The sequence below is a fragment of the Dipteris shenzhenensis genome, chromosome 14 (assembly GCF_047967505.1).
Source record: "Dipteris shenzhenensis isolate YYH24624 ecotype China chromosome 14, Dip_SZ_1.0, whole genome shotgun sequence".
In the NCBI taxonomy this organism is placed as follows: domain Eukaryota; kingdom Viridiplantae; phylum Streptophyta; class Polypodiopsida; order Gleicheniales; family Dipteridaceae; genus Dipteris; species Dipteris shenzhenensis.
This window is the reverse complement of record NC_141609.1, coordinates 55,217,334-55,278,281: the sequence shown is the minus strand read 5'-3', so window position 1 is coordinate 55,278,281 and position 60,948 is coordinate 55,217,334. Positions and strand designations below refer to the sequence as shown.

Below are 60,948 nucleotides of genomic sequence, written 5' to 3'. Positions count from 1 at the left end.
TAACAATGCATACCTTATTCCTTGGATGAGTAGGAAAGAGATATTGAAAATCCTTATACTTGAAGCCATTATAATAGATCATAAATTCATCTCTACTATATTATCAAATATGGGAAGGAAAGGTAAGGATTTTCAAAATATTCCTAATTCTCCAAACCTAAGTACTTTTAAGGAAATGTGGTCCCTACTGAATTCCTTCCTAACATAATATAAATATGGTCCCTACTGAATTCCTTCCTACCATAATATGAATTAGAGAAAAGTTATAACTCTCATATAAATCTTGAAATCACTAAGCTTCACACTAGATGGATTTAAAGAAGGTCTAGCAGCTACATACATTCTAAGTTTTCTTTAGTTTTGGATTTTTAATAATTTTGGATATGGACCTCTTCCACATACTCTCTCCAGTTTCAAAACGAGCACAGCTTTTTCTTGGGCAATGAATACTTCTTTGTGCCTATCTTGTCAACTTTTTGTCTCTTACAGTAAATGCTGCTACAAATAAAAAGGAGGAACCAAAGGTATTAACAAATTTATCACACCCCATATCGAATTAGAAAGTGTGGGAAGGGGGAAGGGGAAAAGGGGAAAGGGAAGGGAGCAGAATACGATATCAATCATGTGTCTGGACACTGATTAAATAGAAAGAACAAAACTCTCTTTCCTTTGAAAAATATCAAAGAAATGTAGATCACCTCAAAGGCAAGTAGACCCTTCCACAAAAAAGCCACAGAACAACGATTACTCAAGACTTCAACATAGTTGCTTGAAACAAAATGCTTGATAAAATGTACTTTTTTTAATGAACCATTTTACTGTTGATGCTTTCATTACCACCCTTTCGTGATATACAACCAAGAAAAAGAGCACTTGTCAAATATGAGTGACGGCTCATTAGTACATACTATCAATGCATCAATATGATATATCGGGTAAGAGTGGTGCACCAGCTGAACCATCTCTAAAACAATAGGACAATCAGAATGTTGCATTTGATGCCACAAAAGCCACCTGCACTCCAGGGACCCCAATAGCTGCTTCAAAACAATCATAACCCTGAGCTTCTAAATCATTCTTTACTTTAGCTATGATTTTCGAGGCCATCTCTGATAGTTCATGTCAAGGTGTCATGAGAAGAACATTGAATTACCGTGTGAAGTAAACTTGCAAAAGGCACTTAAAGAAAAATTTTGAAAAAGACAGAGCTACCAAGACAGTCCTCCAAATCAACTTGAAGAATAAATGTTTTATAACTTCAAAGGATACGTTCAGGTATCATAGTCAAAACACAGCCGCCACCACCAGCTCCTGTCAGTTTGGACCGCAGCTGATATCTTGAAGTTGTTGTGCAAATGGCCTCGATCGAAGGATGGCTAACTCCCATAGACTGTAGCAAGCCTTGATTCATCTCCACCAACTCCTCCAGTTGGCTTTCTTGTTCACTTCTTGATGTTTCATTTGTGGAAGTTAATTGAAGAATATCAATTATCTCGTCAACTATGGATTCAGTGGCCTCAAATACAGCAGTCATAGCCTTTGGATGCCTTAGTACCCGCTCACGAACCCCAGCAACCAAAGCTTTAGTGTTTCTCCCAACTTTGGTGTTTGTGAGAAGCATTTTCAGGGGAACACTATCCTGTAAGCGTGTCAGCTCACCCTTTTTAAACTTCACAATATGACCTAAGGATTCAGAAATCAAGCTCTTGTTACTGGAGCAAAGCTTAAAATATAACTACCGAGACGCAACATCAAGAGCACTTCATGCATTGGAAATGAAATATCAAATCATCGGGACAGGGAGGACCATATACATCCAATCATTTATGGTCACATTCTGATGTGATCCCCCCCCCCCCCTCTCTTTCTCTCTCTCTCTCACATATGAAAAACAAAGGAAAACAAGAAATCATACAAGAAGTTTACAGATACAAAGTGAAGCAGCGCTCGAACCAAAACTGGTAACCAAAGTCCAGGACTTAGTTACCACTTAGGTTAAATTAGTTAAACGAGAAATTACAGCAAAGCTGGACAACAAAATCAATACATGTGTCACATGCACCCCTGCACTCGGGTGCAAGGTGACACGCTGGCTACATCGACAAGTGCATTATAGTTCCCAAATAGGAGATTTTGTCGTATGCTGTGACCCCTTTGTGAGCCCTTGTCCAGGGACAGTCAGGCACAAGCTACGTAGGTCAGTCTCTCAGCCTTAGATCAAGTCAGTAGTCAGTTCTTGTTCACTAGTACCCACTGGGGAACAGTAGGTTAAGTGTTTCCATCTTATAGTTTAGGCCTTAGCCTAGGTTAGGAGTCCTTTTAGGGTCCCCAAAGGCTGGACAGGTAAGCAGGGAAGGCAGCCTGCAAAGGCTGTCCAAAAACTCCCCTGACAAATGAGCTAGGGAGGGCTTTTTATAGGCTGGTTGTAGGCCAACCAGTCTGTAAAACAGAGCGACTTAGTCGACTGTTTACAGACTGGGTTGGCTCAGTCCAGCCCTATAAAAGGGCCCCTTGGCTGCCCTGTTTTCTCATTCAATTTGCTCCTGCCTTCAGTTCTCCTACAGCTCCATTTCAGCCTCCTGTGCAGCCCCTGAGATCCTCAGATCTGGCCTTGCTCTAGCCTCAGTCCCTTGGCCATCAGTTCAGCCTGATCTGAAGGTGACCACGCAGCACAACAGTCAAAGGTTTGGACTAGCAAACGGAGAGAGGTTTGGACACTGTTTCCTCAACTTTCTCAGCTCTCTTTTACAGTTTGCACAGCTCACTCTCAGCTCTATATTTCAGTCATCTCTCAATTCTCTCATAAGATCTATCATTTCTAGTTTTCACTCTCACTCTCACGCAGTAACCCTGCATTCCGATAGACAGCACAAACCTCTTCCTTGCCTTGCAGAAGCGTCCTACATCGTCAGTGTGGACAGCATCAAGGTCTCGGTATTGATCGGCGTTGCCTCTCAGGTCTTTGGGTCTGCTATACGTGTGCACAGTGAGCTCTTCAGAAGCGCGTTTCGTGCTCTCTCGAAGAGTGTTCTTTGTATTTCTCAGTTCTCCAAGTATAAAGCAAATTCTCCCCTGATTGGGGGAGGGGGCCCTCGGTGGGTACAGAATCGGTTGTCGACTCTACTCTCTCTCTCTACCCTCATCTCCTTTCTCTCTCTATGGTAAACAACACTCATTCCTCGCTAAAGGTTTAAAGAAGGTCTTGTTGTGAATTACACGATCAGATAACCGTTGCACATTACAACATGTGATGTCTATGAAGAAGTACAAGAACAGGAAAGAAGAGCAAATAATACCCGGATACTAGAATAGGAGGATTACCCGAGGGCTGGCAGGATGGGAGCACAAGGATGGGAGCACAGAAGAAAAGCTTGAGCATGTCACAAAAGCAATCCCCCAGATTGAATGGGACTCGGAAGATATGGTTTGTGTCCTCCAACAAGGGACACAAGCCAAATTAATTCTGAAGGACAAGATAGCAAGAAGTAAGGTTCTTAAGCAAACCAACAAATTAAGAGGTACCAAGATATGGATGTCAAAGGAGCTCACCCCGATTCAAACTCAAGATGAAAGCCACAGAATTAGCTAAAGTGAAGGAAGCTCGCAAGGAAGGTAAATGGGCTGTTTACAAAGATGAAAAAGCATTCATTAGAGACTTCAAATCCAAACCCAAAGACCCTCAGTCTTAAACTGATGTAATAAAGGCCAGCTTTATCATAGTACTAAAATTTAGATGTGTGCTATAATAACTTCGAGCTGAGATGCCATGTGCACTCCTCGACCTTCTAGCTCATCCAGATGTTGTATAGACCTGTGAGGTATTTTGAGGACGTTAATATTTCTTTCTTTCTTTTCTTCTTCTTCTTCTCTCTCTCTCTCTCTCTCAACACCGACCAACCATTCCCACTTGGCATTCATCATCTTGGTTGTTTCACCAAACACAGGCCCTGATCCTCCTGCCTCCACCCTTGTTCAGGTACACTTTGACCACGCCCTCAATGTCTGATGCTGAGTGCCAAGAGATGAGATTCCTACCGCATACGCGAGCAAGCTTTGGTACATTCGGCATGATCTAAGGCACAACCGATCTCCACACAATCTTACACACCATAAGAGTGAGCTTTCCTCTCACATAGGCTTGATGAGGTGATTTGCTCCTTTCGGCTTGTATGGGGTTCCTATTAGAGAGGAAACTATCCATCCCCACCATCACAGACCCGGCAATTCGGCACACATACGCCACATCACTTTTAATATGTCCCAACCCATGCACCACCAGATATGTCCTCTTGGACCAAGCACACCTCATCCACCTTGTTTACCACATGGAACGTGCGGGCTAAGCGACCCAATCGTCAAGGGATGAGATCCCACCTCATGGTTTGATGCTGAGCACCGACAAATGATTTTCCACCTCATACGCAAGCAAGTCTTGGGGCATTTGAAGACGTATGAGGCACAGTGGATTTCATGCTGCCTTACACACCATAAGAGGCAAGCTTTCCTCTCACATAAGCTTACGGTGATTTGCTCCTTTGGAACACATACGCCACACCGCTTTATGATGTCTCAACCCATGCACCACCTGACCTCCTTGCTCGGGCCCACGACATCCATCTTTATTACCACATGGAATATGCAAGCTACATTACTCTGACTCCAAACAAGGAGAGCCCAAGACTATGAGGGGCTACTGATGAAGCTCTTTGCACATGGACAAGAGGTCTTGGCCCCGATATTTTCAACCATGTTGTATGCCATAGCTTCCCCCCTGCTTGGAGTAACACCACTGTACCGATACACAAGGCAAATAGAAATACTGTACTCTCATGATTGGCCACACACTGGACAAGATTTACATGTCTATATTAGAGAGAGAGAGATCAGCACCTTCACAGAGGTTCAAGGGCAACAGTCTTTGGGAACAACACTACTCTCTAAATTACATCTTCACTCTATGGGATATTATCGAGGAGGCAAAACTGAAATCCCAAAAGCCTACACTTGCTTTGTAGACTTTTGAAATGCTTTTGACATAGTTCCACGATCTCGTATGAATAGGAGACTTTAGGAGATGTAAATCCCAAGGTAATTCTCTCTTTTCAGGGAGGGGACCCCACTATTTGCATGGAGACTTCCATCAAAGGGGAAGCCACTCAACCCCATCATGGACTCGGCAATTTGGCAGACACACACCACATTGCTTTACACCTGCTATGTCCTCCTTGCCCAGGCCCACCACATCCACCTTGATTACAACATGGAATATGCGATCTGGATTCCTCCGACTCTCATAAAAGGAGAGTCCAAGACCATGAGGGGATACAAACGGAGCACTTTGCACATGGATAAAAGGTCTTGGCCCCAATTCTAGCACATTTGTTCAACCATGTTGTATGCCACAGCTTCCCCCCTACTCCATAGTTGCACCTTCACAGAGGTACACGGGCAACAATCTTTGGGATAAGCTAGATTCCAGAGAAACACTCTACTCTATATCACATCTTCACTCTACGGGCTATCATCAAGAAGACAAAATCGAAATCCCAAAAAGTCTACACTTGCTTTGTAGACTTTTGAAATGCTCTTGACACAGTTCCACGATCTCGTATGAATAGGAGACTTTAGAAGATGCAAATCCCCATAGAATTCACGTACTCGTGACAATCCATTTGCAAGTACACTTCGATTCCTTCAACTCATTATCTCCTCCTTGCATTCCAACTTCCTTCCATTGCTCCTACATCCAACAATCGTATCAGAGCATGATTTCTTGCTCCTAACTACATGCTCATGTGCTCCAACTTCAACCCAACTTACTTCTCTCAAGGAGATAAACGCCATGGGTGAAGATAGGAGCCGACCCAAAGTAAATGTGATATATTCTTTTGCCTTGGGGGTGTTGTGGCACCTCCAAGGTCATGTGAGTGGTAATCCATCCTGGCAGAATCATCATCACAAGCTCCATAATCATGTAAGTTACAGCTATCACCATGGTTTTGTTCTTGACACTGCATTGTGCTTTGCTGTCCACTTTTCTCCATATGAGAAGCATTGATTACTTTTCCATATACCCCACATGGTAGCTTTAATGAGTGTTTCAATTAGTTGTCTTTGGTATTGTACCTTTGGTTATGCTATCCTTACCAAATATGAATATTTGGACTCAAACAAGTTTCTCTAATTCCTCCACATCCCATGGATCCACAGTTCTCACATATGAGACAACAAAGGGCTCCAATACTTGGATGATAACATAAATGTCTTTTGGATGCCTTCCAAAGATGATGTCTTTAGTGAAACATGGTGAATGTACCTCTGAACTGCCAAATAATCTCAGACAAATCACGCCTGCTCGCAATCGTGCAAGCATGGTCCCATAATCTTTCCTTGTCACACAGATCAAAGACTTCAAAGAGCAGCTCATCGATAAATGGACTCCCTAAGACTTACCAAGGTTTTGCTATGACATTGAGGTTAGTGGCCATGGGTAACCCCAACCACTACTTCTATCATCTTGTTTCCTTGCTCTTGTAGAAGGAGCAAAGTTGCTCCAATAGGACTACCTCCATCAATGCAAACCAAGCCTCGCTCTTTTCATTCGTTATTCAATAAATTTAATTTGTAGGATTGGATATCCTTTCGTGTCGTGACCAGTTCGCATCAGGAAACATTCTACAATTGTATATAGGTCTTTGTATATCCTAGCTTGCAGTCTTATTTCTCACCTTTTTTGTTAAAAATCCTCGTTTGCCCACTCAGTTTTATGGACTTGTGTATGTCCATCCTTTTTTTAATAGCATGCAGATGATATCTAGAATGTGTTATGACATGCAAATTGGTAGTTGGTAGGCCGCACTTGTCAATTTGCCAAAAGAAGTCATCATATGCATGCTAACTACACGTGCATCGTTTGAACACACCAATTGAATGTAGGTGGAAACTGGGTAACTAGATACACAAACCAACTGCCACATATAGCTTACTGTCTCACCATTTACACAAATAGCTGTTTCAAGGAAGTCATTCAATTAGTCTATCTTTACAACTAGGAGGCATTTGTCAATCTGCCAAAAGAAGTCATCATATGCATGCTAAGCTATCGAGCTATGGATTAAGGTTGAAAAGATAGACTGATTGAATGACTTCCTTGAAACAACTATTTGTGTAAATGGTGAGACAGTAAGCTATATGTGACAGTTGGTTTGTGTATCTAGTTACACAGTTCCCACCTACATTCAATTGGTGTGTTCAAACGATGCATGTGTAGTGCCTTGCCACGTGGTGGTTGGCGACTACCTGGTATGCCACTTGTCTGGGCTGTCGCGGCACTTGTTTGTAGCATGTCATTGTTCTTCTACTTTGCAACTCCATTCTCTTGTGGATTGTATGGCAATGTGCACTGATGTATTATGCCCCGAGCTTCTAAGAAATCTGAAAATTCATAGACAAATACTAACCCCCTTGTGAGTGCAGAGGGTCAAGAGCCACTCTTGTTTTCAGCCATGGAAAGAAAGTTCTTGAAACAACAAAAGACATCAGAGTTGGACTTCAAGTATGTCCGGTGAAGTCAAATGAGAACCGATGCATTTTGCAATAATTGCAGCAGTTTGATTTCTTCTTTCCATTAGCTGGGAGAGAAGAAGGCTTAGCCAAGATCACTACACAAGCAAATCCAACACCAAGGTTGTGGTGCCATATTTGCGTCCTCGGCGGCCATGATGAGACACACACGTATACACACACACACACACACAAGGGAGCTTAGATGAGACATGATACAAAGCTGAAAGTAAAAAAGACAACTAACTTAGTAAGCGAAGTTATCCTTCCAAACATAAGATACCTTATATGGTTTTTCAGCTTAGACATTCCTCGCCTTTCGAAATGAAAGAGAAACCTTCCAACCCGGACCATGCAAAACATCAAAGCCTCATGAAAAGTGAGCTTACGTACCAAAGGTGCTGACAGTATTATCGATTCCTGAAGGTCGACCATGGATTATCTTTTCCGCTTCAAACGCCCACTTGTTAATCAATTCTAATCCATTCTCATCCACCTTTAGCAAATCATGCATGCCATTATACTCAGGACCCTCACCCTTTTGAATTTTCTTGCAACTGCCCATGTTCAACCTTTTAGCCATGGCAAGCATAGCTGCTGCAAGTGATACGCAAAATGATGCAGATGATCCTAATCCGGAGCCAAGGGGTAGTTCTGACGTGATGGTCACTGTCGATGGCTGCGACCTGGGGATACAACAGAAAGTCTCGGCTGGCCTTAGAAGGGTATTCAATGGCCTGCGCTACTTTCGTTGAGATTCCTCTCCTGTCCACCCTCTAACCCATACACATGGGTCGAACAAATCGCCAAAATGCCTTGCAAAACTACGCGAAATCTGAAAAAGGCTTACCCCATAATTGAAGTGTACAAATATAAAAACGCGATCACGCCAGCTTCTATTCCAATCTTCGCTTCTGGTAACGTCTTGTCATCCACCAGACATTTCAGCTTGGCGATTATGTCTGCCGAAGCAGAATCAGGAAGTGAGCTGTCCACATTGATGAATTCCACCTCACTCTTGAGATCTTGAAGAGACCAGTGTAATCGCAACTTCAAATCCACTAAATGAAGGGATACGACCTCGTCCGCGCCTACGAAACGAGAAAACAGTGGAATGGCATAGAGTTGAAGTCAGACACACTCAATACGTTGGATGCATGATAAACAAAACTGCAAAAAGCCAAGGGAGCGGAAGGAGTAGCAAACCGGGAGAAGGGGGAAGGCAGATGTGGCAGCGAGTGTAGAGTCCAAGGGAGGCAGCGACAGCGGAGAAGCCATGGACGACGGCATGCTCACCAGAGAGGATAATCTTACCGGGGGAGAGAGCGAGAACTTGGAGGGGGGAGATGGAGGAGGACATTGGGAGGGAGAAGGCAGAATGCTAGCTGAGAAGGCACCAAAACCAACAACAACAAAGACCCCTATGTTAGCGGTCTACTTTTCTTAAAAAAGTGTCCCACACACTTTGTTGCCATGGCCCCTTCTATTTTGGTTCTCTCTCCTCTCGCCCCTCTCTCTCTCTCCTCTCTCCTCTCTTCTCTCCCCTCTCTCTCTCTCTCTCTCTCTCTTCCCCCCCCCTCTCTCCCCTCTCTCTCTCTCTCTCTCTCACAAGAAGTCTTCAAATCATTCGAACTTTCCTATACATGGCTTTCATCACATGTATTGCAAATTAATCATTTATTCATCTTGACAATTGTTTTCCTTTGACAGAACCAACTTGAAGGCAGTGCTCACGAGTACTTGTACTCCCTTGTTTTTTACATCATATGATATGCGAGGGCAATTTCGAATATCTATAGCACTTTTTAAACTTATTTTTTCCCTTTTCTCAAACAAACCCCCCCCCCCCCCCCCTTCTTTTTATTCCTAGCACCCACAAGGCAAGCATCCCCTTCCTTCACACACATGACACTCGTACACCCCCCCCCCCTCCCTCTCCCAATCCCTCTCTTACCAAGGACAATCACATATAGCCAATAACAAGTCGTCAATGCACCCATTGCCCAGATGACTTGTTGTTATTCGGTGCATATAATTTGATGGAGTATGACTCTTACCTTTTGCGAGGTCCTTTTACTTTTTTATAACATGCATTGCTCTCTCTCTCTCTCTCTCTCTCTCTCTCGCTCTGTTCTTTAAGCATACTATACCTCTCTTTTACACACATAAATTAAATTATTTTCTTCTTCACAACATTAAATTCCTCATTGTTTCACATTTATTGCAACATGATGTGCTAATTCCCTAGTAGATCTAGTGCCTTAACAATGATTTACAACTTTTGAAGTGGCTTATGTTATGTAGAAGCGGTGCTGTGGATTCGAGATCAATGGTGGAGATTTCTATTCAAACGAGATTTTAGGCGTTGGGGTTGGCACCAGCGATGGCTATGACTGGCTGTACAATTTGGACAGCAATCCTCCCTCCATTTTTTAGCCCCCCCCACGACAAATTTGTATTTCTCGCCACTTCATTCCTCCATTTTTCAACTGCCCTTCATCACCTCCACTCCACTCTGCCTCCTTCTTCACTCCTGCTTCCTTCAGCACTCTGCCTCCTTGCTCCACCTTCAACCATTTCCACTCCCTTGCCCCCTCCTTCCTTGCCACTCTACTCCAATCTCTCCTTCCACTCTCTCCTCCTCCCCTTCCACTCCCTCACTCTCTTCCTCCGCCTCCACTCCCTCCTTCCATGCCTTGCTACTCCTCCCTCACTCTCTTCACTCCCATCTTCCAGTCCCACTCACCCAAGGTACCAGGCCTTCCACCCAAGTTGTGAACGCCTTTTCCATCACCTTAGTAACCCTTGTATGCCCATTTGCACCACCGCTGCGCTTCCCGTAGAGATTCCCTCTCCCCATGTGGGTCTAGGAGCTCACTCCTTGCACGATTTTCATTCTTACCCATGCAAGCTGCTCTTTCGAACTCCAACTTTCACACACCCTTCCTTCTTTGCTTTCATCCACTCCCAACTGAAGACCACCCTCTTGGACCTTGCCACCCAAGCTGGAGTAATCTAGACCATCTCTAAATTTTATGTCAAGCCCCGATCATTGGATTGGTGGAATCATTACGTCATGGCTACACATGTAGATGATGTTAGGTTCCACAAGGTCTTCTATCTTCCCGTTACCCTTTTCACAGACCTATGTGCCTTGTTGGGCACCCAACTCCAACAAGGCCCCATTCCCCCATCTCTTGCCACCTTTAGTGAACGCCTCCTAACCATCGAGAAGCAAGTTGCCATTGCTGTCTTGTGGCTTGCTAGTGGTAGTAGAGTCATAGACATAAGTGAGCACTTTGGGGTAGGAAAGTCCACAGTTTTGAAGATTTTCAATAAGTTTGTCAAAACCCTGTTGATCCTTCGAGCAATACTTGCATTGGCCAAGAACCTTGACTGAACTTGCCTAAGTGAAGCGGGGTTTCTTTTGCCAGTGTGACCTTTCCAACGTGTGTGGCGCCATGGACATGACCTATATTGAGATGGAGGTGCCTATGGATGAGTGTAGTGTCGATTGGTACAACAAGGACAACGGGTTCCTCAATAGCTCGATCCCTAGCACATGCAACATATGACCTTGGAGCTCCTACAATCCATGAATGAGGGTGAGCACTTAGCATGTTTCGGTAAGGGCACAAGGGCAGGAACAGATGGAGGCGAAGAGAGCAAGACGTCGACATAAGCCCGCCCATGCCAAGAGATGACTTCTTGCAACTGAGACGTTTAAGCCTTCAACATTTTGAAGCTTTTGGCTCTCAAAGGCTTCTTGCATTAGGATTTGTCCCAATAGACTCACTACTCGCATCAGCACAAAGTAGACTCACTACTCACAATCATTACAAAGTACAAGAAAGTCCTTATCTATATCAAGAAGGACAAACTATTTGATGTGTCCCTCCCCATGAATAAATAGATTGCTCCTCCAAAAGATTAGTAAATGGAGAAACAATTTGAGCAAAATATTGAATAAATTGCCTATAGTAGCCACACATCCCTAAAATCTCATGAATGTTCTTAGGAGTTGGCCACTCTTTTGACTATTTTAACTTTTCTAGATCCACCATGACCCCTTTAGATAATTCTCTAGAGAGATTCTTCACTAAGAGTACTCAAACGGTCTTCATTATTATCCCCATCCATCCCTTCGTGAAGATGCCATTACAAATAAATGAATTGCAAAAATACAAATGGAGATTTATTTGAATTGCAAAAATACAAATGGAGATTCAGAGGTTGTAAATTTTGATGTTGCGTTGGATTTCTTCGACGTCTAATACTTGGTGAATCAAACTTTCTCTCGTGGTGCTCAGCATGTAGCCACACAAGCTCAAGTATACCACAAGGTTCAAATGCTTGTTTAGCCCTTTGATCAAAGGTTGCTTTGAACTAGTGTGTGCAATCTTTGACTTTCATGTTCGACTGTCCAGTTATAAAGACTTGTAGATCAAAGATGTCGATAGCAACCAAGAAGTTTTGGTTGCCCTCGTCGATAGCAACCATGCCAAGATGGATGATGATGACCCAGAAGCCCTTGTAGATGGGCAGGAAAAGGAAATACACGGCCCCCGCTTGAAACAGACCCCGACGCCTCGCTTGTTCTTTCGATGAGGACTTCCAAACCGATGATGCTGGCAGCAGTCTCGACAGTAAGATTGCTTGGGTTCGCGAGAAAGTTTTTCGGGAGCACTTTAGAGTCCTTTGATTTGCGAATTCAGTAAGTGCCAACATGTTCGAAGGCGGCTTGTCTTTCAAAAAGAAGAAGAATGGGAAAAATGTGTCTCAACTAACATTAGAATTCTCCCTTGAAGTAGAATGATGATGCACATGGTTTGGGAAACACACACAGATGATATGATATGATATGATTGTATTAAAGTCCACGTGAAACCCTTTAGGATCTATGGGATTGGCGATCACTATCAACTAATAGTGACCCCTTTACATCCAGTGAGAGAAAATATTATAAACTTGTCAAGCAATGAGTACTTGTTGGGCCAGCTTGTATGCTAGACCCAGTACCTTGTTGCGATGTTCCAAAGTCTCTTTCAAGTAGCTTCTTAGATTTTTGGTTGGTTGCTCTAGCAGATTTTTAGATCTTTGGTGTCCTTGTGGCCTTCTCTGATGTGTGCATGGGGTCTACATCTGAGGACTACATTTTCTACTTTCCCTGTGGGGTAGATATTGCAGGTTCTTTCCTCTCCGGGGATCTTGGGTCTTGCCATCTACTCTGAGAGTGAGAGAGAGAGAGAGAGAGAGAGAGAGAGAGAGAGAGAGAAGGATGATCTCATATAAGCCCCAGTGGGCTAGAGCAAAGGGCATGCTAAGGCCCTTGCTGAGTGCTAATACTGCTAAGCTAAAAAACTGAAAAACGGAAAACCTGAGAGAGAGAGAGAGAGAGAGAGAGAGAGAGAGATGATAATATGATTGTATTAAAGTCTATGGGAGACCCTTTAGGATCAATGAGACTAGCAATCACTATCAACTAATAGTGATCCCTTAACAACCAATGAGAGAAAATATTACAAACTTGTCATGTATTGAGTACCTGTTGGGCTAGCTTGTGTGCTAGGCCCAGTACCTTGTTGTGATGTTCGAGAATCTCTTTCAAGTAGCTTCCTAGCTTTTTGGTTGGTTGATCCAGCACATTTTTTACATCTGCAATGTTCCCATAGCCTTTTTTGATGTGTGCGTAGGCTCTACATCTCAGGAGTACATGCTATTCAATTTTTACCTCCCCCTGTGGGGCAAATTTTGCAGGTTCTTTCTTCTCTGGGAATTTGTGGTCTTGCCTTAATGGCAAGCACAGAGGAAATGGAGCCGATTGGTGTTATGCTTAAAAAAATCAAATTTTATACCAATGCTACTATTGAGTGCTTTTTCTACTGTATAGCCCTCGGCTATGGACGATTATTATTACTAAAGCAGCCCATAGAGGTTGCTAAATGTAGATGCACAATCAAGCAACACATGATAGAGTAAAAGCCATCCAAAGAACCTCAATCAAGTGTGTGCATCCAATTCCATACTTTATTGTGCTTTTGGATTTCAAGAACAACATGAATGTTACATGATCTTTTCAAAGCAGATAATCAATCAGCAACAAATGAGCTGCTTTTACATAAAAACTTTGGAGAATCAATCATTATGCTTGCCCATTTGTGGATCTGTTATAGTTTTTGGGTCTCCATTCCAAATTCCAAAAGATGAGTGAGAGGTTACAACCTGCTACCTTCGAACAACCTAACCTATATGCTGGTATTAGATATTTTTCCTTAATAATCCCTTTGATAAGAACTACACAAAGACTACAAGGGAGTTAGTGCAAATCTCTTGATTTTGAAGATACGCTTGAGCATATTTGTGTAGCAAATTAGTTAGATGTGCACTCATACCACGAAATCTTCATCTTTCATCTTCATTGAGCACAAGCTAGACCATGGAGACGTCCAACAAAGTGGTGTAATCTGCTTGTCATTAAATGGAAGCGAATCAATTTCATCCTGGAGCATTCATCCATCTACGAGTCACACTATTTGGTAGCCTATTAATAACCGAGGACCTTGGCTTATGAATCAATAAGTATGGCTGGTAGGGCCTAAAATTATGATGCAATGACCTTGGCGTGTGGCGCCCCTCCTCTCCTTTAAGCATCATAACATGCAACTCGATATAATGAGCTATCTTTAAGACTACGGTCACGGTCATGAACCTATTTGGCAGTATGATGTTTTGGGTGGGGGCTATTCCATTAGCATGTCAAATTTGGGATTGCTCATGAGAAGCCTCTTCTCCATACGTTCCACTTCGTCCGGGCAAAATGGCAACAATTTGCCCTTAAACCAAGACTTGCACCAATCTACTTTATTATCATGCCATAAAACAACCCTTAATCATTCAACAAACATGATGCAATCAATCACCATCATTTGCAGGACGTGAAAGCTACACTTGGAAAGATTCTTGAGTTTGCTTTAATTTATTGGTAATTTGGTTGCTATGGCATTGATTTGTTCATTCTTAGGAGCAAGATACGATTATATCCTCAGCAAAGCCCCAAAACAAGGGTTTTTCATTGCAATGAAGCATCGCAGGATTTGGACAAAACCTATGGTTTGTAGTCTTACTTGAAAGTTTGGCTTGGCTATGTGGTGTTCGTTTTAGCTCGAATGTCAGACAGCTCATTCTTAATGCAAAATCTGATTTGTTGATTACAACTAAGGCAAAGATTGACTAATGCTCAAAGGGGAATTCTTTTTTAGCTTTGTGCCTCCATCCTTATCTTAGCCCACTTTTTGCCTTAAAGTTGTAAGTAGGAGGCAGTTTGGGCGTATATGATCGTTCGTCAAACAATGGAAACATGCACAACATATTTTGATTGTAGCTCCCTGTTTATCATTCTCATTCTTATAGAAAATCTTTCCACTCTTCCTTGACTCATCATTTTCGGTGAGGAATGAACATAAATCTCATGATGGTTGTGAGGGGCAACTTTTTGCCCTATGGTCACGGGTTTGAGGGTCGAAAACCGATGGACAATTTTGCAATTGGGTAGGGTGCTCTTTCTATAGCAACTTTAGTGCATTTTGAACTTTGATTCAACTCAACAAGACCTTCATTCCTCTTTTTGTGTGAGTTACTTGTTGCCACACATTGATTCCTCCATGGAATGTATGGCTTTGCACCAACAAAACTAGGTCTACCTTTTCTGCTCCCCTATTTTGACAAAGAGGCCCAACACATAGCCTATGGAAGGGCATCCACTTTGCATAATAAGCTTTTGACAATGCTACCAAAATCCTTTGTAAGATTTGCTTCCATATTGCATTCTCCTTTTGCAACAATATATATGTACACTGACATATTGTTGCTTTGTATTAGCAATCTAGCAAAAGACACTGGTCACAGATTCATGGAAGGCCTTATTTAACAAAATGGATGATTCAGTTGGTCCTACAAGTGCAAGTAACTCATGTTGTTCTAGTAGAACATGTATCAAAAACCTATCCCACATGTTGGAAGAAGCTCTCCTCCCTCGGCTGTAATTTTTTGTAGGAGAAGAACCAAGCAATGAGAGAGCGTAAGTGGCAGACCTTGAGATAGTTCCCATGTTCAAGTAAGGTTGCAAGAAATAGATGATAAAGTCAATCCTTGAAGGGATTAAGAGGCTTGCAACCTCATTCATGTTAAAGCTATAGAATCCAAAGTGATAAGTAGAGCTTGCAGTTCCAAACAATAGAGTCACTGTCGAATGCAAATGCTAAAAATAAAAGGAGAAAAAGAAACGTACCAAAATCAAGGTTACGATGCCTTAAATTGTAAGGATGGCAATAGAGCTCTAATGAACACACCAACTAGGGCCGCGAAGGAGCGTGTTGCATTGTGACTAAGACCTATAGATCAATACCAAGAAGGTAGCTATGAGAATATTGAAGGGCGACCCGTGCAAGCTTGGAGGTGAAAGGGGAAGGATGAAGGAAGGGAGAGGGATGCAGAAAATCAGGAAGAGTAATGAAGTAAAGGAGCAAGAAATCAGTGAGTCGTGGTTGCGATTTTTAGCATGTTGAGCTTCTTGCAAAAGCTTGCAACTTTTGGCTATGAAAGAAAAAATGATGAAGCCGATAAAGGAATGGGTGGTGGGGAGGAAATTGGTGATGGTCACCCAGTGTGGATTCTTGACCATCCACGGTGTCAAGAGTGGGCAGAACCGTGTGGCAAGGTGCACAAGCGATAGATCACACGTGTAGTTTTTTGGTTTGTTGATGTGGTGGTTGGCGTTGTTTGGCATTTGGCAAAGTGGGACATGTGGCAATATCTAATCTCTTGCATTGTCCATTGTCCAATGTATGTCGCACGTGGTGGCACGAGCATGACTGTATGTGCCTTGACTGCAATGATGCAATGTACCTTGTGATGCATGTCGGTGGTGGTTGTCATCATGTTAGCATGTGCCAATATAATATTTATCCGATCAATTGCAACCTTTATGTAACCGGTGATTTTGTGATTGCCTTTTAATCGTCACTGAAGATCTATCATCGGACAATCATGATTAAGCTTCCGCAACCCGCACCAGTGAGACGAGGAGATCACGTGCTTAGAGAAAGCCTGAGTTTCACATCCTTTTTTCCATTGCTCTTCAATCAGCACATTATGGACCCTTAAACCTTCCCTATGTTTAGCATTGAAAGTTGAATCCCACTTGAATATCATTGAAGTTTGAAGATGTTTCCTTTAAACAAGTGTGTGAACATTGAAGTAGTGAAGCATGGTGCGTTGCCCTATTAGTTAGATTTAGATGCTTGTTTGGGAGAGACTAAAATGAAATCATTTAGACTTCACAAGCAGTTGTGTGAATGAAGAGATTTTGGACTACTTTTTGATTAGCCTTCTCCTTTAGTGCTAGCCTTTCATCATAGCTGAGTCTGCCCTTCATCTCCGAAGTGCTAACAGAAACTCAATACGAAGACTTTGTATAAATGGATGCTCAAGTATGTGTGGGTGTGTGGATTTGTATTTGTGAGAGCATGTTTTTATACTATGGTCTACACCCACTGTTGGGTGCTAATGACGTCAGTGGGGATGTCATAGTAGCTAGTCCCTACTATGTGTGATGGAGTTTATGGTTTTCAACCTTGTGAGTGACTATCATGAGATTGAAACTACACTATTTTATGTTTTTAGAGGATGAGTTTGGGAATGTTCCTGGATTCATCTAGGTATATAAGCGTGATGGAGTTTATGGGTTATGATAGGATGGTGGATTCATCTAGGTATATAGCTTGAAGCTGTCTATCAAAGTTTGCTTTTTTTAAACTCTTCAATCATATACCTTTCTTCTTCTTTTTCTTTTGATTATTGTGGCAAAAAATTCAAAATTTGAATCAACAAGCTCAAAGCTTTAAATAAAGCTTCTTGGGCAAGGACTTCCCTCGAGTGCCACATGGCACTCAAAGGAGAAGGATATCTTTGGCTCAATGTTGTGTAGTGAGTGACTGTCATGAGATTGAAACTGCACTATGTTGTGTTTTTAGAGGATGAGTTTGGTAATGTTCCTGGATTCATCTAGGTATATAAGCGTGATGGAGTTTATGGGTTATGATAGGATGGTGGATTCATCTAGGTATAGAGCTTGAAGCTCTCTATCAAAGTTTGCTTTTTTTAGACTCTTTAATCATATACCTTTCTTCTTCTTTTTCTTTTGATTATTGTGGGAAAAAATTCAAAATTTGAATCAACAAGCTCAAAGCTTTAAATAAAGCTTCTTGGGCAAGGACTTCACTTGAGTGCCACATGGCACTCAAAGGAGAAGGATATCTTTGGCTCAATGTTGTGTAAAGCCTTCATGAGAGAATAGACATAGCATGGGGGAATTTAGAATCTAGAGAGCACATTTGAGAGCAAAAGATTGTAAGGTAGAAATCCTATCTTAACCCAACCAATGTACTCCATATAATGTCTCTATTCTCATGTAATTTTTTAGTAATTATAAATTTCCTTTGAGAAAGCACGGATTGAGCTCTCCTACTAATGAGACGACTACTGAGCACCTAAGGTATGCCTACAACTGATCTAAGGTGGATGCAACGTAAGTGTACACATGAAGACCTAAGATACAAAAGCATAGACTCAAGTTCAATTAGGTTACAAGATTGAAACGTACTCATCAAGTGACTTGAGAGCTTGCTTGATAATATGAAGCTCCCTTTTATAGGATTGGATACATAGTTGCATTTGTGTGCTCACATGTGGGATAACATCTCCATGCGGTGTGGTGGTACCATGTCCTTGCTTCATATCTTTACCCACCACGATTCTCAACACCTCCCCTTGGTGCCATTGGCTGTGACAAGGTGGTTTGATGTGAGTTTAAGAAAAGTCTACCTAAAATAGTCAAGTGTGGTATTACAACATGGTGAATACCTCCCGTGGGTGCTTGTATAGCTACTCTCAGGTGGTCAGGTTTGATAATGAAAAAACAAAGTCTACTCATTTGGTGACCTTAGCAAAACATAGGCTAAAGGTGATAAGATTTACTTTTTAATACATTCTATCGATGGTGTTCTCCTCTTTACTTGATGTAGCTTGATGCATGATGCTTTATTCTCTAGGTTTTTTTAATGCATTCTGCGTGGATGCCATGTTATGTGCTATGGTCATCTCATGCACTTGTTCTTTTGGCATGCTTACAAGAGGGATTTGTGCATTCATGCTTTACTTTTCCATTTGTAGCAAAGATTTTATAAGGCTCTTACCAATCGAAACCTTTTAATATTGGCAGTGTCTAATAGTATACAAAAATTTTGACTTAACAAATGCATAGAGCTAAAAAAATTGATCGATTTTTCTTTTTGGAGTGTGTACAAATTCTTTTTGGATTGAAAGCTATGGCTTGTAGAAGTTTTAATCAAGGAGAGGGGTCCAATTGATGATGTGTCCTATGTGTTCACTTCTTGAATACAAAAATGTGCCTGTGTGTCATCATACTTACATGGCTTACTAAGGTGTTATAGCTTATGTGGTAAATAACAGATGGCTACTGAGGATGCTGACGTGGACTATGACATGGCAAACACGTTGTCTTGTTGATATGGCACACCGGTAAGGGTTACCACATGGCATTATTTGAACCAAGGTAAATTAACCCTATCCTCTCCTCACCTAGCCGTAGGCTTAGGTTGAGGTGCTATGTAAGAAATCTATGAAGGTGACGATGGTGTGCCAGGACACGGCAATTGATGATGTGTCCTATGTGTTCACTTGCTGAATACAAAAATGTGCCTGTGTCACCATACTTACATGGCTTACTGAGGTGTTATATCTTATGTGGTAAATAACAGATGGCTACTGAGGATGCTGACGTGGACTATGATATGTCAAACACGTTGACTTGTTGATGTGGCACATTGGTAAGGGTTACCACATGGCATAATCTGAATCAAGGTAAATTAACCCTATCCTCTCCTCACCTAGCCGTAGGCTTAGGTTGAGGTGCTATGCAAGAAATCTATGAAGGTGACGATGGTGTGCTAGGACATGGTTGCGAGTCTATTGTTTGATGTTGTGTGTTGTAGAAGTCCATTCACATGACAACTACTGTGTGAGCATCTTTGAAGCACATTGGCATGCATTGCTTCATCAACCTCATCTTGTGGATGTTGGAATTGTCACCTCCCCTTTTGTAAGCCCCCATATGAGGAGAGCATGGGGGAGGGAGACCTAGGGCATGTGCCCAAAAGGAAAGTTAAGGGATGGGGCTCTTTCGTTGTTGTTTTAGAGTCACTGCACTAGAAGATCCCTCCGCTTCATCCTGTGCACGTCCCTCAAGTGCAAGAGTGAGCACCAAGGCCGTCGATCTTTGAGGTGCTATCGACTCCAAATGGATAGGAAATAAAATCTCCAGAACTTGCCCAATCTTGGAATTGACTGCCTGCTTCTTATCAACATGAGTTGCCATCCGTAAAGCCTCTGCATGAATCCGCTCCTTAAGGATTCGCTCCCATGGCATCGCCCTCTTGTCAGCAACATCTATCATCCCTCGAGTCCGAGGCGTGATTGTATACGTCTTGGCCTGCAAGAACAGCGACTCGAGAATCCAGAGATACAAGTTCCTCATCTAAGCAACAAGCCCCTAACTGAGGCGCAAAAGAGGGCGGACTGAGATGACATGCGGCGCAGCAAACACATGGGGATTGGCCCACAGTTGTGACATTGAGGGGGGGTGTTAGAGACTCACTGTACCCACCTGTGAGCCCCCGTTTTGTGGGGACAAGGGGCAGTGAGAGTAAGGAGGGATGGGAAAGAGAGACCTAGGCAAACAGAGTTGGCAACCAGCACATGGGCTGGCTGCTGTCTGCAAACAGCAGAGATTTGGGGGGGGCCCTTTGCCTCCCTAGAAGCATGGACTGGCTGCACACGGCACCCTTTTATAGGGGCTGTGGTAGGGCCAGTCGGCCCAACCAGGGCCACCGACCAGGGCCGACCTTGGTCAGTTTTCCAGATTATTCTGGTCGGTCACCAGTCAGGGGATCGACCCTGCTGGTCAGCCAGACCAAAAGGCCTAGGCAGTGCCTATAAAAGGCCCACACTTCTCTCCGGCGCACACATGTGGGGTGCCAGAAAGTAGCATAGTAGAGGCGGGTGTACCAGTAGCACGGTCGGCCATCTTGGTTGGGCTGGTTGGAGCCAGCCAACCAAGCCTTATATAGGCAGACAGAAGGGGCTAGGACCCTCCCTTGGAAGGAGGGCTAAAGCCCTTGGAGTATGGGCCAAAGGCCCTGGAAAATAGAGCCCTAAAAGGGGCTGTCTATAGCATATATTCCTACAGACCAAGGTCGACCCAAACAGACCCTAAAAGTCGGCCAAACTGGTCGATTTTTGGGAAGGTCCTTGGGCCTATAAAAGGAGGCCATTATGCCTCATACAAACATCCAACTCTTTGTTGTTGGAATTTGCACGTTGCTATCACGTTTGTTGGCTGGTTGTCTATCGCCTTTGAGAATTATTAAATGCTTTGTTGCTTTAGTCCTCAGCAATTGCTTTGCTTAATGCTTTGTGTTGAATGGAACTATCATTGTGCCTTTGGTTGCTGTTGAGTCCTTGGTCGAGTTTTTTGTTGTAGAAATCCACATGTAGAGTTACCAACCTGGCTATAAGTTGCTATAGTAGAAGCTCCTGCTAGGAGCGTTGGATACATGTGACATGAGCGGAGTGTGCAGAAATGGGATTTGATGGAGTCTATGTCCTGCCTTACAATGTGAGCCGTCGATATCATAGACTTCTTTCTTTTCTTGACTGTTACACCCATAAGTCATTATAGCTTGAGTTGGCATTAGGCAACTTGTAGTTTGAAAGCTTGTATATTGTTGTATTACTATCATGGTTAATAGCTGCTTGGTAGTTGTGCTTGGTGCTACTTGTGCTTGAGTTGTGTCTAATTTTTGTGTTTGTTGTCCACTCTTTGCTTCAAGTCATAGGTCACAAATTATAGGCTATAGAAGCACTTTTCTCACATGAATAAAAAGTCTCTCTACTTACCCCCTCCCTTTATCGATCTATCTATCAAAGTTTTAGCACTCTCTCTCACAGAAGTTGGATTTCTTTGCTTAGTCTCTCCCTATCTCTTTCCTCTCTTTGAGTAGAACATAAGAGAAGAATGCCCATGAAAGAATGATAGAAATGAGCAAACAGAAGTGAACAAGAATCACTCTCGCAAAGAAATAAAACCTTAGAAGATTGAACCTTCAAGAAGGAACTCTCTCTCATTTATCTCGAAATTGCAAGTAGAACACTAGATAGATCCCTCTAAAACTAGTCTAGGAGAGCTAGAACTAAGCTTTGATACCATGAGAAAGCATGGATTGCACTCCTACTAACAAGAGGACTACCAAGCACCTAATTTGTGCATACAACTAATCTAAGGTGGATGCAACCTAAATGCACACATGATGAAGAGTTAAACTACAGAAACATAGATTCAAGTTCAATTGGATTACAAGATTGACACTTTACTCATAAAGAGACTTGAGAGCTTGCCTGATGATATTTCTTGAAATGAACCTACCTTTTACAAGTTTGGATACATACTTGCATTTTCTTATTCACACGTGGGATAACATCTTCATGCCATATGGCAACATGCCCTAGACTCATAATGTTGACTCTGTTTGTGTGCACATGGCACCACAACTCTCAACACCCCTCACATAATTAGATAGATAATATATCATCTCATATGATAGTTACTCATATTTCTAGCTTGGATCATTGAAACCATAGTTCACATGGTGAACATGTACCAAATAGTCTCACATATGCAAGGAATAGCTAGTAGGAAACATAGGTTCAAGGAGATGAATCTTACATGAATGCAAGCAACCAAGCAGGTTAGCACACATTAACATTGAATCCTTTTGTAAGTCTGTTTGGTAAATCGTCAAAAAAGCAAACAAATTCTATAATACTCATACAAACATTATCCAATGCTTTACTGCCAAGACATAGAAAATAGTCACATTTGACACGCTAAGATCTGCAAGCAAATTAACGGCAAATAAATCAAGCTTCAGTTCTATGCCCAAAACAAACAACTAATGCTATAGTTCTATCCACACATATAGGCGACGAGAGTTAAAGCATTTGTTCTACGCTCACGAATAGCATAAGCAACGAGTCCATTCACAAAAATCCACAAGTGAAGGTAGAAATTAGAGAACGTGCAGAGAATACTATCAAATCTCTTGCCCAATATCTCAGAACTGCACAATAGTAACATTCAACACAACACAAAAGACAACTTTCTACCACATACGCACATCACAGCTTTACTTCCAATCATTATGTCAATAGAGCACCACAATATTGAAAAATTCATAGTAGCATTAGTCCGTGTGCAGGCAAGGGCGGATAAACCTAAGTCATAGTGTTAATTAACCACTATGATTTTAAAAGGCATGACAACATACAAGATACATAGGTGGGCTCCATGCAAGAAGCCATAAGTTTCTTCTTGAAAGGTGCAACTTCAAGAGTTGTTCACAATGCCTAGCGATCAAGGGCAACATTAAGGCTAGCTACATCAAGTAGGCAAGGAGGCAAACAATCTTTTCACTATGTTTCGAGTAGTATCACATTAAGGAGTTGCGATATCAAGGCACTAAAATGCAAGCTTAGTAATTGAAATGCTTTAGCCAAGGGAACAAATGTGGCTCATGAGGGAGACAAAAGAGAGCTATGCGAGATTATTCCTAACAAACGCCTTTAGAGGAATTCAAGAAGATGAAACTTAGCTGCAGAAATTGAGGCCACACAAATGAGACATCATCCTATGTGCTCTGCTAAACTCCAACACAAACCCACAAGGGCCATTGAGGAGATCTTTGAGGAAGAAAGCAGTAGACAAATAAGACCCTCAATCTTAAGAGTAAAGAAGGATGAGACTAGCTCTTTCAATACCAAGTAAAATTCATGCTCAAGAAGGTTGCAATTGAGAATACACATAAGGATTGTGCATAGTGAGTAGGGAAAGATGACTTAATGGAGAAGCCATTAATTGTTAGAAGGCACCATGTGTTTTGGGGGGGGGGGGAGGCTGCTGGCGGGGAGAGAGAGAGAGAGAGAGAGAGAGAGAGAGAGAGAGAGAATCTTCAGAAAAGAAGAGATCAAAACAAAAATTGAGACCAGAAAAACCCTGGACTTGAGCATAAGGTCCCCTGTTAGAGCTTAGTGATTGAAATGCTTTAGCCAAAGGAACAAATGTGGCTCATGAGGGAGACAATAGAGAGCTATGCGAGATTATTCCTAACAAACGCCTTTAGAGGAATTCAAGAAGATGACACTTAGCTGCAGAAATTGAGGCCACACAAATGAGACATCATCCTATGTGCCCATGCTAAACTCCAACACAAACCCACAAGGGCCATTGAGGAGATCTTTGAGGAAGAAAGCAGTAGACAAATAAGGCCCTCAATCTTAAGAGTAAAGAAGGATGAGACTAGCTCTTTCAATACCAAGTAATATTCATGCTCAAGAAGGTTGCAATTGAGAATACACATAATGATTGTGCATAGTGAGTAGCGAAAGATGACTTACTGGAGAAGCCATTAATTGTTAGAAGGCACCATGTGTTTGGGGGGGGAGGAGGCTGCTGGCGGGGGAGAGAGAGAGAGAGAGAGAGAGAGAGAGAGAGAGAGAGAGAGAGAGAGAGAGGATCTTCAGAAAAGAAGAGATCAAAACAAAAATTGAGACCAGAAAAAACCTGGACTTGAGCATAAGGTCCCCTGTTAGAGAACCTTATAAACAGCATTAAGATGGGAGTCAAAGGACTGTTTTAATACAACAAGACATAGTTTACCAAACAGAAGAGACCATTTGATAAGATAAGACCAACCAGAAGCCAAATCTTTCTAGTGCAATGTGACTGACTGTGTACTTTACACTCCAAATGTACATTACAGTCAGTGGCGTGGAAGTATACAACATCCAATCCTTGAATTCATCAAACCAGAATCTGGCTTTATAAGTTTGTAAACTTCAAGTAGAACCGGTGAAGTCCTACCAATGGCTCAATATAATCTATTCATTTACTTGGTCATCTTTCAGAAGGTTGATAAGGAAATAGATCTGAAAAGACAAATGCATTTTACAGAAAACAATCAGCAAAAGCATCTACTCAAAGCGGTACACAATAACAGCTTGAGCAGTAAGGGAGGATAAATTTGCTTGAAATTGAAATGAGTTTGTCTGAAGAAAAAGTGTGTACCACATAACTTCAGGTTGTAAGTTACTCGTGCATGAGAAGGCATTATTTTTTCCCAGCTCTAAATAATTTCAAACCCAGGAATACACTGCCCTGCTGTTATGCAGGAACTCTATAACTGGGATCAACCATCTTCAAAACAAACAGATTGCCTTTGTCTCCTCTTGAAATTCTGCACAAGAAACGCACCATCCACATTTGCTAAGCACATGCAAAGGAAAAACAACTGTGTCCATATATCTCTTACGAAAATGAAAATATCTCATCCACAGCAATCCTCTTCCAGTCACCACTGAGGCACAGCAAACACCTATCAAACAGCATCCATGTGTAACTTTCAAACCTTCCCCAATTGTGCGTGCAGTCTTGTCTCGAAGCGAAGGAGTCAAATCCAAGCAGATTCGGCCCATTAGGAGATAAAAAGAAGAGAAACATGGCAGGAGAAGTAAGCCACCACTTGCCAAGACCAGTAGGAGGAGACTCAAGGGGCATAAAGAAGCTATTATGGATCAAGTCACGAGCAGATCTGGCCATCATGAGATGAAGAGGGAAGGAAGCTCGCTGAAGAAGTAAATATTTCCTTCCCCACCACCCCAACACGTCATAGGCAAGGAGTGGCCTGCAGCTAGGAGCAAATGAGAAGGCTACCAAAACAGGCAGCTGCAAACGACCATCGTGGGAAGGAGAAAGAGATCGTCAGACTAAATTTTGGTCCACAAAGTTGTCTTGAAAGGGCTCTTTGTCATAACTGGCTTCCAGCACAATCCATGGTGCCCTCTACCCTGCTTCAGGTATGTCATACCTTCAGATCCATCACACTCTAGCCTTCCCCAATGCCCCCTCTTTGCAACCCATGGTAATGTAGCCCATTAATATACCTAGATGAATCCAAGAACATTCCCAAACTCATCCTCTAAAAACACAACATAGTGCAGTTTCAATCTCATGATAGTCACTCACAAGGTTGAAAACCATAAACTCCATCACGCATAAGCAGGGAGTAGCTACTATGACATCCCCATTGACGTCATCAGTGCCCAACAGTGGTGTAGACAATACTATAAAAATATGCTCTCACCCATACAAATCCACACACCCACACATACTTGAGCATCCATTTATACAAAGTCTTTGTACTGAGTTTCTGTCGGCACTCCGAAGATAAGGGTAGACTCAATCACGACGAAGGCTAGCACTAAAGGAGAAGGCTAATCAAAAAGCAGTCCAAAATCTCTTCATTCAAGCTACAACTGCTTGTGAAGTCTAGACGAATTCATTTAATCTAGCCCCTTCACTTTTTTTCCCATTTGTCCAAAATATGCCTCGTCTCATTCACTCCATGTAGCACCCGACACAAGCGTGGATGTCCTGAAGACGAAAGGCAAAAATAGGAAGACACCACCATGCCACGGCGTATCATCTACAGCACCCAATAAGAAATTGCTAGATGCACTAATGCCTCCCCTAAGCCCAATGGTTATCTTCTAATTATCTACTAGTCCACTTAGAGCACAGCTGTCCTAACTTGGCACTTCTAGGCCATAAGGTTACTTAACCCACTAACTATTAACCCATATCCAGCTCCCTAATTTTCCTAACCCAAGGCACACTCCCTAAATCATTACTGTTATTGATGTAACGTTTCCCCTTTCTTAAAAAAAGTTGGTGTCCTCGGCAACAATATTAGGAAACCGCTTTCTGAGCTTGCTTACACCTTCCTAGGTAGCATTCTATTCTGCACCATCTTTCCGCTTCACTAACTTGAATAATTTTGTGGCACTTAAACGCCTTTCTTTAATATCAATAATTATTTCTGGCTGATGTGGAAGGTTAATAGTTTCAATCAAATCTATGAGAAGCTCCTCTCCTGCCAGAGAATCACCTTCAAGCAATCAATACGTCGAACGACTAACATGAAATACTATATCCACTCTACATCTTTCTTGTAAGGTTAATTTGTAAGCAAGCTCACAATCCTCTGAAGTAATCTGAATGGACAGATTCACTTAACTTTTACCTCTATCATTAGCTTTCTTAGTATTGGGCGTGAGTTAACATCTCATGTATGTCTTGGAGAAAAGTCTTTAGCTGCTTGTACCTTTCCTTTTCAAGCCCTACGAATTGTGGATCTCTAGGCTGAAATCCATTCATCAACATGGATGGAATATAGTCTGCAGCTGATTATAAGCAAATTCTAAAATTAGAAGATACTTCTCCCAATTTGTCTGCCTTTTACTAACGTCAGCACAAAACCTATGTTCCAAGATTAATTAACACATAGTACATCCATACCAAACATTATGCCCTGCCTCTCTCTCTCTCTCTCTCTCTCTCTCTCTCTCCAAGATCCTATGACAGTTCTTTAAGCTGAAAGGAGCTAAGCTATGGATAGCTCAGGAACTTGCAAGGGCTCAACTGAAGGATAAAGCAACAGAATCAGCCAAGGTTAAGGCTGCCAGGAAGGATGGAAAATGGGCAGTGTACTGCAGAGGAATAGCACTCATTAAGGAATTTAAATCAAAACCAAAAGACGCTCAATCTTAAAATTATGTATGACTTTTTCAGGATATAATTTAGGTGCTCATTCTGTGAAAAAATGGGCCCACACAGTCAGCTGCTCATTTCAGTCCCTGCTTCACCTCTGTATACCAGGCAGGATCCACCCCATTGATAAGTTCAGCCTGCATCAGCTATCTCCCTAAAAATAATCGCCAATGGCTGCATCCTCTGATTCATCTGCTCATATGCCCTTCAGCTAATCGATTTCCTGATACGGTTTTTAATAAATAAGCAGTATCATCACGCCCCTTGTAGGAGGACATAATTGGCCTTGACATTGGCAATTCCTCGGCAAACTTTGTAAAACCAAATTTAGGCCATCGGGTAGTTGACTGAGGCACTTTCCAGGCGAAGACACCTGTCAGAAACACTAACTGGGAATATCAACGTGGCTTCCAAGAGTTTCATAATTTCAGCAATGTGCACCCATTACCACCCGCACCTGCTTAGTGGCATTGTTTGTGTTTTCTTTGCACCTTGCATTCAACAATTGGTGTTTAATTCCCAAGGAGAGATTCATGCCACATCATGAACATCAGAATTCTCTAAATTCCATAGGTGATTGCTTTGAGCCACATATCCATTCACAACCATTAAAAAACTTATCTAGCCCAAATCTCGCATGTGGATTAGCTATTTCAACTTTTGGGTGTTGATATCCTGCTGTACGTGATGGGCTTTACTTTTGGGTGTTGATATCCTGCTGTACGTGATGGGCTTTACTTTTTACGTGGGCTCCTTTGCTTAAGCTCTTTCTACCAGACTGAAAGGTTATGAAGTGTCTAGGCCCCATAGCAACCCTCTTGCAGTACCTCTCCTCCTTGTGCAATTTTTTATTCCTTTTACCGTGTGCTCAATGCTGACACTTTTTTCTCCTTTTTGCAACGTTTTCTTCAAAGTTCCCTTCTCTTTGTCCCCCCTAATTCTCTCTCTCTCTCTCTCTCATGCGCCCTTGCAATGCAACAATGAAAACGTTTTTCATTTCCTTTCTTCTTACCTTTCAGGCCCTGAGGCCGGTTGCTTTTATAAGCCAAGCAGTTGACTATTTGCCAGAGGAATTTCAACATGTCTGTTCCAGGTGATGAAAATGTGCTTGTTCTTCAGTCATACATTGTAGTGATCCAACACGATTTTGTCTCACAGCATTATCCTCTCAATTAGCTACTCTTTTATTTGCTTATAATATAAGATTAAATACTGTTCACATAGGAGGTTTTTCGTTGCAACAAGCAGCTCTGCTATCGTTCTAGTTGTCACTTGTCGACCTATTTCACATTAGCCCAAGGCTCATTCAAGTCTTCAGTCTGCATCCCTGTGTTTGGCCTCTTCTTCCTGCAATCCTTAGCATAGGGATCGGCTTTGTTGCAATATAAGCATTTGCCTTTCTTCCGTCCTCTTTTTCGACCTCTTGTTGCTATCGTTCTAGTTGTCACTTGTCAACCTATTTCACATTAGCCCAAGGCTCGTTCAAGTCTTCAGTCTGCGTCCCTGTGTTTGGCCTCTTCTTCCTGCAATCCTTAGCATAGGGATTGGCTTTGTTGCAATATAAGCATTTGCCTTTCTTCCGTCCTCTTTTTCGACCTCCAATGTTAGAAGAATTGAAAAAGTTTGACTTTTATTCGCTGAAAAAAATTTATAGGGAAAGGTAGGAAAAGGAAGCTCCTAGGGAGGCGGCCAATATAGTGTGATGAAGAGGTTATACCAAAGGGTGTGGGAGCAGTACTACAAAAGGTTTAAAAGTCTTCGGAAACATGAGGATCGGAGCGGAGGAGGATGGAGGGTCTCTCTTGGGTAGGTGTTTAAATAGACCAGGCAGAACCTAGAAGACGGACAAACTTATCCCCACATTGGAATCTTAGCTTATCATGTGGTAGGTAAAGAGAGAGGTAGTTGACAAATAGATGGCTGTGTGATCAAACTAGAATTTTCTACCCTATTCTCAGAACCTAAGTCCATCTCACAAAAGGATTGACACATACAAGGCTGTCTCTTTACAACACCAAATATCATCTCCTTTTAGGAGAACAATCTCATATTCTAGATCCAACTCTAGACCTACCATCTTGTCTTGGAGACGTGAAGCTATGGCTTTTCTTATATTCTTAGAGTACCTGAGGCTCACTTGGACTAGATGAAATATGGTGTCAAATTGGTGTGGATTGTGGGAGTTACCCATAAGGTCTCCTTAACACCAGCCTAAGTGCCAACTGGGTGACTATGAACCCAGGCTTTGATACCACCTGTGATGGCCCAACTTTGGCCACTTGGGGTTGTGTTAAGGTCTTAATCTTATGGTTAATAATTTTCTGCAAAATCCACAATTAAAGATTTAGGTTCACAAACAATGTTGAGGGCGACACCAGTTGAGGAGCCAAGGTGGGGGGCTGGGGCCCTGCCCAGAAGGGCTTTGTTATTTGCAACACAATCCACCTTTGTGCAAAGCAAAAACAAGACCTTGAGAGACCAAGTCGCATGGAGGATAGTGAGCTCGTGTACCAACATTGAGCTCAACATGGGTGAGCCATACCCATTGAGATATGACCAAATTAATTATTGGTTTCAGATTCTATGGTGCAATGCTGTTTGCACTATTCCGCTTTTCACAAATTGAAAGAGTGTCAACCTTACACAACAAGGGCCTTTGTGGAGATAAAAAATCAAAACAGCATCTAACTGATCACTTACCCAGCTAGGGCCTATGGGAGTGAGATCAGTTGAGTTGATCATTACAATCAACAGTTCTTCATCTAGTCTGGAAGGCAGGTTGTTTACTGCAACTGGCAGCAGCCCTGAAGCAATTTAGTGGCTAGCAGGTTCACCTTAAGTGCTTCTGTAGACATGAAGCAGAAGACCATATTGGTGGGTATTTTAGGCAGCAGAAGGAGAAATCTGCCGGAAAAGTTTTTCTACGGGCTGAGTTTGCAACAAGGAGCTCGAATTGCACATGATGTACAACCTCTTGGGTCATTGCAGATTGAGGGCCAGCAGATTCAAAAGTTTGTTGATGTTTTGTCTTGGAGCAGAGGTTCATCAGAGAATGACAAAGGCAGGGAATGAACTTGATGGTGACCTTTGGAGTGGCTATCTTGAGGTTCTTCTTCATTAATAGCACACTAATGCACCCTCCCAAACAATGAGATCGTCTGTATTTTCATTCCAACATATACCTAGATGAATCCAGGAACATTCCCAAACTCATCCTCTAAAAACACGACATAGTGCAGTTTCAATCTCACGAGAGTCACTCATAAGATTGAAAACCATAAACTCCATCACGCATAGCAGGGACTAGCTACTATGACATCCCCACTGACGTCATTAGCGCCCAACAGTGGGTGTAGACCATAGTATAAAGTATACTCTCACACATACAAATCCACACACCCACACATACTTGAGCATCCATTTATACAAAGTCTTCGTACTGAGTTTCTGTCGGCATTCCGAAGGTGAAGGGCAAATCAACCATGATGAAGGCTAGCACTAAAGGAGAAGGCTAATCAAAAAGTAGTCCAAATCTCTTCATTCAAGCTACAACTGCTTGTGAAGTCTAAACGATTTCATTTTAGTCTCTCCCAAACGAGCATCTAAATCTAAATCTAGCTGATAGGGCAACACACCATTTAAGATAGAAAGAATTATCGCAATACCAGCAGGCCGCAACTTGAAGGACAAGTGCTAAAGAAATAAACTGGCTCATGAGGACAAGTGCGCAAATATTAGATTGAAGGTACTCACTTATATTTCACACAAGGGAAAATCTGGAAACTCTGGAGCCATAGATCCATTCTTCAGATGGTATTCTGGAAAAAGGTCCCCTAACAATATTTCTGAAAGCCTAAATGTCAAAAAAAGAACTCGACACACTACTAGCTCCCTTTATCCTTGACCTGGACAAAGGCAATTGCATAGGGTCAAAGAATATAACGAAGAGCATTTGTTAACACAATGATTCCAACCATAGCATGACAAGTGCCTGGTCACAGAACCATAAAAATGTCATAAACCCGAGAAGGGGGGCCATACTAGAGATAAAAGGGTGCCTGAATTATGAGGCTCTAACTTAGAAGCGCTAGAGACTCCCATGCATTAGTAAATCTTTCAGAAATTAGGTAGCATCCTTCAATCTAGATTGACAAATGCATCATTAAACAAAAGGTGAATGTCAGACAGAAACTGATGGATCTGATGTTCCTGTTTCTGAATTAGAAACCTCTTTCCTTCAACAGAACCCAGCATGAGGACAGAGGGCAGCAACCTTTAACCAAATTAGCTCATCAAGGACAGGGATACAATAAGTCCCCCCTTAAGAGTGTGTTCCAGAATTTGTTTTTATGACTATGTTCCAGAATTTGGTTTTACAGAGCTCGTACCTCAACTCTTCATCCACGTATGTTATTTCCAATTCACCTCGGGCACGGCCAGGAGCCTTAATACTGATCTGAAAAAACTCCAGTGATATGACTGACTCAATAGCCACCTCAAAACTGAAATCCATCAACGCAAGATGCCCCCCAAAATAAAAGATCCACAGGCAAGCCTTACAAAAATTATTTTACTCAAAGAACATGGCTAGTTATCACGATAAAATGTTCTTAAAGCAAAGAAAAAGAATAAATATGAACTATCTTCCCTTATTACTGCAGAGCTTTATAGCCATTATAGTAACAAAATACCAACACAATGTTGCATCTTGCTAACTTCTATAATTACATAATCAGAGTATAACATATTCATAAGCTTTAGTGAAATTGCTTGAATACATTGATTGCGCATGACTAGATGCTTCAAGGGAATTGCCATGCAGCATATGGCAGATGCATCAACCCGCAGTAACCCTGCTAGCATTCCAACGTCAAATCTGGACCTTTCATAGAAAGCATTAGCCATAGCTTGCTACCCTTGCAATAACTTTAGCTAGAATTCCTGACATCCCTAACTAACCAAAAATGGTTTCGTAACTGACCACAGTTAGGGGAATCAAGAGCGGCTAGACAAGGATAGCTCAGATTAAAAATCCTCACAAAAACATGATTAGAACATCACGATTTTATGGTGGACTCTGATGCTATAATAGCAGTGAGAAGCTTCAATTCCAGAGAACTAGATCATAGTTCAGATACAAGGATGGGAAAGCACTGGCTATGTGGGTTATTTCATGTCAAGAAGTTTGCTTCTGTATCTAGACAATGAATCTTCCCAAAGGCTATCCTTGACAATGAGCCATGGAGATTCTGCAAATGGCTGATGATTTTGTATTATTAAGCCTAATGTCTTCAGTGACCTTGATGTGTCACAATTATCAATCCAGGCTAAGTCCTGAGAAGAGTACGAGCTGCCTTGCAACACTAATTAAATCAAAGTGGGTCAAACTAAATGACTCCCATGGAGTATTCGTGATTGAAGCATGCGCCTAGTCAGTTCTAGAACCTCAACCCTGATGCTCTTCTGTCAAAGTGGGGATAAGGAGGTCTTAAAGAGAAAGATTAAACAAGAGTGGATATTTTGTTGTGAGGCATTAAGAGGGGCTGAGGTCTTAAAGAGAGAGATTAAATAGCCGTGAACTCTTGTCTGTAAAAGGATCCACAATCCATCTCATTGGCCCAGAGGAGATGTTGAGTGGTCTACTGCCCGGACCACCTACCTGCTTCTCCACCATGGGGAGAATAAAGAGGGTGTTGCGGCTGGGAAGAGAACCCATTTAATCGGCAAGGAGACTAAACTCTCTCCCTCTCAGCTACCACGGATTGACTGAACAGAAGCTAGACTGAAAGGAATCACACGAAAGTCGTGTGCAGTTGCTGTGAGTGTGTAAGAATGAATGCAGGATTTCTTCCCCTGCGAAGAGAGTATCTGCTGTCTTTAATTTCTGTGCCAATATGCTGAAAGCACAAGTGAGTCAACAGGCTGAAAGAATACAACTGTAGATGAAGGGAGATCCCTTCCTCTGAGGTGGAGATGGAGAGAGGCAGGCTGATCCTCCCTGGCTGATACCCAAGGCCTGCTGGTCCTCTTGAAGCTGCTGCAGGCTACAGGCTGTTGAGCCGTTGAGCCTGAACTGTGGGCTAAACTGCTGCAGAGGCTGAGAGGAAAGACCCCTTATATAGGTTTTGGGCAGGCTACTGGCCCACTGGTTCTGTGGCCAGAACTGCCAGAGACTGGCCGGACCCTCTGTCAACCGACCTGCCATGCCAGCATGCCAACCTGGCAGGGATGATGTGGTTTGGTGATGTCAGTGCCTAGCTGCTGACATCATCCCTGGCCTCTGCTGCCTGTTCTACTTCTGCTGCAGTCTGGAGCCCTGCCTTCACCCGTACCTGTCCATAGAGTCCTGACATGAGCCGCTGTACCGCTGATGTCAGCCTGCTGTTGCTGCTCCACTGCAACCCTTGCTGCTGTAGCCGGCTTCGTGGCAGCGTGCCTGGGCCTGCACAGATGTCCTGCTGCTGCTATGGGCTGCTGCCAGCTAGGCAGCCATGCATGGGCTGTAGAGGCCCATGACATCCCCTTCTACTGAAGCTGGAAGTTGGGAAGATGAAATACCTCCTTACAATGGAAAGGAGGTAAGAATAATCTGTAAAAAAGCTTTGTTTGAGCCCCGATGTTTGAATTGAGTGCATAAAAGCCCTGCTGGTTGTCAGTACCTTTCTTGAAGCAATGAAGCAAAATCTGTTTCTGTTCAACCACCTCTGCCTCATCAACAATCTCGGACTGCTCCACATCTAGGAAATGGAAAACAGGATGCGTGGTCCATGTCGTGGTAGGTAACTGCAACTTCGTGGCCACATTGTTGGTAGCCTATAAGATTGGAAAGAGTTCAAAGATTCAATGTGAGAGCTTCAGACACTTCTTCCCAATCTGCTTGAATCGCCTCTTCAAGATCCAGAGATAGATCCACTGCCCCTCCTTGTAGCAAACATTCCAAGAGTGCTTGTTGGCCTATGTCTGATAGGATTTTTGTGCTTACCAATGCCGTCTTAATGGATGCAATGATCTTCTCATATGACTGGGTGACTGGGTGATGTGATCAGCTTCATACACCTTCACGGATGTTTTGGTAAGAAGGGACTTGAAATTTTTTGCCAAAGGCTGCTTTGTAGGAGTCCTACCCACACTGGTCGAACAGGAGTTTTTAAGGATCCCTTGGACCAAGGAAGAAACTGTTCCTATCGAATATGTGCATGTGAAACATGGCAATTCAGTATGTCGAAAGCCAACTGGTTGTAGTTTTCTATTTTTACAGAGGAATGAGGGTGAAAACTGCTAGAAAATTCGAGCTTGGTACCAAAGTTGAAGAGTTCTCCAAAACAAACTCGTGAACCTGGGGGTCGCAAGAGGATACAATGGCTCTCGGAATGCCACACATCAGATACAACCATGGAAGAAACAGTCAGGTTGCTGATGATACTTTTACATGGGATGAGCATGATGAATTTGCTAAACCAAACCACAATAGTTAGGCACATAGTGTTCCTTGAATTGACGGCTGTTGGCAGGTTTGTCACAAAACCCATGTGATCCCTTTGAATGGCTGATTAGGAATCTCAAAGGCTAGAGAAGATTAGAAAGCTTCCCATGACTTTCTGGGTACACTTGATAGTGAGGAGCATACTCATGGATGTCGCTGTGAGGACTCCTATCAACCTTTTGGAAGGTGCCTAATTGCCACCTCTTGCTGAATCATGTGCATCATGAAGTAGAATGACACAGAACTGAGACAGCACACAAGGGAATCCACTATGATAACCACCAACCATCATGAATGGCATAATCCCGGAGCTTTTACTTGAGCATGACATGTACCAAGAAGCTGAAAATCTAATTGCCCAAGAGCACATCAGTTCTGGAATGTGGAAATTCTTGATGATTACATGGAGAATGATAGAAAACCTAAAGGCAACTCTTGTGTGGATGATGAAAATTTATTCTGGGACACCCAGTCTGACATCTATTGCGTGACTCTGGAGGCATTTATGGGTTCCCAAAGTGCCCAAACACTCAGGCTGAAAGGGGTCATCATGGCAGACCAATTCACATATTGGTTGATAGTGGGAGCACCTACAATTTCATTAACTCTAAGACTGTCTTATCAGTTAGACTAAAACCTACACAGATTGAGCATGGTCTGCAAGTTCAAATGGTCAATGGGGAGCAATCCATTAGTAGATATTACTGTCAGGCCACCAAATTCAGTTGTCCCCAGATTATACTTTTCGAGGAGACTTGTTTGCTTTGGATATGGGGCCAATAGACATTGTACTTGGATGTGAATGGCTGAAAGCTCATGGAGAGATTACTATGGATTTCAATCACATGTTTATGAGTTCTTCCAGAAAGGTTAGGAGGTATTTTTGAAGGGTCATGAACCACCTAAGTTGACTGTTATTTCTTCTGGGAAGCTGGCAAGGGACCTAAAAATGTGTAGTCTATGCCCTTCACCTTTCTAAATCTGAAGGCACAAGGATGTGTGGGTTGAAGATCATGACATGCAGGAGCTGTTACAAGGGACATTGACTACTCCTTCACTCTTGAACCAGGTTCTAAACCAGTCAATAGATCTCCCTACAGGTTGTCAAAGTGGAGAGACTGGAGATGGCTAGGCAGGCCAAAGAGTTGCTGGACAGACTTCATCTCCCACAGCCAATCCCCCTTTGCCTCACTTGTCCTCCTGGTGAAAAAGAAAGATGGATCCTACAGGATGTGTATTGATTACAGAGATCTCAACAATATGACTGTAAGAACAGGTTTCCTATCCCTAGAGTTGATGATCTCTTGGATAAATTGAAGGAAGCTCAATTCTTCACCAAGATAGACCTTAGGTCGGGTTAGCATCATATAAGGATGAGAGAGGAGGATGAAACCAAGACAGCTTTTAGAACTGAAGGGAATTGTATCAGTTCAAGGTGATGGCATTCGGCCTCACCAATGCTCCAGCCATTTTCCAAGCCCTTATGAACAAAATCTTGCAGCCTTACCTCTACAAGTTTGTAGTGGTTTTTTTTAATGATATACTCATCTACAGCAAGTCTAGGGAGGAGCATCTCTCTCATGTGAAGCAGGTCTTGGAGGTTTTAAGAACCCACCAGCTCTATGCAAAGCCTAGTACTTTCATGGCTAGAGAGGTGGAATATTTATGACACATTGTGGGCAGCAATGGAATCAGGGTGGATCCCAATAAAGTGAAATGTATTGTGGAATGGCCATAGCCAGCAAATGTGACTCAACTCAGAGGTTTCCTTGGTCTTGCTTCCTTTTATAGGAGATTTATTGAGCATTTTGCCAAGATCGTTGCTCCTCTCACTGACCTACTCAACATATTGCTATGTATGGACATCAGATGTAGAAAGAAGTTTGCAGCAATTGAAGATTGCCCTTTCCTCAGCTCCTATATTGGCATGCCCTAATTTTTCCCTCCCCTTTACTATTGAAGCTGATGCAAGTGGGAGAGGCATTGGTACATTCCTTAAGCAGCCTCATTGAGTTATTGCCTTTGAGAGTATAAATTTGGATGCTGAAGAGGTCAATTATCAGTGATCACATATATGATCAGGAGATGTTTGCCATACTCCATGCCATTCAGAAGTGGCACCATTATGTCTATGGCAGTCATTTCAAGGTAAAGACAGATCATAGGACTCTCAACTATTTCCTGTCACAAACTAATCTCTCCCCCAAACCAAGGAGATGGCTTTCAATAGTTCAAAATTAGGATTTTGATATTGAGTATAAGACAGAAAGGACAATACTGTGGCTGGCTCTCTATCTACGATGTGGGCATGCACTTTGAGTTCTATCACATAGGTTTATAAGGAGTGGATACATGGTATTCAAGAAGAGTATCTCTCAGATAATGAAGCTGCAGTCATATTGCAGGACCTACAAAATCGCTCATGTGAAGACCATCCTCACTATAAGTTGTCTAATGGTTTATTGTGGTACAAAGGAAGGATTTTTCTTGTGGATAATTCTGCCTATAAGTTGCTGGTCCTTCAAGAGATGCAGTCTGCTCCAATGGGTGGTCACATAGGATGGTTTAGAACCTATGAAAAGGTTAGACAGAGTTTTATTTGGAAGGGGTTATGGAGAGATGTATATAAATTTGTCCAAGCATGTAAACCCTGTTAGCAAAATAGGGAATTAAATCTCAGACCAGCTGGCTTGCTTCAACTTCTTACAATCCTGAGGGCAAGTGGACCCACATTTCTATGGACTTTATAACTGGATTACCAGTGACAGAAAATGGGTGGAACAGCATCTTTGTGGTTGTGGATAGGCCTACAAAGGTAGAACATTCTATACCCACAAAGACACACTACTCAGCTTCTATGGTGGCAGCTCAGTTCAGGGAGCATGTATTCAAATTACATGGCATGCCTCAAGAAATAGAAAATGACAGATACTAAATTCATGGATCAGTTTTGGCAAGAATTGTTCAAAGCCATGGGCACTCTCCTCACCCCAAGCACTGCTGACCATCCTCAAACTAATGGCCAAAGTGAAAGGGTTAATAGGTGGCTCGAGGAGTATCTCAGACATTATTGTTTTGACACACAAACCACATGGGATGAATTCTGCTATAACAGGACCAAGCATACTTTCATAGGGATGAGCCCATTTGAGGCATTGTATGGTTACAAAATTCATGTCCCTTCCACTATTCCTGATGGAAGCATCTCCAATCAACAGGCCCTTGAGGATATAGCTCATATGACAGCCCTACTTCAACAGTGCAAGAACTACATGATGAAATCCCAAGCACGTATGAAGTCCTATGCTGATGCTCATAGGAGGGAGCTTGAATTTGAAGTTGGGGATTATGTTTTACTCAGACTTCATAAGACAAGATATGCCTCATTGATGGGGATAATAATGTTAAGTTGGCTCAAGATATTATGGTCCCTACAAAGTGCTACATAAAATTGGTGAAGGATAGTAACGGCTATGGTGGCTTCTTGGACTTGGAGACATGGACCAAGTATGGCAAGGAGAACTGTTTTTTTATTGTAACATGTGGCACTACAAGAAGTAGAATTGTTGGTCGCACTACAAGAAGCTCCTGACAGAGATGGCCATTCCAGTTGACCCTATTGTAGCTTCACATGCCGCATGGTTCCATTTCGTAAGGTCTGAAACGGTATGGCGTTTTTGAGCCGTTTTCAAAATGCGAAACGATGCTTCAAATATGCTCTTTTTCTTCCCCTCATTTTTCATGGGCAGCGCCTGATGGACCAATTCCTTGCATTGGCGGATTGTGATTTCTGCACCCGCCGTTTCTCTTCTCTCTCTCACAGATCAGACAGCAGCATGCATTGACAACAGCACATGGACACTGAGGCAGACTGATCGCAGCGACATGTCACGGACTAATATGTATTCGAGTCGGCAGATATGCCAACAGCATCGATCAGCAGAGAGGGGCGACACAATACGACCAAGCGAGGGATGCACAATCCATGACACAGAGAGTGACCAGAGCAGGCACGATCGAGGTTTGACCCGTCTTGGGCGAGGAGAGAGATGAGGTGTCACCTTGATATTTTCTTCAAATACAGAGGTCGAGGAGACCATGTCCTCCGCCACAGCAGGAGACAGCCCGACAGACGCAAGCCCGGGATATCTTTGTAGCCGCACCTGAGAGCTACCACAGTGCCGGGTTTCAGCTACTAAGTTTTGTTTAGTTTAGCTTAGCATAGCACTCAACATAGGGCCTTAGCGAACCCTTTGCTTCAGCCCTCTGTGGCTTCTATGAGTTTTCATTTCCAACTGCTGTACTTTGTCCCATAGGTCCGTGAGGCCTTCCGTGGATGTAAATACATCTTGAGGCTCGTTTAGTAGCTCCACCCTTTCAGCTATTTGTATCAGGTTTCTCATAGTCTCATAGACCCATCTCTCTCTCTCTCTCTCTCTCTCTCTCTCTCTCTCTCTCTAGTGTTGGAACAGAGTCGTCATGCCATCGCATGGAAGGGATTCAAGCTAACTGCAAGTATTTGTAAATGATAACGAGCTGTCAAGAGTCATCATGCTCTCAAAACATGGAAGCATTTTCTGCATGGTTAGGAATTTACGCTCTGGACGGATCACCAAACATTGAAGTGGTTACAAATGATGCCATGTGCCTAGTGGTCCAAACAACATGTTCAATGGAGCCAAAATTTTCTGCAATAGGGGGGATGATAGAATGTCTTCCTGGATTAGAGAGGAGTTCCCGATGCTCTCACTATACGGGCATGGTGACTTCCATTTCCATCGTTCAGGAGTCTATGTTCTCAACCATGCAGAACCAGTAGAATGACCTAGGCTGGCAGTCACCACTTATCTGGGTGTTTCCCAAGGTAGAACCACCTGGGTCAAACAGGAAAGAAGTCTCCTTTTTGGAATCATGAGAGAAATCATCATCTCCATGACCATCACCTTCACAATCATGAAATTCAACCTCTGCAGTAGGGTCTTCTGAAGTAGGATCATCTTCAAACTCTATTATCATACTCAATTTAGCTCCCAGCCTTGGCCTTACACACATTCCTATGATCTGGAGTCCAATTCTCTCCACAAAGGTAGCATAATTTTTTCTTCTTCCTGTCCTCAATAATAGCTTGAGACAATTGCTTAACCACTCTATCCTTCTTGTCCTTTTAGGTCCTCCTTAGAGCTGGACCTAGTTGAGGCATAACAAAGCCTCATAGCATCTTTCCAAAGTGGAACGGGAGGAAGTGGGAGTACACGTGTGGGAGTTGCTTGAGAAGAAAATTCATCTCTCATAACCTCTCCCTTTGCACCATTTATCGGGATGTGGGCTTGCATATTGTCTATTGTCTCTACAATTTCTCAGGATTGGATTCATGGCATTCAGGAAGAGTATAAGCAGAATTCAAAGGCAGCAGCCATATTTTCAGATTTGCAGGAGCCCTCATGCCAAAGTCACCTTGACTTTAAATTGCATAATGGGTGGTTGTGGTGCAAGGACAGGATTTGCCTAGTGCCAGACTCACAATATAAGCAGCTGGTTTTGCAAGAAATTCATTCCTCTCCTATGGCTGGACATTACAGGTGTCACCAAGACTTATGAGAGGATCAAACAGAGCTTCTTCTGGGAAGGCATCTGGTGAGATGTGGTCAAATACATTGTTGAATGCTTGCCTTGCCAACAGAATAAAGTGGACAGCAAACTACCAGCTGGTCTATTGCAACCATTGCCCATTCCGGAGGGCAAATGGACACATATAGCAATGGATTTCATCACAGCTTGTCTTCTACAGAGAGGGGATGGGACAGCATTTATGTCGTGGTGGATACATTGACAAGACAGGCCCATTTCATACCAACTAAGACCGGATATTCAGCATCAAAAGTTGCTTCGCATTTTATTGACCATGTGTTTAAGCACCATGGCTTTCCCCAAAAAATGCTCAGTGACACAGATGTAAAACTTATGGGTCACTTTTGGCAATAATTTTTTACAGCAATTGGTACTTTACTCACAACTAGCACTACATAAAATCTTGAGACTGATGGACAATCAAAAAGGGCGAACAAATGCGTGGAGGAATACTTCAAACATTTTTGTCATGATACCCAGAGGTCATGGAATAAATAGCTTGCACTTGCTATATTTTGCTACAATAATACCAAGCATCTCTCTATTGGCATCAGCGCGTTTGAGGCAATGCCTGGGTGTAAAGTGGAAATGCATTCCTCGATTGCAGACACTGCAGTAAAAATTCAGCAAGCACGAGATGACTTGGAAAGGATGGAGGCCCTTCTGCAATTGGCTAAAAAGAATAGGCAGGATGGCCAAGCCAAGCAGAATAAATATGCGGATGAACGCGATAGATATTTGGTCTTCAAAGAAGGAGGTTATTCGCATTTACATCTCGTTGAGGGGTAATACCAACACAAAGCTTGCTCATTGGTATTATGGCCCTTACACGATCATCCGCAAGATTCGGGAGGTAGCATATCAATTGGAGCTACCAAGCACGTTCAAGATTCACAATGTGTTTCATGTGTATTTGCTGAAACACATGTAGGTCACCATGTGCACATACTTCCAGAGCTGCCACCTATGGATGATGAGGGTCATATCCTTAATGTTCCCGAGAGCATCGTAGGTTTCATAGATCGAGTACTTTGCAACAGGGTATACATTGAATACCTCGTCAAATGGAAAGGACTTCCACAGGATGAACAATCACCGTAGCCAGACAGTATTGTCTACAAGTATATACCTAGATGAATCCAGGAACATTCCCAAACTCATCCTCTAAAAACACAACATAGTGCAGTTTCAATCTCATGAGAGTCACTCACAAGGCTGAAAACCATAAACTCCATCATGCATAGCAGGGACTAGCTACTATGACATCCCCACTGACGTCATCAGCGCCCAACAGTGGGTGTAGACCATAGTATAAAAATATGCTCTCATACATACAAATCCACACACCCACACATACTTGAGCATCCATTTATACAAAGTCTTCGTACTGAGTTTCTGTCGGCACTCCGGAGGTGAAGGGCAGACTCAGCCATGATGAAGGCTAGCACTAAAGGAGAAGGCTAATCAAAAGGTAGTCCAAAATCTGTTCATTCAAGCTACAACTGCTTGTGAAGTCTAAACATTTTCATTTTAGTCTCTCCCCAACGAGCATCTAAATCTATATCTAGCTGATAGGGCCAGGCTGATCAGCATCACTTTGCTGTCTCAATGCCCTTGCGTGACAGCTGGTACATGTAATTTTGAGGGTAAAATTCTATGGGAAGGGAGGGCTGTAATGATAAGTCCAAGCCCTCCACTCTTATAGCACTTTTGGATGTGACACCTTATCTCAATCTACCTCCTCCCCTCATTTCCTGCTCCTACGTGCTCTCTCTCTACCCCTCTATCTCTCTCTCTCTCTCTTTCCTTCCTACCTCTCCTATCTCTCTCTCTCTCCCATTTCTTTCCCCCTTCCTCTCTCCCTTCCTCTTCACCAAATCTGCCCCTACTCCTCTATTACAATAGTAATTGGAAGATTTTTTTAGTCTCCTAACGGGAATCAAAAAAATAAGATTTGATGTGCTTCCTCTTGAGGATTTTGCCCACACATTGTGGAGGCATTTGCAACACGATAGTGTGGTGATTGATACCTAGGACGGACTTAAAAGGGAAATGTTCCAGACTTTTACTTCATCTCTAGCCAGGGATCAATATGTTTGCAGATGGTATGATTTGACTCAGCAAGGATCAGTGAAAAGCTATGTCAAACAATTCTGGAAACTGGCTTATGATAGGAGTAGAATGCTTCAATCATTCATGGATTGCATCCTACCATTCTGCTTTATAAGGACAAGCTTTCTTTTGTAGAAAAAAGGATTTTGCCAAGTCCACATAAAAAATCTCAACCTTACAGCATTACTGAATATTTTGTGACAGAACGTCCAAGGCTGCTGGAATGCATGGCAGTTACCTACAGACTGATTTTATTTTAATAAAAAGAACGATTCTTCAAGCCTACAATGGTGTAAAAAACGGCACAACATCAGTTGACTACATTGTGCATTCATATTGTGCAATATTGTATTACATTTGATGTACGTTTCATATTTTGACTCTTATGCTTAAGTTTAATCAATAAGAGAAAAAATCAAGTGCTTTCCCAGGCCAATATCATAAGAGAATGTACATACCAGGCCACCAATCTTGAAGACATCAAATTTCACAGCAACTTTTTTCCCACTTAAAGGAGTCAAATTTGCAGTGACCTGCACAATTACAATCTGCGGGTGACGAGAGAAAGAAACCTCTGCATAGAATTACGGTAAATTGGGACCATACTGCATGACAGGCGGGCCATATTCTTCAGGGGTGAGATACAAGCCTGAGCAATCTGCCCATTTCGTTGAACACCAAAGCTATTGTGAATTACATCGAAACATAGGAAGACCACACAATGCGCCACTTTTAGCTTTAGCAGAATTTCTCCAGAGAAATGGTAGCAAAAGACTCTTGAACAACGAGAGAGAGAGAGAGAGAGAGAGAGAGAGAGAGAGAGAGAGAGAGAGCTGGAAATTCTTAGCTAGCAAATGCTGTAGACCCTCGAACATCACCTAAAGATCTTGGATGATTAGAGGAAGACACTGCAAAGAAGTATGTTGCATTAGAAGTGAAGTGGAAAGCTGATTACTTGGTTAAAGTAAGGCCAGGTCTCCATGTTTTGTGCTCTCAACGTGTCAGTGTTGATACATTGATAGATAGGTCCACCGGGCCTCAAAAGTTTCAGCCTCTGTGTACTTCAAAACTACAGTCTGTTAAGGACATAGTCCGCATGAGAAAAATCCTAAAATCAAGTCTGCTCAACATGGCGCAAAAGTACAGATGAGATATTTACACCTGCTTTTTCAAAATGGATTCCGAGGTAGTGTATAGCAGCTCCCACTTCCCGTTCAAAAGAGGAGATTTCAATGTGTCTTTGACAGGATTTAATGATTCCAAGCTTTGAACGATCTACATTTGAATTTCAAAATGTTACGTAACCTAGAAGCAGAAAATAATACTATGAGCGATAGTACTGAACCATCAACGCAGCTGGAAATGAAGTTGCCTTTTCAATACGGAGTTGGTCTTCCGGAGAAGCGCATGCGCCGCGATCAAGAGGAGCAATGGCTTGCAGAAGCTCCTGTCTCAGGGCTTGCTTGTCCTTCTTCTTTGAAAAGGGGAATATAGAGGCAACCACGGGAGCGACAGACTGCGAGGAAGATGGGAGGCGCGCAAGCGAAAAGAAAGAGGAGGACGCAGGGCACAAACTTTTAGAGGAAGCAAGCGACACGGCTTTGCAATCAGCTTTGGTAACCAGAGAGACCGGAAGAAGCGTCGTCATGGCAGCCATCGCTGGGAGATAGGGGAGAGCCAGAAATTAATCAAATTCCTCTTTTGAAGTTAGTTTAGACATTAGATTCAATTGAGGAATGCATAATCAAGCCCGTTTGAGTCATTTTTTGTTCCTTGAAAAGTTTTCCACTAACACTCACATATTTGTGGCATGTTCCTAGGTGCCCCTCCACAAGTCTTCGCACATGTGTAAACTTTGGTCCTTTGGATGCACTCACTAAGAGGGATCCCCATTCCAAGATAAAATATGCATGAAACATATTCAATTTGCAATGGGTAGTCTCGATATTTTCATATTCATGAGGAAGATCAAAGGCGAGTTCACCCTGGGAAGCTTTTGCTTATAGGGTTAACCACCTTTCCAGAGGTTCACAAGTCGGGTATCAGAGATTATTTGGAGAAGACAAGGCTTGCCCTTGCTATAATTAAGTAAGCAAAAATGTGTCTCCCCGAGTTATACCCCTAGAGTCTGCTCTTTCTGGGAGACCACAAAGTTAGAAAATGGGAACTACGAAGTTGAAGCGAATGGATCAATACTACATGGCCACTAATATTCATGTTAATTCATGGCCTGCAAATGAGAGAGCTAAAAGATACTTGAGGACAATAGAGAGGCATTTTTTGATAGATGCATCAAGATATATGAAGTGATATGCAAGATGAAATCTTGGATTAAAAGGAAAAATGATTGAAGCTTGGGAAGGCTTCAAACCAGGGGAATAGTGATCCTATTGGGTATGTGTCTTGAGCCACTAACTTGAACAAAAAGCACTTGATGGATTCATTTAGCATGAATAGTAGTAGTTAGACAAAGACCCTGATTCTAAGGAATAACAAGAGGTGTGAAACAAAGAGGTTAAGAAAGAATGACAAGAAGATAAGGGAAAGACAAGGCTTGCTCTAGTGAATGAGGGGAAGACAAGGCTTTCTCCAACGGATGAGGGAAGACAAGGCTTGCTCTAGTGGATGTAAGGACTATGCCTCAAGATATTTCCCTTATTCATAATTATGTCTTCCTCCTTAGTTAGTTTTATGTCTACTCCTTGTTAACAAATTTATACCAAGTATGACTAATTCTACTTTCGTACCTACTATGACATCATCGACACTCTAATTTTCTCCCAATTTTTCATTGGTTTTAGCTTTCAAGTCTTCCATGTTCTTCATGCAAAAACTTATCATGAATGTCATTACAATCAACCAACTATGTTCATGACCTTTGCATTGACCTTTCACTGACCTTGAATGTGCTTGCTCTAGCTAGGTGGAAATTCTATATTGTCCATGGTTGCCCTCACACACACACACACTTTTTTTTTTGTGGACATACAGATCTATTAATGTTTGTAGAAAGTCCTCATGGGTCTATGAGACAAAGTACAAAATCCAAAAAGAAACTTGCTCCATCTAGAGAACTAGAGAATCGGGGTAGTGCACAAGGCAGCTCCTCCCATGTTATTATAGGACATAGCTACATTCTAACTATCATAAGGTGGCCTTTGTAACATCAGTTTAAGACAAAGGGTCTTTGGGTTTGGATTTGAAGTCCCTTATCAATGTTTCCCATCTTGATAGACCACCCATTTGCCTGCTTTGCGTGCTTCCTTTACTTTGGTAATTTCATTGTTTCTTTGTTTGAGCTAGATTGGAGTGAGCTCTTCCAATATCCAAATCTTCATACCCTGCAATTATGTGTTTGTCCAAGGATATTGACTCTTGCTACCCTCTCTTTGAAGTAGATATGTGCTTGTGTGCCATTTTGACTAATATTGCATATATCATTTTTTGTCTTGTTCAACTTGTGGCACTTATTTTTAAGACATTTGATTATGTGAATGTGAGAGGGGGCCAAGGCGAGAGGCTAAATCCTGAGAGAGAGAGAGAGAGAGAGAGAGAGAATCTCCTTGAGCGGAGGTATACATGGGAAACTTCCTCATGACTTGCAAAGCAAGAAGTGGAGAATGACCATGTGTTCTTACATTTCTTGTCTTTATCCTTAGAGGAATTTGCTACATAGTTCTTCTATGTTCAATATTTGGTTGGCCACTTGTAGACATGGCTGAACCTATATAATATGTTTTAGCTTTCAAGTCTTCCATGTTCTTCATGCAAAAACTTATCATGAATGTCATTCCAATCAACCAACTATGTTCATGACCTCTGCATTCACCTTTCACTGACCTTGAATGTGCTTGCTCTAGCTAGGTGGAAATTCTATATTGTCCATGGTTGCCCTCACATACACACACACACTTATTATCCCTTTCCCACTTTACATTCAATTTACTTTTTATCCCTTCACCCTATTTATTTCCATGTTTAATCCCCCCCCCTTCCTTTTTTCCTTCCTTCCCCCCCACCCCTCTCTAATTTTTCCCTAGTTTTCTCCTTTATTTCCCCCTAATTTTGCTTTAAATTTCCCTTAAATTTTTCCTATATATTTTCTCTAATTTTCCTACCCCCCCCGCTAATTTTTCCCTAATTTTCTCCTTTATTTCCCTTAATTTTCTTAAATTTCCCTTAAATTTTTCCTATTTATTTTTTATTTATTTCCTATTTATGTTTTCCTAAATTTCCCTATTTATTTCCTTTTTTCCTAATTATCTCCTAATTTTTTCAAAAACTTTTCCTAATTATTCCCCTAATTTTTTCTAAACTATTGGTTTCTCTTATTAAGTGGTTAATTCTATTTAAACTACCTTTTCCTAATAGTAGAGTGGTTAATTTTTTCTAAAAACTACCTTTTCCTAGTCTTTTCCCTAAACTACCTAGGCATCTAAACTACCTTTTCCTAATCTTTTCTTGGGCCTCGTGCCTCTCCTTGACCTAATCCTCCCGACTACCCCTTGTCTCCTCCTACTTAAACCCCTCACACACTCCCTATTTACTCCCCTACCTGTACCCCTTCTGCCTGCAATCTACTATCTACAATATCCTCTTCCTAGGGAGTCCTGTAGCTCCTCCACCTGCTCATCATATTGTTGGCTGCCTCTCCAATCACTCATCGTACTCTGCGGACTACCCGCCTCTACTATTCGATGTACGACGGGCTGCCCCTAATCCCGTAGCTCCTCGCCTTTAAGCCTTCCAAAGTCCCAACCCTTACTACAACAGCGTAGCCTATGCTCTCTAGTACTAGGCTAGCTACAATGCCCTTGCTAACCCCTCGCACCTCGCTCAATGCACACTTTTGTGTACTGACTCACTGCATGCTACACAGTCTCCGGACTGTTGACGTACACCGTGTACCGATTCCCACGATCATCTATTCCCTACGGATTCTCAGGTTCCAAATTTCCCCCCCATTTTTTCACTTTGGTTTGTCGTAATTCTCTTGTATTGTATTTAATTACAAAATTTTCCCTAGTTTTCTCCTTTATTTCCCTTAATTTTTTTAAATTTCCCTTAATTTTTTCCTATTTATTTTTTATTTATTTCCTATTTATGTTTTCCTAAATTTCCCTATTTATTTCCTTTTTTCCTAATTATCTCCTAATTTTTTCAAAAACTTTTCCTAATTATTCCCCTAATTTTTTCTAAACTATCGGTTTCTCTTATTCAGTGGTTAATTCTATTTAAACTACCTTTTCCTAATAGTAGAGTGGTTAATTTTTTCTAAAAACTACCTTTTCCTTGTCTTTTCCCTAAACTACCTAGGCATCTAAGCTACCTTTTCCTAATCTTTTCTTGGGCCTCGTGCCTCTCCCTGACCTAATCTGCCTGACAACCCTTGTCTCCTCCTACTTAAACCCGTCAAACACTCCCTATTTACTCCCCTACCCGTACCCCTTCTGCTTGCAATCTACTGTCTACACTATCCTTTTCCCAGGGAGTCCTGTAGCTCCTCCACCTGCTCATCATATTGCTGGCTGCCTCTCCAATCACTCATCGTATTGTTGACTACCCGCCTCTACTATTCGATGTACGACAGACTGCCCCTAATCTCGTAGCTCCTCGCCTCTAAGCCTTCCGGAGTCCCAACCCTTACTACAATAGCGTAGCCTATGCTCTCTAGTACTAGGCTAGCTAGGATGCCCTTGCTAACCCCTCGCACCTCGCTCGATGCACACTTCTATGTACTGACTCACTGCACTCTACACAGTCTCCGGACTATCGACGTACACCGCGTACCGATTCCCACGATCATCTATTCCCTACGAATTCTCAGGTTCCAAATTTCCCCCCCATTTTTTCACTTTGGTTTGTCGTAATTCTCTTGTATTGTATTTAATTACAACCCCCCCCGGATCCAAAGTACTCTTAGCTTTTTTCCTCAAACCCCCTAGTTCCAAAGTACTCTTAGCCCTTGTTTTTCTCTGATTCTTTCCTTCCCTCCTTACCCTTAAATTTCTTCTTTTTTGGCATTTTCCCACTTTAATTGTTTTAATCCTAACTTATCTTTCTTTGTTCTAATGTCCCCCTCCCAAAATTTTTAAAGTTTTTCAACAAGCGTCCTTACCCCATTTTCTTTCCCTCAAATTTTCTACTAAACTTCCCCTCTAATTTATTTATAATACCTATACCCATCCCCCAATTTTCTCCTTATTTCTCTATTCCCTTCACCTAACCCCCACACTATTTCTTTATGCTTTAAATTATCTCTTTTCAATTTCTTCCCCTTTCTTTCCTTTTTTAACTCCTTACAAAAACACCCCGATCTTTCTTGCCTATCACACTTTCACGTAACCCCTCCATTTCACTATCCCTCCCCTTATTTTTATCTAAAGGATTTTTACTAACATTTTCTTTCTCATATCTATAATTTTGTTCATAAAACTTAAATTGCTCTTCAGTCTGCAAAAATGCCTCACTTTTCATACCACTACTTATTCACTCATATTTTCACAACTTGATTTGTAAGTCCGTTTTAAGTGGTTATTTTTATTGTGACTCCGATAACAAGGGATGGGTGTTTATGACACATGTCTTCCCAACTAAGCTTTAACTGGTGCTTACCACGTTTTTCTTATTGGATGGTGCTAGGTATGCAAACTCCCCTCTTCAATAAAAGTGATGCTTGCTATGACTTATCAAAGTGCAACCTTTTGAAAAATTATGCATTCTACAAATTTTTGAAATGCCCACCTCTCATCCCCACCTCTCATCGACCTTTTGACAAAACAATAGCATTCAATATTTTTCATTAATGACAATTGCTCTCTCTTTTGAGCTACATTGTTTTCATTTCACTATGGAAAGGGGTCTTGTCGAGTCTAAAACACACACACACACACATATCTATTAACGTTTGTAGAAAGTCCTCATGGGCCTATGAGACAAAGTACAAACTCCAAAACGAAACTTACTCCATCTAGAGAACTAGAGAATCGGGGTAGTGCACAAGGCAGCTCCTCCCAGGTTATTATAGGACATAGCTACATTCTAACTATCATGAGGTGGCCTTTGTAACATCAGTTTAAGACTGAGGGTCTTTGGGTTTGGATTTGAAGTCCCTAATCAATGTTTCCCATCTTGATAGACCACCCATTTGCCTGCTTTGCGTGCTTCCTTTACTTTGGTAATTTCATTGTTTCTTTGTTTGAGCTAGATTGGAGTGAACTCTTCCAATATCCAAATCTTCATACCCTGCAGTTATGTGTTTGTCCAAGGAGATTGACTCTTGCTGCCCTCCCTTGGAAGTAGATATGTGCTTGTGTGCCATTTTGACTAATATTGCATATATCATTTTTTGTCATATTCAACTTGTGGCACTTCTTTTTAAGACATCTGATTATGTGAAGGTGAGAGGGGGCTAGGGCAAGAGGCTAAAGCGTGAGAGAGAGAGAGAGAGAGAGAGAGAACCTCCTTGGGTGGACATATACATGGGAAACTTCCTCATAACTTGCAAAGCAAGAAGTGGAGAATGATCATGCATTCTTACATTTCTTGCCTTTGTCCTTAGAGGAATTTGCTACATAGTTCTTTTATGTTCAATATTTGGTTGGCCACTTGTAGACATGGTTGAACCTATATAATATGTTTTAGCTTTCAAGTCTTCCATGTTCTTCATGCAAAAACTTATCATGAATGTCATTCCAATCAACCAACTATGTTCATGACCTCTGCATTGACCTTTCACAGACCGTCAAGGTATGAGGTTGGGCGGAATTAAATTTTGACCGTTGGATCAAGTTCATTTCTAGAGCAGAAATAAAATACAACACATTGCCGCCGCAAAATAAATGAACCAGAAATCGACACTTAACCATTCTATAAAAGAAAATAATCAGCAGAACAAACTTCCATTTGACACATAATCACAAACGAACAAAAACAACCAGTAAAAATTAAACACGTAGAAAATAACCTAAACAAGATTAACATTAAATATTTATATGCATTAATATAAATAGTTACCTGCAACAGCAGGTAACATCAAAAGTATATTCCATATAATATTCTAGTATATCAAAGCCAAAATCATAGTTCTGACAAATACTATACTAAAACAACCTTCACTACATTTAACCAAAATTTAAGCTACAGCTTCTTCTTCCCACCGCCTCCATCTGCTTCAACCCCATGCCCTCCACCATAACAGTTAAAGACACAACCCTTAAAAGAACCCGCAACACTGTAGCTCAAGGAACCTCTACCACCACTGATCCGGTCAACAGAACTATCAAATCCATTAGGGCAACACCGCAACATTTCCTTGAAAAAGTCATCGTCTTCATTCAACGCCTCAGAAATATTCTTGACATCCTTGAAACTTTTATCAGCAACAGAAACCCGAACACCAAGAACTGAACACAGAGCACCAACTGGAACAGATTCCATAGAAGATCCACCACCAAAAGACTCAAAAACACCGCCAACAGAAGAAACCGAAGAACCAGCAAGCGTACATTCACCTCCATTAAACTTTGGAACCTGAGAAACACCATGAGCATCACCAGTCAAGACACCACAACTATTACTAACAACAACACCAAAAGAAACAGGCGATAAACCACCAATAGGAATCGGATCCAAAGGACAATCACCCAAAGAAATCCCATCAACTACAATAGCATACTGAGCTGTGCATTCACCAAGAACTTCCTCATAAACCCTCCTCTTTCCAAATTGATCATATGGCCTCTCAATCAAAACTCTCACAAGCTCGTAGCTAAACTTCCTCAGTTGCATTATGCTTCTCAAAGGAAGAAATACACCTATGACCAGCTTGCTAAACGCAGTGGACCTCAAAGACTTGTTCGTATATTTACCCTTAGAACCACCGCCAACAATATTAAGCATGTAGGAAACAAGACCTTTCAAAGTCTTAATACCAACACGGTTCCGATTATTCCATACCTACAACATAGGCACACAAAGCACAACATTAAAAAACAAAATAATAGAAGCACAATACAACACTAAACACCTACCACAGATCTCGGATTGTCGATCGGCTGAAGGAACACATACAACAAATTGTCATCACCAGAAACAACAGCAGGCATATGCTTCATAAGCTGGTTGAAAGTGAAGACAAAATCCGCTTCATAACTCTTCAACGACTTTCGGAGATGCTCAACTTTGTAATGCTTTAGGCTCATCACATGATTCTTCGTCAATCGCTCCTCAAACTTGCGAAACACAAACAAAATACATCAGAAACGAATAAATCAAACACAAAAAACTTAAAACCAAAACAAACAACACTTACTGAAGATATTGAATGAAAACATCAGAAGCACGAACAAATTGCGCACGCTGTATTCCATACAGCTTAGTACCACCTCTGATAGGAAACCGAAGCAGCATGTAAAAAGCAAATCCTTTCTGCAGACCCCAAGGATGGAAAGCATTGAAATCCGCATCCTTCAATTCAACATCTCATCCTTCAACCCAACAATATCGCTTTTCTTTGTAGGGTTTCAGACCATCAACACACACGGAGCGATTCATTGCGCTCGTAAGGGAAGAGCAAGCCTTTGAGAACAAAGGATTCTTAAACAAATTGAAAGGAACCTCAACAACACCTGTCGCAGCTACCCGACAATCTTGGAACCTCCTCAAAATTTGATTATAAGACTTGAACAAAGCATGCAATGTAGCAGGAGGGTAAAACCCACCTTCTCCTTTCTTCTTGCACACTTGAAGTATAAACCTACCAAGCAAATCATCAAAAAGTCTCAAATCCAACTCCTCGATAGGGATAGAAACATCAAGACCCTCAAGACGCCGCTAAGAATCAAATCGACCCCGAGCCCAATTGTCTTTATCTGAGCTCCTATTCGCTCCACCCTCCTCTACTTCCTTCTCCAAAGAAGGATCAAGTGGCAAGAAACCAACAACAAAAGTTACACAACCTTCCACAATAGATCCGGTACCTAACAACCAAACAAAACAATCAATACAACATTGAGCCATCACACAAAGAAAACAGTTAAAACAACTAAAGAAATATCACAACAGACAACACAAACAAAAACTCCAAACCTCCACGATTGCGGAAATCCTTAGCAACCTCGCATGTAGCACCGCCAGCAAAACAAACATTCTCAGAGACAATATCTGCCTCTCTGCCCAAACAGACAACTAAATCAGGACCAGAAACCAAATCCACAACAGCAGAAACGTCCTTATCGAGCCCAAGCGAAAAGAAGGACAGTCCATAGCTAACTCCATCTCGAATCTGCAGCACAATCCGCAACAAACGCCTGTCGTCCACCGAAAACACCTTTGCAGCAGATGCCTGTTATCCACCAAAAACACCTTCGCAGCAGAAGCCTGTCATCCACCGAAAGCACCTCCGCAATAGGCGCCTGTCATGCACTGCCTCGCACTGCCTCGAACCCTCTCCAACAGACTCAACGAGCCTCGACCACCATCACAAACAAAATGAGCAAACAACACAAACACCATCACAAAACACAAACGCCATGCACCACAAGCGCACGCGTCAAACACAAAACACACAACCACTCACACACATACACATATACCACTCACATACACAACAAATAACACATGCACACATGCACCACTCAACACACACACTACCAGTAATAACCAAACGCTTGCCAAATCGTCGCCAAACCGATGCATGGTCGTAAACGGGCTCCATCACCGGCACATGGCCACGATGGAGGCATTTCCCGGTAGGCCGCGAGCAGTTTTTTGGCCACTTCCCAGCCGAGAAATGCCGACCATGGTCATTTCTCGGGCCGTAAACGGTTTAACACTAAGGGTTTTTAGGTTTGGATTTGAAGTCCCTAATCAATGCTTTCCGATCTTGATAGACCACCCATTTGCCTGCTTTGCGTGCTTCCTTTACTTTGGTAATTTCACTGTTTCTTTGTTTGAGCTAGATTGGAGTGAGCTCTTCCAATATCCAAATCTTCATACCCTATAATTATGTGTTTTCCAAGGAGATTGACTCTTACTGCCCTCCCTTTGAAGTAGATATGTGCTTGTGTGCCATTTTGACTAATATTGCATATATCATTTTTTGTCCTATTCAACTTGTGGCACTTCTTTTTAAGACATCTGGTTATGTGAAGGTGAGAGGGGGCCAGGGCGAGAGGCTAAAGCTTGAGAGAGAGAGAGAGAGAGAGAGAGAGAGAGAGAGAGAGAGAGAGAACCTCCCTCAACAGAGGTATACATGGGAAACTTCCTCATGACTTGCAAAGCAAGGAGAGGAGAATGATCATGCGTTCTTACAATTCTTGTCTTTGTCCTTAGAGGAATGTGCTACATAGTTCTTCTATGTTCAATATTTGGTTGGCCACTTGTAGACATGGCTGAACCTATATAATATGCATGTGGAAATTCAATTTTATGGTTTTCCAATAGTTATCCATAATCATGATGAAGTTATGAAAGAGAATCCTTGAGTTGCCCTTTAGTTGTCTATACCAGATTTTACTATGAAGAGGTGGAAATTAATGGTCTTTCCCTTGTTTACTTATATGAAGACTATTGATAACCTACCTAATTCACCAATCTAGACACGATTTTTAGAAAGGAGTGAAGAGGAAAATGATCCCGTTGATATCAATTTTGAACCATAGCCCCATATTTTGGGCATTGAAGCACTTTCTTGGCTTGCGTATCACCTATAGTGAAGACAAATTTTATACCAATAACATAATGCTTAACTTTTCAACACAAAAGATAAGAGAAGAGAAGACAAAATTTCTACTAATAATATAATGCTTAACTTTTCAACACATAAGAGAAGAGAAGGCTTCTCTATTTCAAAAGCATCTACCGAGAAGTAGCCTAACTTTCACTTGTTATGAAAGAGTCCTTATGAGTGTATGGGATCCTCCTCTTAGATTGATGAAAAAGGCTTTTACCCAGTTTGGGTTGCGAGAAATGAGAGCAGAAGCCAATGCTTCCTTAACTCTTCCAAAACCTTAGTCACAATACCAGTCCCACATAAAGTGACCTTTCATGTCTTTAAGAATGGAAGTCATGGATGCATATTTAGAAATAAATTAGTGATAATAACTAACTAGATTCATGGACAACCTAATTTACTTCTTTCTTTTGGGTAGTGTGAGATTGAGAATAGCTTGTACTTTTTGAGGGTTAGGGCAAATACCTTCCTTGGAGATAGTGTGATCGACATGTCTACCTTGAGAAGCTCTAATCATTCACCTTTTAGTATTTAGGCTACCCTATGCTTCATCCATCCTCTAAAAGGCCAATTAAACCCCTATGAATTTCCTCGAGTAGGTTGCTACATGAAGTGTTGGAATGTAGTAGGGGCATTAATGATCCCAAAGGACATGACACAGAAAGAAAAGGTATGCCAAGTGATCGTGAATGTCATCTTCAATACATCATCTTCTATAATTTGTATCTAGAAGCCACAATATCCACTACAAAGGACATATCATGGCCACTAACCAAATTACAATATGAGAACTTGGAAGGGAAGATGGAAGTGGTCCCTCTTGGTGGCAACATTGAACTTTTATAATTGATGTAGAACCTCCACTCCTTAGGGATCACTACTAGTGGTGGGGAGACCCATTTTGCATTCTAGATCAACACAATTAACTTGACCACAACTTGCTTGTGTACTTTTAATTGGAATACCCACATCATTATGTGAACATGGCTAAAGGTACATGAGCCTAATAATGACCACATGAGATTTGGTACAACCATGTGGTTGTAATAGACCCCTTGAGCTTCATTTCTTACATGGATTCTCCTTTACAAACCAATCATCATTTGGACATGGCTAGAGAGGTCCATGACCCTTGTAACAAACACATGGTCATTAAAAGGCTCATGGATCCCTCCATTTAGGCCCGTTATGACCACATGGTTATTACAAGAAAGAATCCCACGAGCTTTAAACAAGTGAAAATCTCATAATTGATTGTCCAAAATATGATGTTGATATCCTCAAGATTTGAAGAAAAGTACGAGTCCTCCTTTGCAAAGCGGGCATGGAATCTCACAAAAAGTCACCTTGAATTTTGAAGGAAACTACAAGCTATCCAATACAAGGGATCTCTGCAAATTTACAAGAATTAAAAATCAAAGCCATGTGTCTCCTTGATCATCTCTTAAATTCAATATGAGTTAGCAATTTCTTTGTAATGGCCTTTGAGATTATATGTATTATCTTTTCCCCTTTAAGGTCTCCTTTTCTACTTTTCTCGTTTGTTTGAGTTATGGCTCCATTTGAGCAATCCTTGTGTCTCTTGGTGTCTAGACAAAGGAAACACCTTTTTTTCGTCAAGCTAATCCGTCTTTTAAATGTGATTACTTTTGTTATCAAGTTAATCTATCTTTTTTTGTAAAGATTAGTTTTCTTTTAAAGGGTGAATAGCTATGTGCATTAAGCATTGTGCCACAATAAATAATTTGAGGATTGTGGGGAGGTGGGCTAAAGTCTCCATTTTTATGATTTTCTCCCTCACAATTATAAGTTTTGTTTTGTTTTGAGAGCCGGCTTAGCTGTGTGAGGCACTTACACCCACCAAACATCTCATGGAGAACTCTTTCCCCCCGCCTTATTTATTTGGCGCAACCTCAAGTGTGGACCCTCCGTACTTTATGGGAAACCGAGAGAGCGGGGAAGACACCAGGGCCTTGACAGACCCAAGCATCCCAACCTGCCAACTCTTCTGTGAACTATTGTAGTGGTTCAAGTCACCCATATATTGGTTTATTTGTAGTCCTAGGAGGTGTCCTGTTGTAGCCTTTCTGCATGATCAACATCCAGGAGGAGATTACATCTAAGGTATAAGAGTTAGTTAGGAGCTCTAGTCACTACAGAGTTAGTGAGTAGCTGAGCAGGGCTAATGGGGCACTACAGGGGGTACATAATGGAGGCATAATAGAATTGAGAAGCTCGCTGCACCAAGCATAAATTTGGGGGAAGAATTTTTGAAAGGCAAGTGGAGCTGAGTAGTTGTGAGCTGTAAATCAAGCTACCTGTTCAAACACCCCCCCCTTCTCTCTCTCTCTCTCTCTCTCTCTCTCTCTCTGTGTCTGTCTCTGTGCAAATATGTTTAAAGTGATCATCAACATCATCACCATCTCTCTACAAAACGTTGGCGTATCAAAAAAGAGGCTTGTCAGTACAACCAAATGCATTATTCGTTGATATTTCTGATACCAAGTATGTGATCAAATCTGTGTTTTAACACAGCATTCTGTTGCCTTGGGAAACTTTTACTATCCCCTCCGACAGTTGCGCAGAGTGAGGTATACGTGATGATGTCTGGTTTTAAACCAAGAGACAACATCTCATTCACAATCTCACGTACATCAAAAGTCCTTCCAGCCTTTCGACAAACATGGATTAATGTGTTGCATGTTATAAGATTAGGTTTAAGGCCTGAATCTTTCATTCGTCTGTAAATATGTAACGCATCGGATATCTTCCCAGCATTTCCAAGACCATGAATCATGATGCTGTAAGACACAACATCAGGACATGACCCTTTCTCTTGCATAGTTTCAAAATGGGCACAAGCAGTCTCTAGTTTCCCTGCTTTGACCAAATCCCCAAGCATAACATTGTGCACAAATACACTCCTGGGGAAGCATTCAGTTTGAACACCAGCTTCGATATCTGAGACTCTTTGGGTGCAATGAGATCTCTCCATCTCCATTAAAAACTGGTAAGCTACATCCCATTGTGCTGTCTTGCAATATCCACCAATAATAATGGCATATGTGTAACAACTTGGCCTTATACCCTGCTGTTTCATGCTTTCATACCATCGTAAAGCTTCATCCATTTTCTTCACTTTACAGAAACCATTTATGAGAGAATTGTAAGTTACTTCGTTAGGAGGGCATCCTTTACCTTCCATAGAAACGAAGACCTTCCATGCCTCAGTCATTAAACCGCGCTTTGCAAGGGCATCTATTAAGATGTTGTATACTACCACATCTGAAGTACATCCAGCATCTTCCATTTCGCCAAATACCTTTAGAGCCATCTCAATTTTGCCAGCCTTGCCAAGACCTCTGAGTAGCTCTGTGTATGTCACCCTGTTAGCCAAGAACTCCTTGCTTTGGATTTCCTGAAAGACTTCACATGCTTTCTCTAACCTACCAGCCCTGTGCAAACTACCAATCAGACTTGCATAACTTTTCTCATTTGGCTGAATGCCTTTCTGCTTCATCTTTAAGACACAATGTTGTGCTTCAAGAACATCTCCTGACTTGCCGTACGTATCAATCAGCATATTACACGTCACAGTGTCGGGATAGCAACGTTTAACGCATGCCATTTTCTTATAGAGCAGCTCAGCTCCGTCAAGGAAGCCATGCCTCGTGAGCACACTTATCAGGCAGTTATAGACGAACCGATTAGGTCGGCATCCTGCCGCTCTCATCTGTTTGAAAACAAGGCAAGCTTCCTTCACCATGCCTGACCTCCCGTATGCCATAATTATGTCCGCAAAAAAGAAAGGGGTAACAACACAACGGTCTTCATGCATTTGCTGCAGAAATGTGTACATGAGCTTGAAATCTCCTGACTCTCCCACAAGTCGTGTAATGACCGCATTGGTTTTCGTGTTGTGCCTGAAATTCCTCTGCTGACTGGCCCACCTGAAGAAACCAACAGCCACGGAAACATAAGAGAGGGACTTGAGAACTTCCCGAACAACTCTCCAACCCAGTCGAATCTTCAGGTCATCGAGAGCTTTTCCTACGTCAGGTGACCAGTGCTGACACTCCGATAACGCAGCCAATATCCGGTTTGTTCTCTTGTCTAGAATGTGAGGATAACGGTAGAACCTCAGCTTACATGGGAGCCGGCTTCTGTGCCTTTGAATCCTATTGGCAAGCAAAGCCTTTATCGTGAGTCTAGAAGAGTCGGATGTCGTTCGTAATCTGGAACGGCCGTTCGCATCCTCGGAAAGGGTTGTCGACAATCCCATCCAAAATCGAGCCTCTGGCATGAAACTTGCTGTCGAGAAATGTTCTAATGGCTGTTCCGCTAACACTCTAATAGCATCTGCAATAGAAACGAGACCAACAAGCGAGCTAGGGACTGTGAATGGCTAGATTTGCGACGTAATGAGGGCTAGGAGTAACGAGGTTAGAATTTTACCAGGAGCAACAAGCATCGCGGCTCGCCTGCTAGCGAGACTGTCCCGACACATTGAAGAGCTCTGGCTTTGCATTGAAGCAAAGCGAGCCGCCAATGTCCGCATCAGGCCTCGCCGATAAGATCGAAATTCGCTGCAGCGAGAAGCAGCAATCGATGGGATTGGGATGGATCATGGGGGCTTGAGTGGGAAGGAGGACTGCTGCAGATCATCCATTCCTTCAGGGATGTCGAGGCACTTTCAAAAACATGGGGAACAAGCTTGTGCTTTTTTCCCCTTCCATGAAGCCATTCAACAAGAAGCGAAAATAGCCATCTTTTATTTTCAAACAAGTTGAATTCCATTCAAGGGGCCTGCCCTGCATCTGAATTTCTTTGTGTATTTTATGAGTCAGCAAAAATGGAAGTGTATACAATGGAGTGGTCGGACTAGTAAATATAGTTTGTTGCAGTTAGTATGTTTGATCGTGTGTTTCTTGTCCAAACATGGTCCAAGCATGACCCGTATATTGTTGTTAGCATGTCAATTCGTTGTATGAAGTTGTTATGGTTCATGAATGACGTAAGTGGACTTGATGTTGTTTTGGTAGTTATGTAGTCTATGTTGAAGTCGCCTACTATGTATGCTTCCATTTTGTTAGTTATTTTGGATAGTAATTTTTGTAGTGTTTTAGGAAGGTCTTTTGTTTTTACTTTAGGAGATTTGTAAACATTTATTATAGCTTTTGTTTGTTTTGTGGATTGTAAGAAGTTCTTCTGTGTTGTTGATGTTGATGTAATTTTTTCCTTCGACAAACGTTGTGTCGTTGTAGTATGTTGCAATTCCAATGCCCCCATCCCCACAGATCACTTTGAATCAATTCCAATGCCCCCATCCCCACAAATCACTTTGAATCCAGGTAGTTGTATACTGTGGGGATTGTTTTGATGAGTCTCTTGCAAGCAGAGGAAAGTTGCAGATAGAGGACTGTTACAATTTAAGATGTCTTGCTTGTATGTGTCAAATGATCGTGTGTTTAATGATTGTATCGTTGTGAATTTATGTTGATGTTTGGAGAGGTCCATTTGTTTTGGTATCCATTTTGCTTGTGTTTGAAGCCATGTAATCTCATGCAGTACATATTGATCGATTTTTATGTGCTTTTCCTCGACTATATTAAGTAAGTATAGGTTCGTAGGGTCTCGAATTCGGGACAGTTCTATGTAAAGTAATCCATGATTTTTTATGTTTGATGGGTCGAATGCGAGCTTATCCATGGATAGTCCTTGTGCACGGTGTATTGTTCTTGCTGATGCCAGTTGGATGGGAAATTGTGTTCTTGATATTGTGTTCAGGCTGTTATGGCCTATTTGGAACTCCCTTGTCACTCGTACAATCAGAGTCCATTGTGGATTTCTTGATTCATTTTATAGGTGTCTAGTTTTTGTCCCTATTTTTTGTTCTGTGAACTCAATCCATACCACTTCTTTGGTACATGTCTTTTCATAATCTCTGAAGAGGCCATCAGCTCTGTTTACCAAACCATCTTCAACATCCAGGTTCCTGGAGCATATTTCTATGATCATACCTTCTTTTAGTTTCACCCATGTGTGCAATCCAGTTGTCAACTTAGGATCAAAGGGTATTTTTATTGTTTTACTACAAGTTCTATGCCGCATGTCTTTCGCTATCAGTGTGCAAGGTGTCGTGGTTAGGATGTCGTATACTTCATGGTTATGTATGTCTTTGCTTGCGTTTGTGTATAAAAAATGTGGAGTAGTTTCTTTTTTTGGAGGCATTCTATTGAAGTTTGTGTTTAGGTACATAATGTCTTGTTTTGTTTGTTTGCCGATTCGTATTGTATTAAGTACTTGTAGGAATTGTGTGTTTGATTGATGCATTGGCTTTGTTAACTCGTAATATTGAACGTTGTTTGTCCACACTGAAGGGAACATCGTTGTAGTTGTAGGCCGGTCTGAGAATATCCATGCATCCTTTGTAGGGCTTGCTTGGCATAAGTCTCCACACAATAGTACGTCCACTCCACCAAATGGTTGCATGTGGTTGTGTTTAATTTCCCGCATTCGCATGTCTACATCGACAAATGTGTTTTGTCCTATCAAAGACACTTCATCGAAGACTATGAGGTCTAAGTTCTTGTATAGTGTTGCAAGTTGTTGTAGCTTTTTTGCGGATCG

The 60,948-nt window shown here is 42.0% G+C and overlaps 3 protein-coding genes across 6 annotated transcripts; all 3 read right to left on the bottom strand.

Annotated features, from left to right (window-relative positions):
• Positions 1–688: 688 nt before the first annotated feature.
• On the bottom strand, positions 689–8,945 carry LOC147894843 (mevalonate kinase-like). Its single transcript, XM_087384981.1, has 5 exons — positions 8,770–8,945; positions 8,414–8,654; positions 7,957–8,249; positions 1,270–1,683; positions 689–1,109 (listed from the first exon to the last, which is right to left on the bottom strand). The coding sequence occupies exons 1-5, from the start codon at positions 8,921–8,923 to the stop codon at positions 982–984; spliced, it is 1,230 nt and encodes a 409-aa protein (XP_087241107.1). The 5' UTR covers positions 8,924–8,945; the 3' UTR covers positions 689–981.
• A 15,352-nt stretch (positions 8,946–24,297) lies between these two features.
• On the bottom strand, positions 24,298–44,310 carry LOC147894842 (putative plastid-lipid-associated protein 4, chloroplastic). 3 transcript variants are annotated; one of them, XM_087384728.1, is made up of 7 exons: positions 43,957–44,307; positions 43,746–43,859; positions 43,540–43,638; positions 43,043–43,117; positions 31,750–31,817; positions 24,821–24,989; positions 24,298–24,681 (listed from the first exon to the last, which is right to left on the bottom strand). In XM_087384728.1, the coding sequence occupies exons 1-6, from the start codon at positions 44,239–44,241 to the stop codon at positions 24,917–24,919; spliced, it is 714 nt and encodes a 237-aa protein (XP_087240854.1). In that variant the 5' UTR covers positions 44,242–44,307; the 3' UTR covers positions 24,298–24,681; positions 24,821–24,916. The 3 variants fall into 3 exon arrangements, with proteins under 3 accessions (XP_087240854.1, XP_087240855.1, XP_087240856.1); XM_087384729.1 differs by lacking the exon at positions 31,750–31,817 and having other exon boundaries at positions 43,957–44,310; XM_087384730.1 differs by lacking the exons at positions 24,298–24,681; positions 24,821–24,989 and having other exon boundaries at positions 31,766–31,863; positions 43,957–44,310.
• A 12,487-nt stretch (positions 44,311–56,797) lies between these two features.
• Positions 56,798–58,998, bottom strand: LOC147894841 (uncharacterized). Of its 2 annotated transcripts, none has more exons than XM_087385443.1 (2): positions 58,774–58,998; positions 56,798–58,706 (listed from the first exon to the last, which is right to left on the bottom strand). In XM_087385443.1, exon 2 carries the CDS (start codon positions 58,619–58,621, stop codon positions 56,798–56,800), a length of 1,824 nt encoding a protein of 607 aa, XP_087241569.1. In that variant the 5' UTR covers positions 58,622–58,706; positions 58,774–58,998. The 2 variants fall into 2 exon arrangements, with proteins under 2 accessions (XP_087241569.1, XP_087241568.1); XM_087385442.1 differs by having other exon boundaries at positions 56,798–58,677.
• Positions 58,999–60,948: the final 1,950 nt, after the last annotated feature.

Excerpts from the sequence above, each read along its gene's own strand:
- LOC147894842 (XM_087384728.1), bottom strand. The coding sequence starts at position 44,241 with ATGGCTGCCATGACGACGCTTCTTCCGGTCTCTCTGGTTACCAAAGCT. Across the intron at positions 43,860-43,956 it reads ACCAACTCCGTATTGAAAAG|ATCGTTCAAAGCTTGGAATC; the intron begins GCAACTTCATTT and ends ATTCAAATGTAG. Across the intron at positions 43,118-43,539 it reads CCTGGCCTTACTTTAACCAA|GTCACTGCAAATTTGACTCC; the intron begins GTAATCAGCTTT and ends GTAATTGTGCAG.
- LOC147894841 (XM_087385442.1), bottom strand. The coding sequence starts at position 58,876 with ATGCGGACATTGGCGGCTCGCTTTGCTTCAATGCAAAGCCAGAGCTCT. Across the intron at positions 58,678-58,773 it reads CGCGATGCTTGTTGCTCCTG|ATGCTATTAGAGTGTTAGCG; the intron begins GTAAAATTCTAA and ends TTTCTATTGCAG.
- LOC147894843 (XM_087384981.1), bottom strand. The coding sequence starts at position 8,923 with ATGTCCTCCTCCATCTCCCCCCTCCAAGTTCTCGCTCTCTCCCCCGGT. Across the intron at positions 1,684-7,956 it reads TAATACTGTCAGCACCTTTG|GTCATATTGTGAAGTTTAAA; the intron begins GTACGTAAGCTC and ends CTGAATCCTTAG. Across the intron at positions 1,110-1,269 it reads TTTGACTATGATACCTGAAC|AGATGGCCTCGAAAATCATA; the intron begins GTATCCTTTGAA and ends ATGAACTATCAG.